At 47.0% G+C, this 72,089-nt stretch overlaps 2 protein-coding genes and 1 non-coding gene across 3 annotated transcripts; all 3 read right to left on the bottom strand.

Moving 5' to 3' along the window:
- Positions 1–34,977: 34,977 nt before the first annotated feature.
- LOC123123442 (GDP-mannose transporter GONST3) lies at positions 34,978–37,815 on the bottom strand. The gene is made up of 2 exons (XM_044543952.1): positions 37,582–37,815; positions 34,978–36,429 (listed from the first exon to the last, which is right to left on the bottom strand). The coding sequence occupies exon 2, from the start codon at positions 36,427–36,429 to the stop codon at positions 35,323–35,325; it is 1,107 nt and encodes a 368-aa protein (XP_044399887.1). The 5' UTR covers positions 37,582–37,815; the 3' UTR covers positions 34,978–35,322.
- Positions 37,816–37,959: 144 nt separating this feature from the next.
- On the bottom strand, positions 37,960–38,031 carry TRNAH-GUG (transfer RNA histidin (anticodon GUG)). The gene has a single exon. It is a non-coding gene; the product is annotated as a tRNA-His (tRNA).
- A 5,311-nt stretch (positions 38,032–43,342) lies between these two features.
- Positions 43,343–44,756, bottom strand: LOC123123452 (protein SAR DEFICIENT 4). The gene has a single exon (XM_044543963.1). The coding sequence runs from the start codon at positions 44,673–44,675 to the stop codon at positions 43,677–43,679; it is 999 nt and encodes a 332-aa protein (XP_044399898.1). The 5' UTR covers positions 44,676–44,756; the 3' UTR covers positions 43,343–43,676.
- Between the last annotated feature and the right edge of the window lie 27,333 nt (positions 44,757–72,089).

A 72,089-nucleotide genomic window follows, 5' to 3' on the forward strand; every position in this document is an offset into this window, starting at 1 on the left:
ACCGACGCTGACGGTAATGCTACTGTCTACAAAGCTCGATTTGTTGCAAAAGGTTTTTGACAAGTTTAAGGAGTTGACCACGATGAGACCTTCTCACCTGTAGCGATGCTTAAGTCTGTCCGAATCATGTTAGCAATTACTGCATTTTATGATTATGAAATTTGGCAAATGGATGTCAAAATTGCATTCCCTAATGAATTTCTTGAAGAAGAGTTGTATATGATGAAACCAGAAGGTTTTGTCGGTCCAAAGGGTGCTAACAAAGTGTGCAAGCTCCAACGATCCATTTATGGACTGGTGCAAGCCTGTCGGAGTTGGAGTAAACACTTTGACAGTGTGATCAAAGCATATGGTTTTATATAGACTTTTGTAGAAGCTTGTATTTACAAGAAAGTGAGTGTGAGCTCTGTAGCATTTCTAATATTATATGTGGATGACATATTGTTGATTGGAAATGATATAGAATTTCTGGATATCATAAAAGGATACTTGAATAAGAGTTTTTCAATGAAAGACCTCGGTGAAGCTGCTTACATATTGGGCATCAAGATCTATAGAGATAGATCAAGACGCTTAATTGGACTTTCACAAAGCACATACCTTGATAAAATTTTGAAGAAGTTCAAAATGGATCAGTCAAAGAAAGGGTTCTTGCCTATGTTACACACTACAAAAAAATACACTTCCGTGATGATACGTGTTTGTCACAATAGGTCGCGTTTTTTGTCATGCATGTACATCCATGACAAATTTATGAAAGAATCAAGATAGTCATACCTGTGATGTCATAGAAGTGTTCGATGACATTACCAAAATTATCATCACGGAAGTGTCCACTTCCATGACGATAAATCGCGCGTCACAGAACTACTTTCGTCAAGGGTGACCGACACGTGGCATCCACCGTAACGGAACGTCGTTAAGCTATCGGTCGGGTTTTGGATCCGATAACCCGTTAACAGCCCCGACCAATGGGGATTTCCCACGTGTAAAATCATCATTGGCTGGAGGAAACACATGTCGGCTCACCGTTGGGACAGATGTCATCCACTCATTGGACAGAAGGCGCCTATGATACGTCGACACGTGGCACGGCCCAACAGAGGCCCATTCCTGTGAAAAGGCCGGCCTGTTTGACTTGGTCAAAAGGTGGCGGGCCGGCCCATGGAAAGCCTGTTAACGGCCTGTTCGCATATAGCCCATTTACAGCCCGCTAATCCAAGGCCCGTTACGCCCTATCCGAATTAGGCCCAGTAGCGTCATCTGGGCCATCCAATATGATTCCAGCCCGTTTTCACTTCTGGCCCATGTATGGCCCATGACGTCTTTCGGCCCATATGAGGCCCTATGTAACTCTTGGCCTATTAACGGCCTGTGGTGAAACTGGACCGCAATGAACAGTGTATCACTTTACACCCACTAACGGCCCGTGGTGAAACTGGCCCGTAATGAACAGTATATCACTTTATACCCATTAAGGGCCCGTTATTCAGTTGGGCCATTTCCAGCAAATGTTATCTTTCGTCCTTCTCAGAGCCCATTTATTCTTGGGCTCATTTCTAGCATTCGTTTACTTACGGCCCGTTACTGTCATTTTCTGCTTGTGGGCCAAATTCAGCATGTGGTTACATCGGCCCGTTTGTGGTCCGTTAATACGTTGGGCCATTTTCATAGCGTCATCAAATACGGCCTATTAACGATGGCCCGTTATGGTCATACGGCCCGAATAAGGCCCATTGATGATACGACCCGTAGAAGGCCCATTGTTTCTACGGCCTGTAGAAGGCCCATTGTTTCTACGGCCTGTAGAAGGCCTACTGTTTCTACGGTCCGTAGAAGGCCCACTGTTTCTACGGCCCGTAGGAGGCCCAGTGTCACTACAGTAAATATTAGCCCATGGTTATTGTGGCCTAGTTTTAAAAAGAACTGCACTGACTACAAGCAAACAAATACACAAGACAACAAGGAAATAAATAAGCAAGCAACTTATGCTAGGCTATCACGGCTGTTACACATATTACATCCACTGGGCATCAAAGTTCACCACCAGTGCAAATATAGGGAACAAAGCAGCATATCATATACACTGGTTGTCAAAGTTGGTGACCAGCGCAAATAAACGCCACAACAAAAAAATCCAGAACTAAAACCACTTCAGAAGATCTCAAGAAACAATATCCTGGGTACCCATAATGCTAGCAAGATGCTTAGCAAGCTTATTAACTTTCTCTTGTTTGGCGCTTAAATCATCCAGCGCTTGATGTTGCACCAGAAAATATGCATCTGAATTCTGCAGGGACTTCCTCAGTCCTTCAGCTTCCTGTCGCAGCACATCTGATCGATGTCTTTCAACTTGAAGTTGAGACTCAAGAAGACGAACTGATTCAGGCAGCGAGTTCGAAGAGCTTGTGCCAGCAGTAGTGGCCAGTAACTCGAACACTACATCAAGACAGGACTTTTGGGTTCCCTCACTGTCGTCAAGATAGTTTTTATCAGCTTTCTTGGAGACCAACAGGGATGTCTCACTATCTTGAACCTTATCTACATTACTTCCTTTACCATTGGATAACGCGGTACTGTTCTTCAATATTTTGTCCGCATTCTAAAAGAGAAACAAGCAGACACATCACATGTTTACCATGTTGTATATGAAACTCATTTTGGTAAATGAGTTCAGTAGTAAAGTGGACAGGATAACAACATGAAACAAACATATATCCATGGGCCATGGTCACTTTATGGTCTATATCATTCTAGTTTTTGTTGCCAAATCAAGATAGAGACATAGTTCAAATAATATTTGTTCAAGACAAAGTAGAATAGACAGAATATAAGTGTGGGTAACTATAGAGCAATACCAACACTTGTAATGTGCATGACATGAGAACATAACTGTTTATTCAATTGAAACTGAAATCAACATAGAGCAGGTTACAACAGCAAACCAGTTAAAGAAATAGGTTTAAAACATACCTGTTGCACCATTGGAGTTTCAATTACATTCTTCAAATTTGAAAATAGTTGGTATGAGTAAATACAGTAATGCAAGAGCAAAGGAGTATGAACCATAGCTATAGAACCTGACCTGAGAACAAATCTTCTTCTCCTTTAAGCGTTGAGTTGGGATTTGGAGTGGTGGTCCTCGTGCTTTGCGCACTGCAGTTCCCTTACTAACCGCTCGTGTTTGGGTGCTCTGTGGTGGAGACGGTGTTGTGTCAACTAGAACTGGGTTACTATCTGTCGGGGTTGGGGTTAAAAGGGATGTAGCTGGTTCTCTATCCAACTGTGTAGGAGTACAATCTGCGAGAGTCTGGGTTATGTGCGGTGGATATGGTCCTTGGGCAAGTACAACCGTGGTTCTATCTGCATCAACTGGTAGCACTATCTTTTTTGAAGACCGTGTTGTTACTCCCTTAGATACTGCCATCACGCTCTCCAATTCAAATGGCTGATAAACAAGAAAAGTAATTGAAAGTGTAGACATTGTATGATAGACAGGTGCAATGGATAGTGGGGAATAAAAGAGGGCATGAAATAATTCATATTTATGTTGTCTAACCAAACAGGATAGCATGACACAATTTCACATATATGATGGCTAACTAAACAGGATAGCATGACACAATTTCACATTATGATGGCTAACTAAAAAAGATGGAAAGACATAGTTCAAAATATGAGACTATGTAAATAGGATGACATGACATAACTATATAATGTGTTTATTAAATAGGTTGGCATGACATAATTCACATACATTCATGGATAGAATGCCATAATTCTAAATATGATGACTGTAAACACTAAACAGGATGAGATGATATAACTATATGTTGTCTTTATTAAATGGGTTGCCATGCCATAATTCAGATAGATGATGTGTATGTACTATGTAAACATGATGGCATGATATAATTCAAATATATGATTTATATAGTAAGCAAGTTAGTAGATGGCAATCTATATATGATGTAAAAACTAAGCAATGCAAGACAACATGCATGACATGGGTAATATAACCCTGCCAAGTTTGAGCATAGACCTCAGGGGGGAAATAGGACTAGTCATCAGTCTCTGAATCCTCCTCTGAGGAGATCTCTGTAGCCAGCAAGATGTCTGCTTCAGTAGGTAGCATTGTCTGCTCTGAATACCTTGTTTTCACTCCAGATACTTCCATCACCGCTTCAAATGGCTGATGCACAGGAAGAGTAGTTGAATATACAAATGTTGTCGACAAATGGAACACGTAATACAAAAAAATGATAGCATGATATAATTCACATACATGATGATTGGCTAAACAGCATGGCACCGGCGAAGCTACATGCAGGCAAAAGCGTGTCGTGGCCCGCCCTGCCCAAAAGCCAAAAGGTAAATTACTATGCCCGGTGAGTGTGAGGCGTCATGCGTCAGCAGCCTGAACGCGTATGAGAATCTGACTTTTCCTCATGAATATGCAAGAGTGACTTGTTCCCGTTACAGCCTAGTCTGGTTTACAGTGAGCATAGATTAATATACCTAGTAGCATCCAAGTAGTATGGCTTAAGTTGTGATTTTTTTGTGTTCTCTTTTACGTTGGCCCGCCCAACTATTTGGTTGTAGCTCCGCCACTGCAGCATGACATTGCATAATTCACATATATAATGCCTTTGCAACAAGATAGCATTGTATAATTCACATATATAATGTCTTGCAACAAGATGGCATTGCATAATTCACATATATGGTAATTAGACACTGAACATGTGGCATTCACACAAAGCATGTCTAAACTAATCAAATGGCATAGCAATGCGAGACACCATACGCATGATATGAGCAACATAACACTGCCCAGTTAGAGCATACACCTCGGGGGGGGGGATAGGACTGGTCATCTATCTCTGAATCCTCCTCTGAGGAGCTATCTGTAACCAGCGAGATATGCGCTTCGTCAGATAGCATAGTATGTTCAGAAGACCTTGTTTTCACTCTAGAATTTGCCATCACCGTGTCAAATGGCTGATACACACGAAGAGCAGTTTAATGTACTAACATTGTTGACGAATGTAATATGTAACAAAAAAAAGATGGCCTGATATAATTTACATATAAGATGACTGGCTAAGCAGGATGGCATTGCAAAATTCACATATATGATGCCTGGCTAAACAAGGTGGCGTTGCATAATTCACATAAATGATGAATAAACTAAACAGATGGCATTCGCACAAAGGATGTCTAAACTAAGAAGATGACATATTTGATGTATAAATTAAGCAATGCAAGACACCATATGCATGATATAACCAACATCAGCATGCCAAGTTAGAGCGAAGACCTCAGGGGGTAAATAGGAGTTATCTTCTACCCCAACATGAAACTCATAGTAAACACCGGAGATTAACCAGATAGTAGATAGATACTATTGATAGCGGCCCCGATATGTACCCCACAACCATTTAAAAACTCAAGTTTGACCATTAGTTTGGAGCTGACTCAGAGTTTAATCGGTGAACATGACGATAAAGTAGCATGTAATATTAAGCGATGCATAACGTAAGCAGACACGAAAGAGTGCGACCTCTCCTGCGGACCCGTGTAGTCCTCGAGGTCATCTGCTCGGTTGATGATGGTAATGCAGTTTTCATGGCTGCCAGTGGCGGGGAAGAAGATCTGAGGCGGCGAAAGACAGTCTGGAGGCCGGATCCCTGCTCTGCTGGACCCTTCTATCGTTGGAGCAGCTGAGCTGGGGTGGACGACGGCGCAGCAGGACCGGGACAAACCACTCAAGGTTTTCTTTGACAACTATCTGTAAGAGAAGTAATTCTATAAGGGCTCGTTTGAATTGGAGGATTCCAACAATGCAGGGATAGGAAACAGATAGGAATAGGATAGGAATGCACGTGCAAAACAGAGAATTTAAAAACACAGGATTTCTGCCAATCTGGGTGTTTGATTCACAATAATTGGAAGATCACAGGATGCAAAGAAGCATGGTGAGATTAAGTCAAACCACAAGAAAATGTACTGTTATAATGCTATTATGCTACTATCTCTTAGTCCTGTGCTTCATGAATAGGAATTTGAAAAGGAGGACAAGTGAAAATTAAAATTCCTACGTTTTTTCTTTCAAGGAGACACTAAAGGAACAAATCTGTGTGCTCAGTGGACAATATATATAACATGTAGAGTAAAAAAGAGATGCAACAAGTGTACAACCTCTTTGGCGAAGCCATGTTGATCTCAGCGTGATTGGGTTGGCCGGTGAGGATGCTCCGGCTGACTTTGCTATCGGAGGAGGGGAAGAAGATCTTAGGCGTCTGGAGATGGAGCCCGAGGTACTGCTCCGCTGTGATGGAGGGTTTCGTCGTTGGAGCAGCTCCGGTGAGTTGTACGACGCCGAGGCTGAAGCAGGACAAGAGAGACAATAAACAACGTTAACCTGAGTGGAATTCTAATAGCATCTCCAATACATGACGTAAAATACATAACCAAAAAGTGCTAGATGTAAAATACATCAGCCGCTCATCTCTGAACCTAACGGTCGAAACTGAACTTAATTGTCGAAACTGAACCTAACTGTCGAAACTGAATTTTGCTGTCGAAACTGAATTTTGCTGTCGAAACTGAACGCACTAGCAAGGTGAGGCTACACGTCGGTCGACTGACTTTTTCATCTCTGGTCAGTCGATTTTGCAGCCGTTGGATACGAAATCAAGGGCATGTGGTTCATCTTCAACCTCCACCCCCCTGAGCCGCCAGCCACCACCGGCCAAACAGCAGCCCCCGCCGCCCGCGGCCGGCGGTGCGCCGCCCCGCCCGCCCCGAAAACACTCCCCACCGCCGGTCCGCCGCCGCCCCGGTCATCCCTCTAGGCCCCCCGTGTCGAGCTTTTTCTCCGGCGATCCCCACGCCACCGCCCCGCCAACGCCCCGCCACCGCCGCTGACCACCGCCCCCATCCTGAACCCTAAGATAGATAGTGGAGTACCTCTCCGGCGAGCCCCCCCTCCCTGCTGCGGCTGGTTCTTCCTTCACCCAGGCGAGCCCACCCCTTGGAAATCGACTGACCCAAAAGTCGATTCAGTCGACTGAAGTGTAGCCAAATCGGAGCAGCATCGCAAGCAAGAGCAAGAGCGAGAGCAGCAGCACGAGCAAGAGCAATAGCAAGAGCAGACCAGGCAGGGACCGAGAGCAAGAGCAGAGCAGCAGCGCGAGCGAGAGCTAAAGCAGCAGCAGCTCCTACTGATGTGGACGTCGCCGCCGAGGGAGCGACGCCGTGGAGGAAGTGGCCGACGACGCCGCCGTGGATGGAGCCGTGCCATGTCGGCTCGGGACCGAGCGCCGGCAGCACCGGGAGATCGAATCGAGAAGAAAATACGGTAATTAGTGTACAACCTCTTTGGTGGCGCTGATTAGGCCGCAGCTTCATCCGAGGAAACGGTGATGATGATGCTCTTCCGGTGGTGCAGGTGAAGACGGCGGTGTGGGAATGGAGGTGGCACGAAAGACGAGGGGAATGTCGGGGCAGCTCCTTGGAGGTGCAGGACGGGGTGGCTGAACCGGCGGGACGATGAGATCAACGACGGATCCTCATCCGGTACGGTGGATGATGGACGTCAAGGTGTTGCTATGGACGACGTCGTCGGGGAAGAAGCTCCGGCTGGGTGGCAGACGGAGTAGGGTGTGGGGTTTCGTCGCGGGTTTTCGTGGCCTCGGTGTACGAATGTGTGGGCGGATGGGATGTCAGTGGGGAACCATGGCTTGGAGACGCGCTTGTCCGAAATGTGGGGTAATTTATGAAAGTACCCCCCACTGATTTGAGGCGGTTCTTTCGGTTCAGGGGTACCACGGGCATTTTGCGTGTCGGGATTTCACTGGAGGTGGGAGTTTTCACGCGCGTTGTAATTTCGGAATAGCAAGGCGCGGGTTGAGATGGAGGGAGTTGTCGGAGCACAACGAGACAAAGATATATCTTAAATATTTCGGGCTAACAAGGCACAGGTTAAAATTTCCGGACAAGCCTAACGTGTACTGTACCAAATCAATGTGCACTACAAATGTCATTCAAAACTTTGAATTCATGTTATGTTCAATTAAAATATTTCGCTACGTGTATAATGTATGCAACCTACTACTCAAATGAATGTTTTAGTGCATTCCAAACGTATATACTACCGCTTCAATATGAACTAAATTTGAATAAGATCTATAGTAATGATTGTTGTGAAGTCAAAGCATTTGAATTTTTTTTCTCTGTTTTAATAAGATCTACAATCATCATTATTGTCAAGTTAAACCATCGTTTGTGTATTATCTTCACATCACACCACATGATCAGTATCGAGTTACATATGAACTATGTGTACTATATGAACTCGAACTAGATTTTTTGAATCCACTTTATTTTGATTTCAAATCACATTACATTTCTAGCTCTAGCTAGATCTTCATAATCTAAACCATGTCTCATATGTATAATGTGTTTATCACGTTATGTATGGTGCCCCACCCCTACGCCTACAAGTATTTAGATGTGAGTTGCAAACACCACACATTACCACAAATTCAAATAAAATGTGAGAATGTTCGATATATAGTATTGTTTAGATTGCTCGATATTTAGTTGTAAGCTGCAAACGCCGCACATTATCACAAATGCAAATAAAATGTGAGACTATTTGATGTATAGTATGGTTTAGATTGTTCAACATTTAGCTGTGAGTTGCAAACGCCATGCATTATCACATTATGGTATAACATGTGCACAACACGTGTATCACCGCTATATTCATGCATGCAATGTTTAAAACACTATGATCTCCTATTCAAATATATGAATCCGCTTTCATATCAAATTATGATCTTTGTTAGTCTCTTACACCCACACAGTCCTCTAACCTTTGTAGCTACCACTAACTTTCTCTCGTGCATGCACACGCCCTCCTCGCCCGCCCCCCTCCCTCGGCATTCTATCCACCGGGCACATTCATTTTTTCCTTTAGGTCGTTCTCCCAGAGTCTCCACAACTCCTTTCCGACACACACCGATCGATAAACCTCTCCAGCGATGCCTGCCTACAGCATACACACACACCTTCAATCTCCTCCTTTATGTGTCCTTGCCTCATGTCTCTCATATGGTCAGACACACGTGTAAACTCTCACCCCTCTTTTAATCGATCTCACAACCGCACACTCCTCCCCCTATCCAGCTAGTAGTTGGGCCTCTCGCACCACCTCCTAGATCCATTCTCTCTGTCTATCCGTCTCGCTGGGCCTTATTTGCCTCTAACAAATGGACGTACACCGACCGATCTCTCGCTATACATATAGCCAGCTAGGTCCTTATAACTCGTTTTTACCCACACATCGATCGATCTACCTCATTAGTTGTGTCTCTCCCTTCCTCCGACAAACAACAATTGATCTACCGATCTAGTTAGGTTTGCTTACCAAACACATGGTTCCCCTTCATCATCCATGGATGCGACCCGACAGATCTATCACGCACAGGCACACACAGAAACACATCCCCACTCTTATTGATAACATTGCAGTTCCACCCTCAGTTTGTCTAGTAGGCCTCTCCCAACATCTCCGAGGAGCAACTCCATCACCCATCCAGCACTCTACCCCTCTCCCTCCCTCTCCCTCCCTCTCTCTATCCTCTCTCTCTCTGTCCCATCATATTTCACGTCCTTCAGTTATGTATGGATGTCGATCGATCTCCCTCATGACATAGCTGGGTCTCTCCTTCTCAACACATATACGAGTCGTTCTACCTCTATAGTTAGGCCTCTGCCTACCCCTCCCCCCACCCCCTACCCCCCATACACACTGATACATCAAGCGCTCTAGTCATGTCTCCCTGCCACACACAAACTTGACATGTGCCCTCTAACGTTCCGGTAGGCCAGTCGCCCTATATCTTTGACTTGCACACACACGCAATTTCGATGGCTCTCTTCATCAATCTCGCACCCACCCGTACTTGATCCTCTCTTCGACTCTATCGATAGCTATGACCCCTCCTTCTCTTCTCGTGGATTGCCCGACCCTCTATGTATGATATGGATAGGCCTCCATTTCACACACATTGCATGCAAAATTTTGTTTGAGATGTCATCGACACATATTCCCACAAATAATTCATGAAATCAACCCCCACCCCACCCCCACCCCCACCACAAAACAAAAAAACTCACGAACGCGGTTTGTATCTCTCACACACACCCATGTAGGTGGGGGACATGCACAAAGAGAAGAGGTGCACGCACGGCGCATGTACTCCCATCTCTTTCCCAACCACACCCGCGCTGGTACACGGTGGAGCTCATTTCTGTACGAAAAAGGCAGCCCACGTGGTAATTTGGCACGTGTATTGGTTGTCCACTTGGTGGAGGGAGGATCGTCTACCACGGGTGAATAAACAAATTGCGACTTGACGCGTTATGTTAAATTAAAAAAAGAGGCAAACCATGTGGGGCCTACCTTAGAGGCAAGGCTCTATACACTCGAGTACTTTTGATGTGTCCCGTCAACTCGCAGAACGAGGAGAAGCTTGCTTAGTACGCCGTCTCCCCCGCCCACGGGCGCGGTGGCTCGCAGGATGAGGTGAAGCTTGCTCCTCCCTCGCCCATGCGCGCGGTGGCTCGTAGGACGAGGAGAAAAATTTACTACTACCTCTGTTTACTACTCGTCCCTACTACCTTGGTTATAGAGATTATATCATATTGTTTGGAATATATATGTCCTTAGTAGATTTCAATATGAACTACTAGTACATACTCCAAACACTGATGTATATAGACATATTTTAGAGTGTACATTCACTCATTTTGCTTCGTATGTAGTAGCACTCTCCCTCGCCCCTCGACCCTTGCCCACGTGGTGGACGTGCAGCAATTCATTCGGTCTCATATAGCCAGAACGATATATACTGCACTACCATTATTGCTCGACTTCCCGAAGAGGCGAAGAGCCAATCGCAAGGTTAATATTTTGGAGATGCCAAGTGCAAGGTTATAGGAGAACGAGTAGTAGGTGCCGCGTCATTTATAAATATATATTTTTTCTTAGTGGCACGTAAGCAATATGATAGGTTCATATGGAGAGAAAAGGAAACCGCTCCACTATATACATAGTCAGGACGGGCCAGCCTACACGGTTGCTTACTAGGGTTGCTCTCTTCACACTCTCTCGCACAAAACGACTGTGGCCACATCTCTAACATCCCGGCGGATCACATCCGCTTGGGGAAGGGGTGGATGCTTAGTGTAGATGCGGTGTCCGTCGCCGACGGTGAAAACTCACTGTCGGCACGTCCCGATCAGGGGTCCTCGCCGTTCTATCTCACAAAGCCGGTGAGGTTGCCTTCATCCCTTGCTCACTGCCGCGACATGGGCAGTTGCCGCCTCCCGCCGCCCTCCTCAAGGTCGAGCTACGTCCCTCAGGTACAACTCCCTTCACAGCCGGCTTGCACCACTGCTCCAGCTGCCCACATCACTCCCTGTGGATATTTCTCTACTTTTTTGCCCCGCACATACCTGATACCTCTACTGGCTTCTATGTACTGTATTTGTGATGAGTTTATGTCTCATCAACTAGTCCTAGTAGTCTTATTCTAATCACGCTTCTTCAATTTCTTTGCCACAGGGATGCTCATCTCGATTTTGGTGAAACTGCAAAAAATGATCCGATGGTCAAAAGGTTGCAAACTTCATTATTAGGAAGCTCGAACGTCGCCAGCAAATTGAAGCCGGGTCAGGGTTCACGGTTCAAGGGCTAGGGACTGCATGGATCTTTTTTTCTTTAGCTGCCTCTGTTCCAAAATAAGTGTCAACTTTAGTAGTAGTACAACTTTGTACTAAAGTTTGCACAAAGTTGAGACACTTATTTTGGAACGGAGGGAGTACATATTTGCTATGATCTGTCAATCATTGAGATGCAATAGCATGCATGTTAGTCTCCTTTGTATTTGATAAAATGTTGCAACGGGCAACCTTGGACGCAAGATACATGTAACAGGAGCTGGAAGCTTCATAGCATTGTACAAATTTACCTCGCTGATAAATTACAGTACGTACTAGTACTATACTAGTACTTCCTCCATTCCTAAATATAAGTCTTTGTAGAGATTTCACCATTAACCACATGCGGATGTATATAGATGCATTTTAAGTGTAGATTCATTCATTTTGTTCCGTATGTAGTTCACCTAGTGGAATCTCTACAAAGACTTATCTACTAGTAATAGCTAGCCCCCACTACTAAGAATTCTCTATCCTCTCCTTGAGCCACATCATCAAAATTGACGTAGCCGTTAGATGAAGTAAATTAGTCATAATAGCCGTCTGATCTAGACGTTGAGAGGCTCAGCACTAAGCCACATGCAAGCATGCAGAAATACCGTGGCACATGCATGTGAGTGGGTTTTAAATCACATCAACATGTCTGCATGCAAGCATGCACCGCTAGCATGCATGTAAGTGAGCTTTTAAGTCCCATGTCAAAAAGAGAAATATAATCCCATTATGCAGTAGGAGTTGGCTGATATTTTTTCCTTGTGTGGGATGATCTAAATGATGATGGGGGTTTATTTAGTTTGGCTACCACATTTGTCATGCGGTTATAGATTTTTTTTAGTTCTATGAAATCGATAGTTTTGCGCAGAGAGATATACCGCTGTTCCGCGGCAACGAGCAGGGACTCATCTAGTAATATTTAGGAATGGAGGGAGTACTATGTAAAGAGTTAGGTGTCGCACGGTGATAGTGTGAGGTGGGCCATGTAATCACCGAGCCTGCGTGTTTTCACTGCTCTTGCACTCCTCTGCTGTAAGAATGGAGAAAATTGTAATCTACTACCTCCTTTCGCCGAAAGCGTGGGACATCCAGCAGTCCTACCACCTCAGTAATAAAGACCAATGAGCCGTCAAATCACATAGACCCAGCAGTAAGTTGGACGGACGAAGCAACCATCACTCTTGCGCCAGTGAGAGGTCACGTCCGCTCTGCCCGGGCATGAATGCGGCACCGATTCTTTGGAACGGCGCTGACCATTTCGGGCGGGAAGCGCGCGCGGGCGGTGGAGGGGCTTTGGGTGGGCCAGGCTGGTCAGGAGCGGGCGTGGCAGCTGTCGGCATGTCCCTACCGGACACGCCCAGAAACGAGAGGATGCACCGACTTTCGCGGCTAAAATCGTACACTACACACCATATCTCTGTAGGAGTAGGTCGATCTATCGCACTCTCTAACACACACATGCTGTTAAACACACACAAGCACACGCACGCACCTTGGTCCCGTTGCACCTTCTAACGTGACTTATTACACCTAGACGGAGGGCGTAGTAAGTATACGAGATACGGTGGCACACTGACTTAAGTCGAATACAAGTGCCCAAAATTTGTGTGCATGTTATAATAAGGATTCACTTAAAATAGTACGTGAGCGAACAGAGGGATCAATTGGACAGTGTTCCCGAGCAGTAGCGAGATGTGTGAGGTAGTAAGATACACCGCTGGCACTTTTAATTTTTCTTATTAATTTGTTTTTTTCACCCTCTGACTGGTGGGACCCAACGTACTACGTGGAGAGAGGTAAGATGACTAAGGCTGCATTATTTCTGCACCACTGTGGATAGTCTTACCACCAAAGCTACATGACACGATTATGATTGAAATCCTAATGACTCCCACACATACACAAAAAAAACACGGCATGCCTGTCACACGAATGCAGGAATGTATAAAAGGTTATTTTCCTCTCGTTGAACATAACGGGAGGGTTGTGTAGCTGGTTAGCCTGTTCGCTCATCAAACTTGAGGTCTCGGGTTCGATAACTACACTTGAGCATAATTTTTGACAGGAGGATTCTTTGACTGGTCAAAATGTTTTCTAGGGTTTGCACGCTTCACACTCTCTCTCCAGTATATATATACACGCTGGAGCCTCAGCGCTTGTAGTTGCTCTCTTCACACTCTCTTGCCCTCTCCCGCTGGATCCTCAACGCTTGTAGTTGCTCTCTTCACACTCTCTCGCCCTCTCCAGATCTAAACAAGACTTCGTTGGCCTCTCTCTCCCCCCACTGCTGCTCAAAGAGCTGGCAGGATCCGTCCGCCGGGAAGGGAAGGAGGCTTAACGCTGTCGCCGTCCGCGAGGGAGGGAATCCACTACCGGCGCTGTTGTTCACTTTCCACCCAGTGGCGACGCGGGAGGGCCTCCGACCCGTCTTCTTCACTGCCATCCCGTCGCCCACCGAACCACGCCCCAAGAACCTTAAGGTATATTTTACTTACTCCACATGCATTGCTCTAGCTGCATGTATACCATGAATATAGGACGTGGTTCAAAGAGTAAAGGAGTGGGGGAAAGTAGTGGGAAAAGTTGTATATAACATGAATCTAGGACGTGGTTCAAAGAGGAAATTAAGGGGGAAAGTTGTATAGCATGAATCTAGGACGTGGTTCAAAGAGGAAAGGAATGGGGGAAAGTAGTGGGTAAAGTTGTATCGCATAAATCTAGGACGTGGTTCAAAGAGGAAAGGAAGGGGCAAAAGTACTAGTTCAAAAAGGAAAGGAAGGGATAAGGCTGTAGAGTTTGAGCAGGACTAGATTTGCTGCACTCACATAGGGAAAGGTGTCTAAAGATAACAAAACTAGCACCAACACAAATATGCTCCTTGGTTGTTTGTTCTTTGTTGCAACAGACTGTGCATGACCACAGTACATCGGTAGATGCACATGGTGATGGTGCGTCCACTATCCCGTGCAACTCATTAGCTGTTGTTAATCTATGGCCCTGTTTGGTTAAAAACTCCCTAGTCCCTACCTGCTTGGTTCCAGGGACTAAACATGGACTAGAGGTTATTAAATGACATGATCAAAGACCATGTTATCCCTAGTAATGAACTAATAGAAACAAGGTGCGATGCGTGGCAGGGGCAACTGTTGGAAAAAGTCCCAAAAAGACTCCCTCGGGGTCTTCTTTCTTTAGTCCCAAATGCCCACTTTTAGTCCCGAAAAGTCCCTCCTGTTTGGTTTAGATGTGACTGACACAGAGTTTTTTTAGTCCCTACACCAAAATGTCCCTGTAAACAAACACCCTCTAATAATGCCGCTGGAAAATTGATGCAATGCCACAGTTAAAAGCAAATTACATGTTTAATGAATTTTATTGTTAATATAATCTCTATGTTAATATTAATCAATGCCACCATTTGAGAAATGCTACTGTCTTTCTTTCTTTCCCATTTCGATAAGGTAGATGCTTATTTTTGTTGGCTTCTGTGTCATCCACCGTTATTGAGCACTAATTGTCTCCTTTGCACCTCTGTGTAAACAGGGTTATCTACTTCACCTCATTGCCATTGTGACCTTTTGTTGCACTGCACAAAACACTTTTGTTTTAAGACTGTTTTGTGCAGTTCAACCAAAATGTCACACCGACAACGTTGCTTGATTGCTTGATCTTAGTGGAACTGCCCAAGAGGAGATCTTACTTCCTATCCGTTAAGGCAAATTTGGTTCAGATCTTCTTCTTGTGAGTTGTTTGAATTTCGCATCATGAGAGGTCAGTACTAGCCTTCTTTCACATGATTCTGCAGTGTGCTTTCATATGTTGTGCTACTTGTACGATAATGTTGCTTGATTTTAGTAAACTGCACAAATGGAGACAAGACTTCCAATCTGTATGTGCACCATAATATCCATTGAGGTAAGATAATGATATTTCACAACTGCTGGCCTGTATTTTGCCACTTTCATCAGAAAATTAAGTTTAGTACTATACTTGTGCTCCCTAATTGACATGCCAAATCTTACATTGAAGGCGAAGCTTGTCTCTTATTGAACCAAGTGATGAAGGGGAAGAACAAGCGGAAGAAAAACAAAAATCAACTCCCGGTGCTGTAATGAAGCACTGGAACTGTGATGACACAAGTAATGATATAGTTTTGCATCTTAATTTATTGCTATGGCTGGAACGAGCAATTGTTTTGCCACTGATTTGATGCCATACGTAATTATCTCTACTTGTGCAAACAGGGATCTTCTTTGAAGATACCATATATTTTAGTGGAACTGCACAAAAAGATATAGTAAGCATGGCCACCATAGTAGATAGCAACAGATGGTTCCGAAGAAGTGCTTCATCTGTATTCTCTACACAATCAGCCTCCTAACAAAGGTTGGTACTCGCCCACTAATTCATCCATATGATTGAGCTTTGTAATCTCTATTAGCGTTGTGCTACTGTTTAGATACTGTCATGAAAAAGTGGTATTGTCCTTGAGAAGTGCTTCATCTGTGTTGTTTTAAATATTTCCTTTCCCTTTTTTCGAGCAAATAGGGATGCTAGCATTTAGTTGTCCTCTTTTCTTTGCACAATAGGATCATCTTCCTCTGAAGAAGAATATGGAGTACGTGAAGTCACTAGTTCCGATTATGCCAGGATGAAGAAGCATTGTATCTTCTCATCAGAAGGAGAAGTTGAAGGATGGTTACATTACTCCCCACAAGGCCAAACTAACTTCAGCTCAGAAGGACTGACAAATCTCCATTTTTTTGCTGTGATGCACGAGTACAATGTTGTTCTAGGATTCTCATCAGAAGGAGCAGTTGAAGGATGGTTACATTACTCCCCACAAGACCAATCTAACTTCAGCTCAGAAGGACTGACAAATCTCCATTTTTGCTGTGATGCGCGAGTACAATGTTGTTCTAGGATTCTTTCTGGTGAGTTCCATTTTTCTAAAAGTGTGCTTTACATGGACCATGTAGGTGCCTATTTAAACTGTCAATTCATAGTACATTTTGCTTTATACTAATAACTTTTTTGTATTTGTGCAAACAGGGGTGATCGGCTTGATTTCAATGGGAACTGCACAAAATGTTCATGAATACATTGAATCATTCATTTCCACCACAAGAAAGGAGGTGCCGATAAGTTCAAGGCGTTGCAACATATAAGGGCGAAATCATACAAGCTACGCGTGAATTTGGTTGATTTTGGTGGAACTGCACAAAAAGAACAGTTGGTTTATTTAGCACGAGGTGCCATGTCAATGTCCGAACTGATGGCAAACCCTGCCCATTCCACAATCGTAGGCATTTGATATTTTGGAATGGGACAACCTTGTCAGATTTTTCTCATTGATTTTAAGACATGCGTTTGATATTTTCGAATGGGACGCCCTTGCTGTCAGCAGCGTCGATCAATTTTTTCTTTATTCTTTAGTTGTGAAGTAAATATTGCCTCTAACATGTGAGTCGCTGAGATGCATAATCATCGATTGTTTTGAATGTTCTCTATGAATTGCCAGCCCTGTGTGTTTGATTGCAATGTACAGAAACGCTAAAAAGCTGCTCAAACTCTTTGTACTCCTTCTGTTCCTTTTTACTTCGCACATTGTGAAAGTGCATACTTTTTTGCATAAGATTGGTCAAAGTAGAGATACTTTGACTGCAGACAAAACTTGTATAGAAAGGACCAGAGGGAGTACATGTGAAACTGCTGCAAACGAGGTGATCACCCTGGGAATAATGCTAGTACGTATTGTTTTGCATGTTCATCCAATGCCAGTGATACAGGAATTCAAACTAATCGAAATAAATTCATTCATACACGGTCGGATTTCATATAAACATGCCAGATTTAATTACATTCCATACATTCTTCAACTAAAAAGGGGTGTTTGTGGCTGCATGCATCTCCCAGATGCAGAGGCCGGGGGTCATCCTCCTTTTATAAAAAAAACTAAAAAGGGGTGCGCTGGAGGTATAATTAATTAACCAAAGCTACCCACCTGTGTCTCGCTGAGCCGAACATAAGCTTCAGTGACTTAACTGCAGGTGCAGTTGCATAACTGACATGTGGACTGTTGGGCCCACGTGTCAGTCAGCCAACTGCACCAGCAGTTAAGTAGAAGCAGTGTTCTTCTCCAGCGCAGCTCTCCGACTCCACGTCGCCGCCAAGAAGCTAACCGGCCGTCAATGGTCAACCCGCCTAGCTTGGCTTCAACCGGAGGGTAGCAGCGGTGGCCTTACTTGGACCCGAGCGGCGGTGACCTACCGTGTTCTACTCTTCCTTGTTTTCTGTGTGGCGCAACCTCGTTGGCAGCGGGGCGAGGCCTCGGCTGAGCCGGCGATGTCCTCTGTCTCGTTGCCGACGGGCGGCGCCTCAGTGGAGCAGTGGAAATCCTCCCCCACGTTGCCGGCAGGGTGGGGCCTCTGATGAGCCGGCGATGTCCTCTGCCTCGTTGTTGGCGGGGCGGGGCCTCGGTGGAGCCGGCGGTGTCCTCTGCCTCGTTGTTGGTGCCACGGGGCCTCGGCGGAGCCGACGGTGTCCTCTGCCTCGTTGTTGGCGCCGCGGGGCGTCGTCAACACCAACGGAGCGGGGACTCGTCGGAGCCGGCATTGTCCTCTGCCTCGTCCTTGGTCTCGCCAAATAGCGCCTCGCCCGCTTCATTGCCCTCTTTGCTAGCCTCTTTGTAGGTGGCCGCAGCCTCCGCCACCCGCATGCGGTACCGCCAGCGCTCGAGGCGGCCCTTGCGGGCAGAGCGATATGAGTTGAGCAGTGCCTCCTGCTCCGCCCGCTCTGCGGCGATCTACTCCTCTGCCTGCAGGTGCTCCTGGAGGAGATGGTGGTTGTAGGCGGCGGCGGCCTGCGCCTCCCGAAACTGCTCCTCATGCATCTGCCTCACCCTGTCCATATATTGGGCACGGGCCTCGCTGATGGTCATGGTGCAATGCACCGGCGAGGATGGCACGAAGGAGGGGGTTGGCGCCGGATCATCGACTACCATGTTCTCCATTGGGACGTCGTCGTCCTCTGGCTGCCTGCCGGCCAGCCGATCGGCAGCAATGGCTACTATCTCCTTGTAGTCCGTCGTCCGCCCGTCCCGAAGAGCGCTGGAGCGCGAGGAAGCCATGGTGGGCAGTAGTGGTGTGGACAGGAGAAAGGCAACGGATGCGGATGACTGCGGCTATGGCCGGCGCAGCAATTTATATAGCAATGGTGGGCGGGCGGAGGGACGGACGTGTGAAGTAGCCGCCTCGGCAACCGCGTATCATTAATGTGTGCGGCAGATGGACGGACGGACGACACTTGTGTCGTTTGAAGGCGGAGCAATAGCCTGCACCGGGAAGCGGGGTGGCCGACGCTGACTGTTTCGGGTGGAAAGCGCGCGCGGGCGAGGAGAACACTTTACTTGGATAGGATGACAATGGGGACCCACCAGGTCCATAGCCTCACATATGCAAAATTGTCTCTACCATAGCTTGTTGTAGACACACCTATCACAGCCGCATGTCCTGTTTCTGAGATTCGTGCACAGCGGGAGGTTGGGAAATTATGGATGGGTAATGGTGAGTTTTGACAGCTCGCATGTCAGGGAAAGGCTGCACGCGAGGGACAACACTTCCGGTGGTCCAACTGACATGCACATGGCCGATATGGGTAGAGTTGGTGTGTGAAGCTCACTTTTGGAGCAATGGAACCTCTGGCCGAAACGTATAACGGATGCAGCGGCCGGTAGCCCTTGTGTTCAAAAAGCATGTGGTCACGTGAGGAGGCCTGTACGATGTAGATTAAAATAGTAGCACGCAACAGCTGTGAGGCACCCCTGTACGGATGTACAAAATATGGGATTGAGATGTGCTGGGTCTACATTAGTAAGTTTGGAGATGGGATTGAAAACATGAGGGGTGTCTTAGTGTGGTATCGGACTAACTTTTCTGTAATTATAGGATCATTTGTAATGCGGGATTCAAAGAGCAAAAGTATGCTAGGTCTCTTGAGAATGTTATCTGGCTCAACGCTTTACCAAGTAGTAATTGTCAACCATGCATGAGTTTTGCGTGGCGACACATCCACTCAGTCTGAAGTTGCCATTTTTCTGCAGTTTCTGCACTACACAAGCACGTTTATGTGAACATAAGTAATACGGACACCGGTGCGCATGGAGTACTAGCTAGCTATAAGTTACTATATCAGCTAGGTAAGTTCATGTACCAGCTAGTTTAGCTAGTCAAACTTCCTGTATCCGCACAGAGAAACTACGACCATCACTCCTTGTCAAAGGGGGTAGCTATTTGTCTGAACCCTGGAATCTAAAGGTAGTCAGTCTCAATACCAATCTGTCTATTGTCAGAGTTCTGCTCTTTATTGGATCTCCAAAGTTACAATCTCCAAAGTTCTGAACCATCATTTTTTTCCAAGTTGGAGACAAGTGCATAGACGAGGTGGAAAGGTATGCATAATAAAAAAATTTCCCTTGCTCTTCGGCCATCCAATTTGGACACAGGTGACTACCTGTTTCCAGAACGACACCCTTCAAACAAGACTTAGATGAATTCTGATGGGCCATCACAGTAGACACAAATATGTTTTAGGCATTTAACTTCAGAGAACTAAGTGCAAGCACTACAAAGTATTTGGTCATAAAACCCGGTCATGCATAATACAACAATGCCAAGGATACAAATATGCAAGCACAGTCGCGGTGGATAAAACAAGAGATCTCATAAAACAACAACACAGTTCGGCACCCAATACCATGGTTTGATGCTGATCAAAGAACTAGAAGAAAGATGCAAAGCAAGGCAGCTGTGTCCAGTTTGTATCTAGTCTCCGCGACGAGGTCGTTTGAATTGGGGGAGCACAGTGCAGGTCCTGGAGTTGTGCCTTCCGATCCCACATTTTTTGCATCGACGAGTCTGGGGCGGCTTTGGACCGGCATCGTGATCAGGGCAAGAAGATTTGTAGTGTCCTTCCTCGCCACAGACGCTACATCTGCATGGTGGAGCAGGAGGCTTCATCTTTGGTGTGCGATGAATGGCATTAGCCGACGAAGACGCCCCATTGTGGCGGAGACCATGATGCTGCGTTGTTCCTCGAGAAAACAATGGTGCAATGGCAGTCTTACTGACACACACATCTGAAGCTTCAGTTTCAGACTGCCTTTTGTTGGGCCTCATCGGCGGCGCCCTACGAACACACGAACCTGACGGTGCAGGGTCCAAATGTTCAGGCTCGCTGTCTTCGCTGCTATCGTTGCACTCAGGCATTTGCAGACATTCACATTCCTCGGTATGGTGTTCTTCAGAACCGCACACGGCGCAGGTCGCCGCTGGCTTCTTCCCTTTCTGCTCTAGCATCGATTTCATCCTCTGAGATTTTGGACGACCATGAGAGGGCCTTCTCTGCGGTGGCAAAGGCGCATCGACCGGATCAGACGCAAGGTTAGGGGACATTCTCTGCGGTGGCAAAGGGGCGTCGACCGGTTCAGACGTGAGATCAAGGGGCGCAGCTTCACTGGCATATGCCCCTGAGTTCGGAATTTCTTCAGAAAGGGTAGCAGGAGACGTGCACCTCAAAGTAGCAGGAGACGCGCACCTCAAAGTTTCTTCACTGGCACAATCGGAACCGATGAGGCAAACCATCTTAGGTGGAACTGATGATATCAAACATGGAGCCGATGGATATAGGGGGGAGGGGGGCTGCTAACCCCGGTACGGGAACCGCCAAAAATCAGTGATGGGTCCGTCGAAGTTAACCTCGATGCACGAGCACCCATTCGTTCGTGGAACCGATATCGGTTACCACAGACGCGAACCGCCTTATCACACACAAGGAGCCGACGAGGCAAACCATCTCAAGTGGAACCGATGATATCAACCATGGAGCCGATGGATATAGGGGGGAGGAGGGCCGCTAACCCCGGTACGGGAACCGCCAAAAATCAGTGATGGGTCCGTCGAAGTTAACCTCGATGACGAGCACCCGTCCGTTTGTGGAACTGATATCGGTAATGGAGTTCGCGAACCGCATTATCACACACTCGGAACCGACGCGGCAAACCATCTCAGGTGGAACCGACGATATCAACCATGGAGCTGATGGATTTAGGGGCGAGGGGGCTGGCAACCCCGTTACGGGAACCGCCAAAAATCAGTGATCGGTCCGTCGAAGTTAACCTCGATGCACGGGCACCCGCTCGTTCGTGGAACCGATATCGTTTACGGAGGTCGTGAACCGCCTTCCGTACGAGTCAACTAACACTCGCACAGGCTCGTACGCACGCGTCTTAAGTGCTCGCTCAGCAGCCTAAATGGGCATGCATTACTACGGTAGGTCGTGAAGCTGTATACATGCATTCAAAGACCAACCCAATCTCACGAAATTGAAGCCACAGCAGGACTGATACGTACAGGCGTGTGACAAGTACGGCTCCATTACACACACGTACGACTTTTTCAAACCAACAAGACCATATCACATGAGCCGTATGATGGCAGACCACATGTGTTTCACGACATGTGACCGACGTGGACGTGCTGCACGCGACAAGACACTCATGTGTACGTATACATAGTATAGCAGGTTCAACACGTGGCTCACATAGGTTCCTCCCGGGCATACGCATGGACCCGTCACGGATATCTGACCGAACCTGCGTCCGTCTCGTCGTGGGCGTCACGTGCAAGAAAAACGAGACATAACGGCGCGCCGTACACATAAGAACCTGCACGTAGCGCTGCCCACTAGTTGGAACTTGATATATACAATGCTACCAATGGCCACCATCTCGTACGCACACGCCCGACAGGCTTTTTGTCAGGCAATTAGGCATAAAGCTGCCAGAACCGGCCTGCCAGCACAGCTAAATCATCAGAGCACATGGGCTTCAAATAGTACTATAACAAATAGCTAGTACGAATCACAAAGCACACCAACGTTACTGATAGCTATTTCCAGGGCAAGCTATGAAACAAAATCCTCTTCCTATATATATATATATATATATATATATATATATATATATATATATATATATATATATATATATAAACGGTCTATTCTGTTAATATTAGCAGAATAACTATTCTGCACACCACTTCGGCACTGCACGCTGAACAGAAGCGCACTGCATCATTTTGACGACGAGCACTGCAATAGAGACTAGTGAACTTCGCGTCAAAAAAAAATTGCATGCAGTGTTTTTCTGGTACTGTTTTCACTCTAGTTTTTTAACCGTTTATTGGAACGAGGCGTATAATATACCGTTGGAAAGCTATGGATTAGGTGCAACTTCGCCATGTTGAACACTTTTCGAGATTCCTTGCGGTTTAAGAGCAGTTTCAAAAACGGCACGGCGGACGACGAGTGGCAGCGAGCGTATTTTCGCGATTTTTTCTAAACCGTTCATCGCAATAAAGCAAATGATACGCTGCTGGAAAGATATGATCGAGGCGCATCTTTTTCATATATATTATTTTTTGTAATTCGTTATGGTTTAAGAGCAGTTTCAAATTTGCTAAATCGCGGAATTCTGTTTTTTCGAATTTTTAGCAATTTTCGTACTGTTTTCGCTCCAGTTTTTGAACCGTTTATCGAAATGAGGCGTGTGATACGCCGTTGGAAAGCTACGAACGAGGCGCAACTTTCATATGTTGGAATGTTTCTGAGAATACTTATGGTTTTTAGTTAATTTTGAAAATTGTACGGCTGGCGACGAGAGGCAGCCGCCGTTTTTCGTGAAATTTTCACAAACCGCTGGTCAAAATGATTCAAATTATATGCCGTTGGAAAGGTATCGACGAGGCGCAACTTTTTTATGTAGAACATGCTCTCTAATTCTTTATGATTTAAGAGCAGTTTTAAAATTACTAAAATGCGGATACTCTGTTTTTTCGCGACACCAAAATCGGCGTGTGTAATTCATCTGACAGAAAACCGCACTTCATCGGACGAAAAACCGCACTGCATCAGACGGGTAAGAGAACTGCATGGTTTCTTTTATTCAAACACAATTTTTTCAAGGACGAGAAAGTAGAGTGCACTTCACATCGGGTGTAAATGAACCACAACACTATCAAGAAGTGAACCACATTACTTTTCTTCGCTTCTGTAACATTTTTTTGCACTTACGTGATGAATAACATCATACGGCCGACCACACTGCTTCATAATGGAAATTGCACTGCATCGGACGGGCAAGTGAGCTGCATAATTTCTTTTGTCAGACGTCAATTTTCCAAGACGAGGAAGTAGACCATGCTTCACGTCTGATCTAACATTTTTTCTGCACTTCACATCTTGGGTAAGTGAACCGCGAGACTACCCAAAGTGAACCTCATGAGTTTTTGTTGTTCTTTTTCTTACTTTTTTATGAACAAGAGTGGACCAGAGACAAGGGCTTAGTACAGTCCACTAAACTGAAAGTGTACTTTTTCGACACGATCAAGTGAGCTGCAAGAAAGTTTCCCCACATGAAGAAGTGCACTCTCGATCAAAAGCAAACTATCCCGAATGTTGATGAAGTGAGCAGGATGTTCTTTTTCTACATCATTGTCATCTTCTCCGAAATAGTGCACTGCACCGAGTAAAAGTGAACCTCTTTGTGGGACAAAAGTGAACCTCTTCGATACAAAATAGATGTCATACAAAAAAATCAGGTAGTAAAAAAATATTTGACCGCACCACACAACCATACGAACTGCATGGGCTACATCCGCCGTTGACCTGGGACTCTGAGCATTACACACACACACACACACATACACATTACCGTCCACCACGCCAAATTCAGCACTGAATCACCATGAGCTATAAACCGCACTGCCAATGCATAACCAAAACTAAATGCAATAACATTAACATTATTTGCACTAGAGAAAATTAGTCAGAGTGCAATTTCTGAAGTTTCTCAACACACAAAAAACTCCAAACTGCACTGCATCTCTGGAATGGGTAAAAACTCCAAAGTGCACTGCCCGACGCCCTCCTGTGCCCATGGGATGGACTATAACGACAGGCAAAATCGATTACATGGACAATGGCTCCATGATCTATGGTGTGGACAACGTCGACGACCGAAACAAATTGGAGCATGGAATGGGGCGCTGCGGGTGATCTATAGATCGGGGAGGAGAGACCTGTGGGGGAACAACAAAGTGAGCTGCAAGGGAATACTTCTTTGAGTTGAAAACAACAAAGTGAGCTGTGAAAAAAAGTGCTAAAGGGCGCCTGTGTGCACTGCAAAAGGAGTTTGACCGACCGGCGAGCAGAGGAAGCAGGGGAAGGGGGGGCCAAGCGAGATCTCAGTGTTATGGTGCTCGTCAGAAGGGAGGACCAGCCACTCCCGCTAGCCATGTATCCAGGCCGGAAGGGGTCGCCATTGATGGTCGTGCTCGATCTGGCCTATCTCCACCAGGAGTCGCTCCACCTAAATGGGCAAGGTCTCGCCGGATCCAGGGGATACGCCAAGATGCACAGCATGGGGTTGGGTGTTCATTGTATGGAGGTAAGCACGAGAGGGAGGAGCTCGCGAGATGCATCGACAGGCACCAGGCCCGAGGGGTGGCCCTTGATCCATTGCGAGGGTCGCTGTGTTTTGAACATGGGGGTGCAGAAGAGCTCGGATCTGGCTTGTGGAAGGAGGTACACAGAGGAGAGGCAGCCGTGGACTGCACCCACCGGCGAACTACACTGCGCGAACCTGCCGACGACGGGAGTGAAGCCCGTGGTGCTGCCATGTGGATCTGGAGTCGATGGGTGGAGAGCGTGCTGGGGAGGGGAGCATGCGGGGCACCGGATGGGAGAAAGGTAGCGGCGGGGTGGCCGTGGAGGCATGGATTTAGCCGCGCGCCCATCCTCGTGAGCTTGGAGCGCCGTGGGTGGGCTGCCCCGACTGGTGTCCTCCCACACCGGTGCGGTGCGCGGCGGAGGCGCATCCGGTGGGGAGCAGGTGGGGCGGCGGGAGGCCAACGCGGCCTGGCTTCAGTAGCAGGGCATCGCGTGGGGTTGCCGTGGCCTCGATCCGGCGCAGGGACGTCGCGGGGGCCCGGCGCGGCCTGGATCCGGCTCCGGCTCGTAGTGGCCGAGGGGGGCGGGTGGTGGCCGAGGCGGGGCGCCGCGTGGTTCTGGTTGGGGCGGGTGGCGCGTGGTTATTACCGTCGGCGGGCGGCGCAGGGTGGTGGCTGGCGGCGGGCGACCACGGGGAGTGGTACGAGGGTGGTTGGTGGCCGGGGCGGGCGGCGCTGCCTGGTGGTTGGATCGGGAGGTGGGGGAAGCCCTGTTTGACCACGGGGAGTGGTGCGGGGTGGGTTGAGATGGTGGTGGTGGGTGGGGGTGGTTTTCTTTTTCATTGTCTGCGCGGTTCGCTTCGCGTTTTGTTGCAGTGCCGAACTGTTAGCAGAATAAGAAGTTTTGGTGTGCGGAATAAGGTCTTAAGGGGTGTTATCATAATAGACCCACCCTATATATATATAATTTATTTTGCTTCCTCCTGGTTTCCTGACATCACGGTCCCACACCATTTTCTACCTATGTACTCCCTCCTTTCCGGTTTATAGGGCTTATCTCAAAATTTTAGTTTTTTCATTTTATAAGGCTCAATTTGATTGTTTTCCATCACATGTTCAGATTCCAAGGTGCATTGAATCATTGCATGCAAGTATTAAGAGAAAATTGACCAATGCATGTACTTTATGCATGCATGCATTGCAATTAATGCATTGATAAACATAATTTTTTGACGATAACAAGAGCATTAATTAGGTGCTTTTGCAAAACTAGAAAAAGTATTCCACCACTCGCCATCTATCTTGATTGGTGAGATTTTTGAATTGAGCATTATAAACCGGAAAGGAGGGAGTAGTCAATAAACGAGAGAATTGCACAAGAAGCGGCCGACAGCTGGGACCAAGCAGCTCGAGCAGTATTTGTGTTTTTGAGGTGTGAGCACTACAGAGTTTTTCGATGTTTACCCCAGATATTAATTTTTCTCCTCTGAACAACAACGAAAACATCGCTGCAGGTATTAACTGGGCGGGCTGTGGCCCATCTAGCCCAGGCCAGATATCCAGCCCAGATATTAATTTTTTTCAAGCTGAAAATGGCTAGCCCAGCTATACTTTTTTTTTAGAAATACCCAGGCAAGGTCAAGTTGTTATTCTCCGCCTCGCTGGGCTGCAAATCTTTCCTAGGAGGGATGCATTAGGCTTAACAAGAAAATGAGCTTTAAGAAATAATAAATGGGATGTAATTATAAAAACTGGGTAGTAACTATAAAAAAATGCACCAAATAGTGATTACTTTATAAAATATTATTTTTGGAATATTGAAAATTTTAATTTCATTAATTGTTGCGAGTGGAATGTTTCGTTGATTTTTACGCAATATAAATTTATATTGAATTGTATTTAATCTGACTAAAATTTCAGGATAAAAATATTCGGATCCCATCAAAATATGAGAAATTTTATTGAATTCTGTTTTGAACGGTTGGTTGAAATGGGTTGTACTTTTAACAAACTGTAAATGGGCTGTAGTAAATTCCATTAGAATTCAAAAATGGGCTACACATTCTTACAAATCTCAAATGGGCTATAAGTTCACTGCCACACACTTCTGGCCTTACTAAGTTGACGCATCCCCTAAAAACAGAGTTGACGGGTATGCAAGGCTTTGTCAACTTATAATCAACACACGGTTCTAGCAGCAGTGGCCGTTGGATGTCCATCCAACGGATGTCGTGCTTCTTCTTCAATCTCGGATATTCTAGCTTCACCCGCCCAAAAAATGATTCATCCCCCTTACATCTGGGGCGCACCGTTTCGGAAGCTGACCTGTGGGCCTACTAAGTTGACGTATCAAGGGCTTTGTCAACTTAGTCAATATAAACGATTCTAGATGCAGTGACCGTACGATGTCCATCCAACGACCGTCGTGCTTCTTCAACCTCTGGTCTTCTTGCTCCAGCCGCCCAAAGCAGCGCCGGTCGTGCCGCCTGCTCCTGCCTCCCGTGGAAGGATGTGCTGCCGTGGAGGCCTCACCGCCCCCTACTACTCCCACCGCTGGCCAGACTATCCCTCCACTCACCCACTGACCCACACCCCCTGTTATTCTGCGGCGACGGTAGCGCAGCCGAACTAGTGAACCCTCGTACTCCTCTCCACGTGTGCATCCACTGTCGCGTCTTCCCCGGCTCCGCGTCGTCCCCTTCCTAGGCCTTGCCGTCGTCCACCGTCGTGGTGCTCTCGGTGCGGCGTGGTCAACGTGGTCAAGGAACGACTTCCATCGGACGTGGACTGTACGTGGAGAGGCTGACAGCTGGGTCCACGGCAGCTGCAAGGAAGTGCCTCCTTATTACGCGCAAAATAATTATTCCTCCACCTGACAGCAGGGACCCACGGGACGGGCCACCGTATTTCGCGAAAAAAATGAGTCGCCCCCTGACTGCTGGGACCCATGAGCTACATCTTCGCACGCAAGGAAGTGCGTCCGAAAAAAAACGATTCGCCCCCCTGACTGCTGTGACCCACCAGCTACATCTTCGCACACAAGGAAGTGCGTCCAGAAAAAAAAACGATTCGCCCCCCGACTGTTGGGACCCACCAGCTACTCCTTCGCACGCAAGGAAGTGCGTCCGGGCAAAAAAAAACGATTCGCCCCCCTGACTGCTGGGACCCAGCAGCTACACCTTCGCACGCAAGGAAGTGCGTCCGGGCAAAAAAAAACGATTCGCCCCCCTGACTGCTGGGACCCAGCAGCTACACCTTTGCACGCAAGGAAGTGCGTCCGGGTAAAAAAAAACAACAATTCGCCCCCCCTGACTGCTGGGACCCACCAGCTACATCTTCGCAGGCAAGGAAGTGCCTGACAGTTGGGACCCACCTGGTCGAAGCGTACGTAGCGTTGTCATCCTGGTCGCGAACGTGTACGTACATATTGGTTGATGTAGAGGCGCGCACGTGTCGTAGTAGAGGCGCGCACGTGTCGTAGTAGAGGTGCGCACGTAGCATGTACACGTACGTACAGCGGCGAGGGTGCAAGAAAGAAAATACGGCCACGTACGTACATACGGGCAGGGTCTCTAACGCCTACTCGCGCATACGTACATGGCTGGGTTGGAACAGAGAAACAGCGTCGTCGTCGTGTTCATGGGGAGCCAACCGGCTGGGTCGGAACGGAATGCGTGGTCGTGTTCATCGGGAGGGCTTGGACGGAACAGGCGATGGAAACGAGGCCTGGCGTACCGCACAATGAAGGAAATGGCCTTGTGTTCGACCGGCCACGTTCGAAACGGGGTCCTGTTGATCGGGAGGGGCCTGGCGTACCGCAAAACGGAGGAAATGTACCTCCTATGGTCGAAGCGGGGGTCCTGTTGATCGGGAGGGATGTGGCGTACCGCAAAACGGACGAAACGGACTTGTGTTGGAGCGCTACGGTCGAAACAGGGGGGAGGGGTGTGGCGTACCACAAAATGGGACTCCACTGGATACTGTTCATCTCCACCGTCGACCTCCTCCAGCCTCCACGGGCTACCGTCGACCTCCTCCAGCCTCCACGGGCTCCTGTTCATCCAGCCTCCACCGCGCGCTACTCCACCGGCTACTGTTCAACGACCCCTCCACGGGCACCCCTCCATCGTCTACTATTCATCCAGCCCTCCACACCACGGGGTCCTATTCAACCACCCCTCCACCGTCTACTGTTCATCCAGCCCTCCACACCACAGGTTCCTGTTCATCCACAGGCAACGCCACCGCTCACTGTTCATCCAACGCCCCCCCCCCCCCCCCGCAACGCTCACTGTTCATCCCAGAGGTAGCATCGGTCGGCTTCAGTTAGTAGCAGTAGCGAAGGAATCGCTCCATCGGGTTCAGTTAACAGCCATCGATCGATCGCTCGGGTTCAGTAACGCGTAGCCTGCAGTACAATCGCTCGGGTTGAGTTAGAGCCCAACGCCTCGCTCGGCTTCAGTTAGAGCCAACGCCTCGCACACACACGCGTACGTATGACAGAAACGCGCATCGCTCCGCCCCCGACCTCCCACCGTAACCGGCAACTCCCCGAAATTTTCCTCCCCCTCGCTTCTACCACGGTTTTTTCCGTCATGGACGACCCAAAGAATGTCACGCAGCTGCGTCTCCGGCCCGCCCAGGACGAAAAGCCTATTTTCTGTCATGATTTTTTGTCATAGAAGTAGGAGCCCACCACATCTATGATGATACCGGGTTTTGTCACAATTATCGTCATAGAAGTGTCATATGTATGACAGAATTTTTTTTTATTCGGCCCAAAATGTCACGGATGTGTCTTTGTTTTGTAGTGACAAGGTGTGAAGTTGAGTGAGACTCAATGCCCGACCACTGTAGAAGATAGAGAGAAAATGGAAGTTATTCCCTGTGCCTCGGCCATAGGTTCTATCATATATGAAATGCTGTGTATCAGACCTGATGTGTGCCTTGCTATAAGTATAGTAGGGAGGTACCAAAGTAATCCAGAAGTGGATCACTGGACAGCGGTCAAGAACATCCTAAAATACCTGAAAATGACTAAGGATATTTTCTCATTTATGGAGGTGACAAAGAGCTCGTCGTAAATGGTTACGTCGATGCAAGCTTTGACACTCATCTAGATGACTCTAAGTCGCAATCCGGATACATATTTATATTGAACGGTGGAGCTGTCAGTTGGTGCAGTTCCAAGCAGAGCATCGTGGCGGGATCTATGTGTGAAGCGGAGTACATAGCTGCTTTAGAAGCAGCAAATGAAGGAGTTCATATCTGATCTAGGTGTAATACCTGGTGCATCGGGTCCAATGAAAATCTTTTGTGACAATATTGATGCAATTGCTTTGGCAAAGGAATCCAGATTTCACAAGAGAACCAAACACATCGCTTCAATTCCATCCGACATCAAGTCACAGAGGGAGACATAGAGATTTGCAAATACATACGGATCTGAATGTTGCAGACCCGTTGACTAAGCCTCTTCCACGAGCAAAACATGATCAGCACCAAGACTCCATGGGTGTTAGAATCATTACTATGTAATCTAGATTATTTACTCTAGTGCAAACGAGAGACTGAAGGAAATATGCCCTAGAGGCAATAATAAAGTTCTTATTTATATTTCCTTATATCATGATAAATGTTTATTATTCATGCTAGAATTGTATTAACCAGAAACTTAGTACATGTGTGAATACATAGACAAACAGAGTGTCCCTAGTATGCCTATACTTGACTAGCCCGTTAATAAAAAATGGTTAAGTTTCCTAGCGATAGACATGTGTTGTCATTTGATGAAAGGGATCACATCATTAGAGAATGATGTGATGGACAAGACCCATCCGTTAGCTTGGCATAATGATCGTTTAGTTTTATTGCTATTGCTTTCTTCATGACTTATACATGTTCCTTTGACTATGAGATTATGCAACTCCCGAATACCGGAGGAACACCTTGTGTGCTATCAAATGTCACAACGTAACTGGGTGATTATAAAGATGCTCTACAGGTGCTTTCGAAGGTGTTTGTTGGGTTGGCATAGATCAAGATTAGGATTTGTCACTCCATGTATCGGAGAGGTATCTTTGGGCCCTCTTGGTAATGCACATCACTATAAGCCTTGCAAGCAATGTGACTAATGAGTTAGTTATGGGATGATGCATTACAGAACGAGTAAAGAGACTTGCCGGTAACGAGATTGAACTAGGTATGAGGATACCGACAATCGAATCCCGGGCAAGTAACATACCGATGACAAAGGGAATAATGTATGTTGTTATGCGGTTTGACCGATAAAGATCTTTGTAGAATATGTAGGAGCCAATATGAGCATCCAGGTTCCACTATTGGTTATTGACTGGAGAAGTGTCTCGGTCATGTCTGCATAGTTCTCGAACCCGTAGGGTCCGCACGCTTAACGTTCGATGATGATTTGTATTATGAGTTATGTGATTTGATGACCGAAGTTTGTTCGGAGTCCCGGATGATATCACGGACATGAAGAGGAGTCTCGAAATGGTCGAGCATAAAAATTGATATATTGGACTATGTTATTCGGACACCGGAAGAGTTTCGAATGGTACCGGATAAAAACGGAGTGCCGGAGGGGTTACCGGAACCCCACGGGGAAGCAATGGGACATGATGGGCCACAGGGGAGAGAGAGGACAACCCACATAGGGGAGGCACCCCCCCATGGGGAGTCCGAATAGGACTAGGGGAGGGGGCGCGGCCCCCCTTTCCCTCTCCCTCTCCCTCTCCCCTCCTCCCCCCTTCCACCAGGTGGAATCCTACTAGGACTTGGAGTCCTAGTAGGACTCCCTTCTCCTGGCGCGCCCTACAGGGGCCAGCCGGCCTTCCCCTCTTCTTCTTTATATACGGAGGCAGGGGGCACCCTAGAACACATAAGTTTCTCTTAACCGTGTGTGGTGCCCCCCTCCACAGTTACACACCTCGGTCATATCGTCGTAGTGCTTAGGTGAAGCCCTGCGCCGGTAACATCATCATCACCGTCACCACACCGTCGTGCTGACGGAACTCTCCCTCGCCCTCAACTGGATCAAGAGATCGAGGGACGTTATCGAGCTGAACGTGTGCTGAATGCGGAGGTGCCGTACGTTTAGTGCTTGGATCGGTTGGATCGTGAAGACGTTCGACTACATCAACCGCGTTACTAAATGCTTCCGCTTTCGGTCTACGAGGGTACGTGGACACACTCTCCCCGCTCATTGCTATGCTTCTCCTAGATAGATCTTGCATGATCGTAGGAAATTTTTTGAAATTACTGCGTTCCCCAACAAGCACATGGCTCTAGCTTCAAGAGACTTTTTGGGGCCACAAGAGGAACTTCAACTCCAACAATTCAAAGGAAAACTCAAGTAGTTTCAAGCCAAAAGGTCAAGGAGTTAGGACTTGCTACAATTGTGGGAACATGAGTCACTTCATCGCGGATTGCCCATATGAGAAGAGGGAAGACAACGGAGGCAAGCTTATCCGCAAGGACAAGTCCAAGTCTTCCAAAACAAGAACTCCGTGAAGAAGAAGCCTCAAAGGGTGTTGGTGGTGCAAGAAGAGTGCCTCCTCGATGAAGACGATGATGATGAACCAAGTGGTGACTTCGACTCCCCCAATGGGAACAAGATCACCACCCACAACTGCCTCCTCCAACCAAACCATTCATCTCAACTAACCCATCTCCGATGAATTGTGTGGCGGAAAGTGTGGAGACTAAGGAAGAAGAAAATGAGTTGGGAAAATTCATGTCCAAAATCAAGGGAGAAACCACGAGGCATTTTGAGGCGCCCTTGGAACAACTTGGAGAAGGAAATGCAATTATTGAATCTCAAGATGAGGCCATCATGAGGATAGAAGGGCATAGTCATGAGTATGCCGATGAGATCGCGGATCAATTTCTAGCTCTCGGGGAAGAGCAAGGTCTTAGGTTATCTCTTGAAGTGACACATATTCTGGAGATTGCCAAATTAACTAAAGACCTTGATCATGCTCATGCTATTTCTAATGATCTCAATGCTAAAAATGATAATCTAGAGGGGAACTAGTCGTTCTAGTTCAGAGCAAAGGACCATATTTCCTCAAAAGAAAAACTACCCTATACATTCCAAATGACCAAATCTTGTTCTTGTATCATACCAAACATGAAGGGCATACATATATGATTAACTAATCGGAGACTTCGTGAGTTGTTCTACCAAGCCAAGATAATTTCCAAATCCTCATATGCGACTTGCCACATCTCCCCTACTAATTCGAGTGCCCCTCCCAATTTCTTCAACTATCCAAGGGCCGACGGTGACTCCTCTCAGTGACTGAGATCTCATCATACCTCTTCGACTGTATCACTTTAGTTAAACTAGCCATGATGTTACGGTTATTGTTTTGCTAAAAACAAACACTAACCATTGTGCTCTACATATATCATGGCTTAGTTGTGGGAGCAATATATCATGCCAAGTTTGTATCTTCTGACCCGATGGTTGTTAGAATTACTGCCAACTCTAGGTTGTATTTAAGCTTGGTGCTATCTTTATACTCCCTTTGCTCACTATTATAAGATGTTCTAACCCATTTTTGACTAGGATGTATGTAGACGTATTTTAGTGTGTTTGTTCACTCATTTCGGTCCATACATAGGACATATTAAAATATCCAAAACATCTTATATTTGTGAACGGAGGGAGTAGTAAATAATGTTAGCTCACCTTTTCTCTATCCTTCTCCGACAAGTTGCAACTGAATTGTTCAATATATGTCATGCCCTGTTGTCCTCCATAACCTTTGTAATTATGCAACTTCCTAGGTTTAGATTTGCCTACCGGTGGTATGTGAAACTACTGTACGTTGCAGCTGGCCTTAGAACATCGTATGAATGTTGATCTATTTTTTTGTAATGCTTCCTGGCTTGTATGATTCACCCCTTCACTCGTTCCTTTTGTGACTTTTCGTTGTTCGATTTCTGGGCATTACCGTCGGTCGCAGTTTGTAGCACGACTGCTGTCATGAACCGAAAATGTCCCTGGCAGCTCGCCATGGCTGCTAAGAACTTAAGACGTGTTATGCTTATAAAAAGACCATGACATAATTTGTTGCTGCTGTTTCTAGATGGGTTTTCTAGATCAATTCAATTTTGCCAAATGTTGTTCAGAGGATACATGTGTTGCTCATTGACTCATTGCTAGATTTCTGGGCTTGATCCAGAATGATATTACACAATCTGTAGCACAATTACACACACAAAAATTCTGTTACAATGCGCAATTTACATCTACGGAATGATATTTTATCTCACCTCAAATGGCATGAGCCGCATACTGGGACATCTTACGTAAATCAGGAAACTTCAAAAAATGATTTTTGAATTCTTGAATTTTTCAGGAAAATTCACACTTGAAACTTCATAAAATGTTTTTTGAATTTTTCAGAAAAGGGCTCCATGGATCCCAAGCTCCAATAGCAATTTACGTATATTTAACCCTTATAAAGTATATTGTTAAGGGTATTTTTCCATCTAGTGTGGTTTGCTATCTCAAAATGAACCCAAAAAGACAGTGCATGGGGTGATGGCTCGCCAAAAAGGTACTCCCTCCGTCCCATAATGTAAGACGTTTTCTGACACTACACTAGAGTCAAAAAACGTCTTACATTATGGGACGGAGGAAGTAGTACATTACAGTACGAACATACAATATGTGTTCCACTCAATGTGCCACCGCTACTGCTAACAACTAGAGAGAAGAGAGAAAAATGATAAAATAACTAAATAAGAAAATGTCTACTGTATATGATCTGCATTCAGGGATCAGGCCCTAGAGCTCAGCAATTCTCTCTAACAAAAGAAAAGATAAACAATAACAAAAAATAATCGTAGAACGATACTGAGGTTCCTCTGCATTTCCTAATGCTGGCAGTACTGCAAGGTTCTAATCTCAACTATGCCCTGTAGATAAACATTTCTTTCCAATGGTCCACGCAAGCTGTTGCCAGAAGTGAGAAGTATCAATAACAAACTTCAGCGATGAGGCTTATGAGGAATGCTCTTCAGTTGAAGTGATGTCACGCCCATGCTGCATCTCAAGCAACTTCTGTTCCTCCTCATCATTCTCTTCCTTCGGCTCAACATTTGGTGCCTTAGGCTTTGTGGTGGATTGCTGGTACAGAACACCACCAGACATGCAGATCAACAGCCCAATTGTTCCCACAAGGGATGAATGCTTGTCCCAGATAAGCAGATTAATCACGACAGTGAGGAGCTTGTTTACTATACCAAGGACCGTAAATCCAGTAGCTGAGATAGCCCGTCTGCAGGAGAACCCAAAGAAGGATATTGCTAACCCAAAAAGGCACGACAAAGCAACCGGAAGAATCACGTCGAATGACAGCCAGTTTGTCATGTTAGAGCTGTCGACCTTCATCTGACTGAACTCTCCCATTACAAGGAGCTCAATGGGGAACAGCATCAAGGCCTCAAGATTGTTGTAAAGCACAAGGCCCCATGTATTCAGGCCAATGGTCATGACAACGTGCTTGATGTATACGAAATCAATGGACATACTCGCTAGGTAGGCCACTGCCCAGCTATAAGCAGTCACAGTGAACTGGTTGTCTGTGAAAACGTAGATCACACTTCCACCAAGTATGGTGGATAGTGAAAGCCATGTCTTGAATGATGGCCATGGTTGGTGAAGGTACAACGTCTCTCCGATGGCCACAAATATTGGCACAGCAGAGCGAAACACAATGAAAGTGTCCACATTGGCATGCAGCAAGAGTTCGCTGTTTGTGAAGATGGAGATGTAGAACATCACAGCAGCAGGTAAGAACTTCCACATGGTTGCGAAATTAAGGCCATCATGCTCAATAAGCTTTGCTTGTCCACATAGGAGAACTCCAACAACACTGGTCAAGTACTGTAGAGCTGTCAGTGCCCCAGGGTACGGAAACTTCATGATTGCCCATTTGTTGATAATGGAGAGCAAAGATGCTGACAGGCAATAACCAGCAGCCAAGCCATACACTGAAGCTTGCTGGACAAGAGTGCTCAATATGCTACTCCAGGCTCCAGTTTTTTGGAGAGCACTGGAACCATTGGCTGAAGAACCTTCTTTCGAGGGCTCTGAGGAATCAGACATCTGCAGCATCCAAAATTATATTTTAAGTGCTCGGAATAAATAAACGAACTGTTAAAATTCACGATGGATCCTACTCATCTTATTTGAATAAGTAACCAGGAGCCTACTGTAACATATGACATAAACAAAACTCTCAGTTCAAAATTCTATACACATGATATTTGATGAGCGTTGAAAATCTGATGAGAAATATATGAACAGGAAAGGTAACCAACATTTCGAAAGTGCCAACCAAGATAACAAAACTGACAAAGTAGTGGTATTAAGCAAGATAACCAACATTAGGGAATTACAACATTGTTTCCGTACTAGTCCGTCTAGTGAAAGAGCAACACTTTTCTTGATGTTAAAAGAAACAATTAAGCCTTGTATGATCACATAAGTCAAGTATCCTACATGGACAGGGTCACAGGGCATAAACATAGCATCCAAGACCAAGAGTAACCATAGTTAAGTTCAGAGGTAGTACTAGTTAAAGAGTTTATCATTATCTGCAGTGATGCAGATTCTCTGAAGTAATGACTATGCAACAACACATGCAAGTTCAGTATCCTACATGGACAGGGGTCACAGGGCATAAACATAGCATGCAAGAGTAACCATAGTTAAGTTCAGAGGTAGTACTAGTTAAAGAGTTTATCATTATCTGCAGTGATGCAGATTCTCTGAAGTAATGACTATGCAACAACACATGCAAGTTCAGTATCCTACATGGACAGGGGTCACAGGGCATAAACATAGCATGCAAGAGTAACCATAGTTAAGTTCAGAGGTAGTACTAGTTAAAGAGTTTATCATTATCTGCAGTGATGCAGATTCTCTGAAGTAATGACTATGCAACAACACATGCAAGTTCAGGGATTCAAAATTTCAAAAGGGTGGCACATATAAACATGCAGCATGCTTAATTAACACATACGAAATGCTGCAAATTTTGTAGAAAGGGATGCATCCCCAACGTTTCCTCACTCGAGCAAATCAAAATCTGCTTGCCAGGACAATACAGAGTACGAGCATAAGATAGACAGTGCCTCCTGCGATTGCTCACTCTAATCGAACAGGAGAACAAATTTAGGCGACATAAATGACGAAATGCGCCACGGAGCGGCCCCGAACCCTAGATCAAATCCGAAGAAGAATCGAAGCATATACCTGGACGGCTTTCTGCGGACTGGGATTTGGAATTTGGAGCAAAATCTACGGGCGGGAGTCGTCGGGGGCTCGTGATCCTCACCGGGGCGACGGGCGCTAGGGAGCGGGGCGGAACAGCGCCGGCGCTGCGGGGCATGGGCTGTCAGACTGCGCCATTGTGGCAAGGGGAGGAGTTTGAGTTGAGGAGGTCGGTGGTGTGGGGTTGGGTTTAGAACGACAGACAGAGAGAGACAGAGGAAGAGAGAGGGGCCGTTTTCGCCTCTCCCTATTTTTGGGCCAGGCCCACCTCGTGTCCGTCGGCTTAAAGAAGTTCAGACATGTTTCTCAAAAAAAAATAAAAAATCAGACATCTGCTAACAAAAAAAAATGATAAGTAAGTGTGGCTGCTGGGATTCGAGCCCAGGTCTCCACGGCCACAACGTGGAATTCTAACCACTAAACTACAGCCACTCTGATGTTTACCTGTGTATCTGCCATTACTTGTGTGAGAGAAACCTGTACGCCGTACGGCAGGAAACTCAGTGTTCAGAGTCTGGATCATTTGGGAACTCAATCTCTGCTGCTGTAAATGCGACGATAAAGCGAAAACTACGTCCTCAAAACGTACATGAGATAAGTGAAGGAGGCCTAATATCGGTCAGAGCACACGATTTTGTAGTACAGCATGCCATGAATATCCTCATGCTTTATCTTAGCCCCAAACGCTATTCAATATAGACAAGACACATTCTAAGCTCGTTATGACACTCATGGAGGTGTTACGTCTCGGTGTTCCTTCAACAAAATTCAGGTCCTCCAAGACATGTCGGCCACTCAACATGAGTTTTCCTTGCAGAGAACCGAGTTAACTAGGCTATCACAGGTCCAGACGAATATCTATCTATATTACAATTGCGATATAGGCTAATAATATTGGAAACCAAGCAACAATGTGATGTGGGATCACTTGCTTTGAAGATAAAAATGGCTCAACTACAACCATCTGGATTGATAGGAGACTTGCTTGCTGTTCTACATTACTGTCCTATGGGGATAAGTTGACTCTCATCAAATCTGTTTTTCACAAGTCTGCCAACTTTTCTCATGAGCACTCTTACCCTTCCTCTTGAAACTGTTGAGAAAATTAATAAATATCTCAGACACTGTTTCTGGAGAAAATATGGCATGGAAGACAAAGGTACTGCCCTCATTGCCTGGAGCAAAGTCTGCAAGCCCAAAAATCAAGGAGGTTTGAGAGTTTTGGATCTGGCAATTCACAACAAAGGTTTACTTATGAAGAACCTTCACATATTCTTCAATGGAGCTCAGCTGCCATGGGTCTCACTGATAGAAAATAATATTATTATTCTGATGGCTTTGTTGAAGACAGAAATGTGGGCTCTTTCTAGTGGAAAAGCATATGCAAACTTATCCCAGAATTCAAAACTGTGGCAAGTACTATTGGAAATGGAGACACAATCTTGTTTTGGAAAGATGACCGGGGACAGGGGATTCTCCAATATGCAGAACATAACTGTCAAACAATTCTCCAAGCACCTGATCAGCTCTCATTATTTCAAACTCCTCTTTCAGTGGAAGCTTTTCATCAGCTGCAGAACATTCAAAATGTCAGTCAAGCTATTCAGCTATCAGATGCCCATGACATTTGGAAATATCCATGGGGCAATCTTTTTTTCTCCATGAAGCTATACAAAAAGCTCACAAACAGGACCAGACAAACAACAACAACAACAACAACAACAACAAAGTCTTTAATCCCAAACAAGTTGGGGTAGGCTAAAGGTGAAATCCATAAGATCTCGCAACCAACTCATGGCTCTGGCACATGGATAGCAAGCTTCCACGCACTCCTGTCCATAGCTAGCTCTTTGGTGATACTCCAATCCTTCAGGTCTCTCTTAACGGACTCCTCCCATGTCAAATTCGGTCTACCCCGCCCTCTCTTGACATTCTCCGCACACTTTAGTCGTCCGCTATGCACTGGAGCTTCTGGAGGCCTGCGCTAAATATGCCCAAACCATCTACGATGTTGGACAAACTTCTCTTCAATTGGTGCTACCCCAACTCTATCTCGTATATCATTATTCCGGACACAATCCTTCCTCGTGTGGCCACACATCCATCTCAACATACGCATCTCCGCCACACCTAACTGTTGAACATGTCGCCTTTTAGTCGGCCAACACTCAGCGCCATACAACATTGCGGGTCGAACCGCCGTCCTCTAGAACTTGCCTTTTAGCTTTTGTGGCACTTTCTTGTCACAGAGAATGCCAGAAGCTTGGCGCCACTTCATCCATCCGGCTTTGATTCGATGGTTCACATCTTCATCAATACCCCCATCATCCCGCAACATTGATCTCAAATATCGAAAGGTGTCCTTCTGAGGTACCACCTGGCCATCAAGGCTAACCTTCTCCTCCTCACACATAGTAATACTGAAACCGCACATCATGTACTCGGTTTTAGTTCTACTAAGCCTAAACCCTTTCGATTCCAAGGTTTGTCTCCATAACTCTAACTTCCTATTTACTCTCATCCGACTATCGTCAACTAACACCACATCATCTGCAAAGAGCATACACCATGGGATATCTCCTTGTATATCCCTTGTGACCTCATCCATCACCAATGCAAAAAGATAAGGGCTCAAAGCTAACCCCTGATGCAGTCCTATCTTAATCGGGAAGTCATCAGTGTCGACATCACTTGTTCGAACACTTGTCACAACATTATCGTACATGTCCTTGATGAAGGTAATGTACTTTGCTGGGACTTTGTGTTTCTCCAAGGCCCACCACATGACATTCTGCGGTATCTTATCATGGGCCTTCTCCAAGTCAATGAACATCATATGCAGGTCCTTCTTTTGCTCCCTATATCTCTCCATAAGTTGTCGTACCAACAAAATGGCTTCCATGGTCGACCTCCCAGGCATGAAAGCAAACTGATTTTTGGTCACGCTTGTCATTCTTCTTAAGCGGTGCTCAATGACTATCTCCCATAGCTTCATTGTATGGCTCATCAGCTTAATTCCATGGTAATTAGTACAACTCTGAACATCCCCCTTGTTCTTGAAGATTGGTACTAATATACTCCATCTCCATTCTTCTGGCATCTTGTTTGCCCAAAAAATGAGGTTGAAAAGCTTGGTTAGCCACACTATCGCTATGTCCCCGAGACCTTTCCACACCTCAATGGGGATACAATCAGGGCCCATCGCCTTGCCTCCTTTCATCCTTTTTAAAGCCTCCTTGACCTCAGACTCCTAGATTCGCCGCACAAAGCGCATGCTGGTCTCATTAAACGAGTCATCCAGTTCAATGGTAGAACTCTCATTCTCCCCATTGAACATCTTGTCGAAGTACTCCCGCCATCTATGCTTAATCTCCTCGTCCTTCACCAAGAGTTGGCCTGCTCCGTCCTTGATGCATTTGACTTGGCCAATATCCCTCGCCTTCCTCTCTCGGATCTTGGCCATCTTATATATGTCCCTTTCGCCTTCCTTCGTGCCTAACCGTTAGTAGAGGTCCTCATATGCCCGACCCTTGCTTCACTAACAGCTCGCTTTGCGGCCTTCTTCGCCATCTTGTACTTCTCTATGTTGTCTGCACTCCTATCCAGGTATAGGCGTCTGAAGCAATCTTTCTTCTCTTTAATCGCCTTCTGGACATCATCATTCCACCACCAGGTACCCTTATCTTCGCTTCTCCTTCCCCTGACACTCCAAACTCCTACGAGGCCACCTTACGAATGCAAGTCGCCATCTTCATTCACACATTGTCCGCATCCCCTCCTTCCTCCCAAGGGCCCTCCTTAATGACCCTCTCCTTGAACGCCTGAGCTACCTCCCCCTTGAGCTTCCACCACTTCGTTCTAGCGACTTTGGCACGCTTTTCCCGCTGGACACGAATCCGAAAACGGAAGTCAGCAACCACCAGCTTATGTTGTGGTACAACACTCTCTCCAGGTATCACCTTACAGTCAAGGCATGCACGTCAATCTGGCTGGAATGTTGGCCACTACGAAAAGTCACTAGATGTGATTCTCTCTTTCTAAAGAGGGTGTTAGCTACAATCATGTCGTAGGCTAGAGCAAAGCTTAAGACATCTTCTCCTTCTTGATTCCTGATGCCATAGCCAAAGCCCCCATGCGCCCCTTCAAAACCTGTGTTAGATGTACCCACGTGGCCATTGAGGTCTCCTCCTATGAAGAGCTTCTCACCAATCGGTACACTCCTAACCATGTCTTCCAGGCCTTCCCAGAACTCCCTCTTGGTGTTCTCATTGTGGCCTACTTGCGGGGCATACGCGCTGATAACATTGAGAACCAAGTCCTCAACTACCAGCTTGACCAGGATAATCCGTTCCCCACGTCTCTTGACGTCTACCACTCCATACTTGAGGCTCTTGTTGATCAAGATGCCTACGCCATTTCTGTTTGCAGCCGTCCCCGTGTACCACAACTTGAAGCCGGTATCCTCCACCTCCTTCGCCTTCTGTCCTCTCCATTTGGTTTCTTGGACGCAAAGGATATCAACACCTCTCCTCACCGCTGCATCAACTAGCTCCCGAAGCTTCCCTGTCAGAGACCCTACGTTCCAGCTACCTAAGCGAATCCTCCTAGGCTCGGCTAGCTTCCTTACCCTTCGCACTCGTCGAGTCAAATGCAAAGACCCTTGCTCATTTTCCACTACATCCGGGCGCCGATGTAGTGCGCCACTAAGGATGTGACGACATGATCCTCGCTCACTTGCCACCGTATCCGGATCAAGATACGACGCACCAGCTGGGGGGTGACGGCCCAGCCCTTGCCCATTTGCCACCACACCCGGGTTCCGATGTGGCGCTTCGCTGAGAGGGTTACGCCCCAACGAAAATCTTTTGGGTTTCATCTCCATAAGAGTGGCTGAGTTTTTACGTTGGCTCGCCAAGCCTATCACAACCCTCCTCCTTTACCCGGGCTTGGGACCGGCTATGTTGAGACAACATAGGCGGAGTTACAACAGGACCAGACACTGCATCAGTTTTTAAAAAGCTCTGGAAGAACTCTGCCATGCTCAGATACAAACTTCTTCACAGGAAATCATTCTTTCTCCCTTCCTACAATTGTGGGCTGTGCAACACTGGGACAGAGGAAACTTCTCTTCACCTATTTTGGGACTGTCCTTTTGCTATGAATTGCTGGGATTGCATTGCTCCTCTCAGAAATAGAGGAATCTCTGCTTATGATGAAATCTGTTCACTACCTCAACAACCCAAGTCCTATTGCTATGGAGATCACGATCATGGGGCGCTGGCAACTTTGGATGCAGAGGAATAACAAAATCTTCAAAACTCAGCCTCAATACATCCACTCTTGGAAAGGATCTCTTAAATCAGATTTGCTCCTCATCAAGCACAGGATTAAAAGTAAATATTAGACTTGCTATCAAGCTGGGTTGAAGAAAACTTGAATTAATTTGTAATGATCGGTTTCCCACGAGCTGGCATTGGGTGATTTTTGTAACATACTTGGACTTTTGTTTTTTATTTTCATTATTGATATATGAATAGCATAGAATAATTGTTCTACGGTTTTCGGTTCAAAAAAAAAACTACAACCATCAGGTGATGCTTTTATCTGCTTCCTCCCACTTATTAGGGTCTCCCATTATCTGAAAACACTTATATTAAGTTCTGACCTCATCCTCGCCCGAGAGAGCATTCAGATGTGCAGCCATATTGGCAATCATGATGGTCCTGAGACCTGAGTCCTGACATTGCAACACACTCAGCAACAATGCCAACAATACAAAAGATTTGAGTTCACAGATAAGCCATTACACTGTAATTCTCCTTGATAAATACCACACCATGTTATTAGAATCGGATACAGAGACGAGGTATCATGATTTGCCAACACATTATTATTCGAATCGGCCTAACAACAAGTGAATATGCCACAGCTGATGATCAGAAGCATAAGTGCTAATCTGATCAGTTTATTTATTTGTATTTCTCTGATGATGACTCTTTGGAAGGAACAGCCTGTGCAATCTGCCTGCAAGAAGAAGAGGCTTCTCGCAGTCCATGAGTTCCATGCATCGATCGACCTCACGCGTTCTTGGTTGCAGTGTAGTTCTCGTAGGCCAACTGTGCCGCCAAGAGATCGACCACGGCCGTGCCAACGGACTTGAACACGGTGATCTCATCGTCGCTGCGCCGCCAGGCCACGGTCCCCGCGGCCAGCTCCGAGAGCGTCCCGGCCACATCCTCCCTCCGCAGCACGCCGCGCTGCAGCGCGCCCACAAGCTCCCCGGCCTCCTCCAGCGCCGCCTCGAAGTCGATGAACACCCTGCCACGACGGAGCGCCTCGTCGTCGCACTCCCGCATCGCCGGCGTGAACGACCCCACCAGGTCAAGGTGCGCCCCGGGCCTCAGCAGCTCCCCACGCACGATCGGCTCCTGCGACCCCGTCGCGCAGCTAACGATGTCCGCCGCGGACACTGCCTCGTCCATGCCGTCGACCTCCTCGACGGCCACTCCCGGGTGCGCGTCCCGGAGCTTGGCGACGAGCGCGGCGGACTTGGCCTTGGTGCGGTTCCATACCAAGATGCGGGAGAGTGAGGGGAGCGCGGACAGGTGCGCTTCGGCGAGGTAGGGCGCGAGGGCCCCGGCACCCGCGAGCGCGAGGGTGGAGGGGGGCCGGGAGGGGGAGACAAGGAGGGAGGCGGCGAGGGCGGAGACCGCGGCGGTGCGGAGGAGGGTGAGCGCGGACCCCTCGACGGATGCGAGGGGCACGCCGGAGGCGGAGCTGAAGAGGGAGACGGTGGCGTGGATGGAGGGGCGGTGCGGGGAGTTGGCGGGGAAGGAGGTGACGGCCTTGAGGGCGAGGTAGGGGAGCGAGGGGTGAGCGCACCATGAGGGCATCAGGAGGAGCGCCGCGGAGGGCGAGGTGGGGACCGGGAAGGAGACGCGGTGCGGGCAGTGGATGTCCTCGGAGAAGGCGGGGAGACCCGCGCGGAGGTGGGAGATCAGGGACGGGAAGGGGAGGACGGCGTGGAGCGCCTCGGCGTCGATGTAGACGAACGAGTGGGACGGCGGCGCTGCCATGCTGCCGCGGTGGGGCTGCTCCCGCTCTGCTCGCGGCGTTCGCGATTGCGTGTTTGGGAATGGGGATTGCGTTGACCAGGGAGTCCTAGTCGTACACAGGGCTTGGTATGTTTTATACTCTCTCCACCCCTGCTTTCTCAGCCACACACTTGTTAGAGCTTTTTTTTTTTTTGGAAATTTCGTATACCATTAAACAGATGTCGTATTACAACACAAAATCACGAAAACCACGATGAAAAAGAGAGAGGGCACATGTCCGGAAGTATTTGCAAGAAAACTCCATTGAAGCAGATTTCTGCAACATACATCGTTGCCGCTTGCCATTTTTGAAGATGAAGAAACACCATCGCACATAATGGGAATGGGGATTGCGTTGACTAAAGTAGTCGGTTAGGCTCCGCGCCTGCTTTCTCAGCCACACATTTGTTAGAGCATCTCTATGGCTTATAAGAGTATCTTCAACAGACGTGCGGTTGTGCGGCGCGCTAATTTGCAGCGCCGAAATAGCGTTTTAGCGCGCACAGGAGGGTGGTTGCTTTACCAGGCGCTGCAAAATTTAGCATGCCACTTTAGCGCTTCACCAGGAACTGCAAAATCTAGCGCGCGCAACCAGCCGGTGCTTGAAAAAAAAATGAAACAACACATAGGTGTGGCGGGGGAGAAGGCGCGACGGCGGCAGGGCATCGGAGGAGGCGAGGAAGAAGGCGCGGCGGGAGGGAAAGAGTGGCGGTTGGCGGGCGCCCACGAGCGGCTTTTAACCAACGCGTTGGGCGACACGTGCCAAAACTACCGTGTGCGCTGCCGCTTTTTTCGCGCGCCTGCTGGAGCACGCCGCGCAGCCTCTCGCGCGCCAAATTGGCGGTTTATCAAGCGCGTCGGATATTTCGCGCGCCTGTTGGCGATGCTCGGCCAACTCCCACGCCAAAGAAAACAATGGGGCGGCGTCTGGCCATTTTCTGGATGCGCTGGTCGGGCACCCAACGCGCGGACGCATCTGGTCCGACTGCCTGGATTTTTTTGCAAACGAAAGTTTGTCGCCGCGGTCGTAGTTCATGCCAGCGACCATAGTTCAAGATGGCAACGAAGCAAGCAGCCGGTACACATATGCCAGCCTCCAAAATGATCGACCTCTCGACTTTTCACGCAAGTAGCCAGCGGCCGGCACACTTGCCAACCTACAAAATGATCAACCCCAAGTTCTCTCGGCGGCAACAAAGCCAGCGGCCGGCACACTTGCCAGCCTTCAAGAAGAACGACCATAGTCCACAATCGAATCCTCCCTAGTTCATGTTGTCTCGGTTGAACATCTTCTTTTGCCGGCTCTTGAACCAACTTCTTCTCTTCAGGGACATGTTGTTCAAGTCCACGCTCATGATTGCTAGCGCCACCTCTTTTGATTTGGTGTCAGCATTGGTGGCATTGATCGCGAGCTTCTTCATTTGGACGACCTCCTTCATGTCAAGCTTCCTTCTCTTGGTGGCCTCCTCCATGTCAAGCTTCTTCTTTTGGAGCTCCAAGTATATCTTCATTTGCTCCTCCTTTCCTTGGCGCTTCCTCTAGTCCCTCACTTCCTTTTGAGTCATCATGTCGTGCAAAGTTTCTTGCAAGGCGATAGATATTGCATCATGTTTCTCGTCAACCTTCGAGCTGGTCTTGCCCCTCGGCCTCTTCACAACATCTCCAATCCCAGCCACGGCCACCGGCCCTCCTTTCTTCTTTAGAGCGGCATATTGATCTTTGAACTTGGGGCAATATTTGATGAGTGACCCAAGTGAATGGCTTGTTCTTATGCCAGGCCTTGAAGGCTTCCAAAGATTGCCTACATGTCGGTGGTAAAACCGACAGACCTCGGGGTAGGGGCCCGAGCTGTGGATCTCGGATCAATGGTAACAGAGACGAAGGAGATAGTATTTAGCCAGGTTCGGTCCCTCTCAAAGAGGTAATACCCTATGTCCTGCTTTGATTATATTGATGATGATGATGTATCGAGTACATGTTTGATCTACCTCGAGATCGTAAGGAGACACATAAATCTAGGGCTAGGTGAATGTAATTGTGTTGAGATCCCCTCTACAGACTAAACCCTTTGGCTTATATACACGTTGGGCAGGGCATCTAGGGTTTCAAGGTCGGTATCTCGGGGCACGCATGGAGGTGGCAGGAGATGTCTTGGAGTATACTCCAAGACTTTGGTAGATGTAGTCTTGACCACGTCCAGGCGTGTAGCCTCAGGAGTCTTGCCATATAAGGCTCACGGGCCTACCCGAGGATCATGGGCCGACTAGGTTGGTACCCCCTAGTCCCAGACACCGTCGGTAGCCCTTGAACTGGTCTTCGACGCCGAGGACGACGTTCTTGCACTTCGGCTCCAGAGTCTTTGGCTCAACAGGCGAGTTCCTGCATAATATCCTTTTAGCTCAGCTTCAAAGTCTTCGGCCTGATAGATGACTTTGCTTGGGGCCCGGTCCCACTGCACATGGCGTACAATCCTAGACCGTGATCACCACGTCTTCTAGGAAGCCGAGTCGCTTTATGGCGAGACGTCGAAGCGTCACCAGCCCCCTTTTCCTTTATTTATAAGCACACAATCCAGGATTACGGCAGAACGCATCTTGACCCCTCTTGGACAATCCACGCAAAGCGATTGGGGGAGCTGCTAACAATGGCAAGCGATGCGGGTTCCTCGAGGCGACCCCATGGCCTCATCAAAAGCGACTAGGGGGAGCTGCTCCGTCACACGTCTCTAACTGGAGCGCCTAGCCACCCAGGGCTATCTGCAAGATTCAGATCTAGCCTCTACTCGTCCGGGATTAACATCCATAAACGGACAAGTGCATGCCGAGAGTCACCCTACCCCATGCGAGGGTGAATGGGTATGCTTCGTTCCCTTCCTCCTTCGTGGCTTGGGATTCCCTATCCATCCCTTTCTTTGGGTTTTGCTTGAATTCTATAGGCTACAACTCCACCACCTCACCCGAAACTCAATCTTACATATTGTTGGGTTTGTTGCCCTTTGCGAAATGCACCTCGGATGTGAGGCACACTTTGGGTTGTGGAGGTATTTTTGCATAGTGCCCTGCTCTCCGACCGAGAAGTTATACGAAGTGGGTGTGACTGAGGTTTGCTGAATTGAGGGGACTGACTACCCCCCAGGTACCCCTCGAGAGGATATCGACTTCTTGTCGTCCCGGTGGTTTTATATAGGCGATGTTCCACTATACGACCCAGTTCGGCCCGGGCTTCTAGAATTCTCCTTAGAACCTCCAAAGAAGCGTTACAGCTGGAGATCACGGAGCGCCACTCAGGAGGAAGACACCAATGTAGTCAATCTGGCAGCTCAAGTGAAGCTGCTAACAAACACTGGCATCACCATTATAGACGTAATGGCTACGACGATCAACCGAAGAGTCCAACCACTTCGGCAACGCCAACACCTGTTATGCATGTATAACAGAACCGAAGATGCCTCCTGATCCATTCAGAAGAGCTTAGATGACCAGAGGGCCTTTGGGACCGCACTGGCCGGCATTCACTAGGGATCGGCGGAGGAGTTCGCAAGGCGGAAGTTCCGAGACGGGATGTCCTATTGCAATCCTACCGATATAGGAAGTTTTTTTCTTGAATTTCCTCGTCTATCTGAAATGTTTCATTTCCAATTCTTCTGACCGACCCTTCACCAAATCCGGGAAAAGATGGAGGCGATGGTCGAGACTTTAAGCAGCCCCGCGCCTGAACCAGAGGCACATCACCAGGCGGACGACCCCATCTTCCATGAAGATAAAAAACTGCCCCTTATGTACAAAGAGGGGAAGTTCTATTTAGAGAGCCTTGACGGCTCAAGGGTAGGCGTCACTCCCTATGTACCGGGAACGTGGCCTGCCTCATTGATAAAACCACTTACCACTACTCGAAAGAGAGCTTCTCTTCTCGAGGCCCCTAGTCCCCTGATTTCTACTCCAAAGGGAAAACGTACAAAATGCCCACATAGAGAATTGGGCCCTCAAAGGAGCCCTCCGCAGGATACGTCGGGAGCTCGGGTGCACATGGCGACCATGGAGGCAGACCGAAATGTTTCCTCGGCTCATAGGTAATATCCTTGTTATTGTATTTCTGAGAATAACTCATCATATATTTTGATTCTTTTAATCCTTTCGTAGGCAGCCCATTCCTCCTTCAACTGCGGAGGACACAAGGATCGAAGGGACATCAGCTCCGAGCAGTGGCACGGGACCCCTCCCTACTTTGGGAGCTGCTCCCGAAGTACCTCAACCAGAGGATTCGGGGACCTGTTCGGCTACCCCTCCGGGGTCGAAAGCGCCATGAGCCACCGACAATGGAAGGCTTCCTTAAGGAATTCCGCCTTCGCTAGTCAGGAGAGCGCTCTTAGCTGGGTGGACGCCTACCTCGGGATGACCCGTTCTATCTTTGAAAAGGCAGTGGGTGTTCTATCACATGGTTTGCAAGTAAGGTTTTATCCGAGGCCACATCATTTAAGAGATCTCTTGTGCTTGATATAATTTGTTTGCTTAAAGGCAAATTAAACCGTCGAGCATGGCAGCAGCCCCTAAGGCTTGGTATGGACACTTGTGACTATATCGAGGCTTGCAACTAATAAAAATGATGCCTTTGACAGGGCGCTTGATACGTCCATTTTGCATCATGCTTTTATATTGATATTTATTGCATTATGGGCTATTATTACACGTTATGTCACAATACTTATGGCTATTCTCTCTTATTTTACAAGGTTTAACATGAAGAGGGAGAATCCCGGCAGCTGGAATTCTGGGCTGGAAAAGGAACAAATATTGGAAACCTATTCTGCACAGCTCCAAAAGTCCTGAAACTCCACGAAAGTCATTTTTGGAATTAATGATAATTATTGAGCGGAAGAAGTACCAGAGGGGGCCCACACCCTGGCCACGAGGGTGGGGGCGCGCCCCCCTGCCTCGTGGCCCCCTGGCAGCCCTCCGATGCCCATCTTCTGCTATATGAAGTCTTTTACCCTGGAAAAAAATCACAAGCAAGCTTACGGGACGAAACTCCGCCGCCACAAGGCGGAACCTTGGTGGAACCAATCTAGGGCTCCGGCGGAGCTGTTCTGTCGGGGAAACTTCCCTCCGGGAGGGGGAAATCATCATCATCGTCATCACCAATGATCCTCTCAACGGGAGGGGGTCAATCTCCATCAACATATTCACCAGCACCATCTCCTCTCAAACCCTAGTTCATCTCTTGTATCCAATCTTTGTATCCAAACCTCAGATTGGTACCCGTGGGTTGCTAGTAGTGTTGATTACTCCTTGTAGTTGATGCTAGTTGGTTTATTTGGTGGAAGATCATATGTTCAGATCCTTAATGCATATTAATACCCCTCTGATTATGAACATGAATATGCTTTGTGAGTAGTTATGTTTGCTCCTGAGGACATGGGAGAAGTCTTGCTATTAGTAGTCATGTGAATTTGGTATTCGTTCGATATTTTGATGAGATGTATGTTGTCTCCCCTCTAGTGGTGTTATGTGAACGTCGCTACATGACACTTCACCATTTTTTGGGCCTAGAGGAAGGCATTGGGAAGCAATAAGTAGATGATGGGTTGCTACAGTGACAAAAGCTTAAACCCTAGTTTATAAGTTGCTTCGTAAGGGGCTGATTTGGATCCATATGTTTCATGCTATGGTTAGGTTTACCTTAATACTTCTTTTGTAGTTGCGGATGTTGGGGAACGTAGCAGAAATTCAAAATTTTCTACGCATCACCAAGATCAATCTATGGAGATTCTAGCAACGAGAGAGAGAGGGAGTGCATCTTCATACCCTTGAAGATCGCTAAGCGGAAGCGTTACAAGAACGCGATCGGTGGAGTCGTACAAGAAGCGATTCAGATCGCAACCGAATCCGATTCGAACACCGAAGAATGGTGCCTCCACGTTCAACACACGTACAGCCCGGGGACGTCTCCTCCTTCTTGATCCAGCAAGGGGAGAGGAGAAGTTGAGGGAAAACTCTGACAACACGACGACATGGTGGTGATGGAGCTCGTGGTTCTCCGGCAGGGCTTCGCCAAGCACTACGGAGGAGGAGGAGGTGTTGGAGGAGGGAGAGGGCTGCGCCAGGGGAAGGTTCCGGCTGCCCTCCCTCTCCCTCACTATATATAGGGGGAAGGGAGGAGGGAGAGGCTCCCTAGGGTTCCCTAGGGGAGGGGCGGCGGCCACAGGGGAAACCCTATATGGGTTTGGGCGCCCCCACCCCCTAGGAAACTTGCCCCCAAGCTGGGAGGGGCGGCTGCCCTAGGGGTGGTGCCCCCACCTCTCTTGGTTACGTGAGATGGGGTGGGAGGGGCGCTCAGCCCCTTAGTGGGCTGATGTGCCCTCTCCCCTTGGCCCATAAGGCCCCCCAACGCTTGTCGGGGCCTCCGAAACCCCTTTCGGACACGCCGGTCATCACCTGGTACCCCCGGAACAATTCCGGACTCCAATACCCTTCGTCCAATATACCGATCTTCACCTCCGGACCATTCCGGAGCTCCTCGTCATGTCCGGGATCTCATCCGGGACTCCGAACAACCTTCGGTAACCACATACTATTTCCCATAACAACTCTAGCGTCACCGAACCTTGAGTGTGTAGACCCTACGGGTTCGGGAACCATGTAGACATGACCGAGACGTTCTCCGGTCAATAACCAACAGCAGTATCTGGATACCCATGTTGGCTCTCACATGTTCCATGATGATCTCATCGGATGAACCACGATGTCAAGGATTCAAGCAATCCCGTATGCAATTCCCTTTGTCAATCGGTATGTTACTTGCCCGAGATTCGATCGTCGGTATCCCAATACCTCGTTCAATCTCGTTACTGGCAAGTCACTTTATCGTTCCATAATGCATGATCCCTTGACTAACTACTTAGTCACATTGAGCTCATTATGATGATGCATCACCGAGTGGGCCCAGAGATACCTCTCCGTCATACGGAGTGACAAATCCCAGTCTCGATTCGTGCCAACCCAACAGACACTTTCGGAGACACCTGTAGTGCACCTTTATAGCCACCCAGTTACGTTGTGACGTTTGGTACACCCAAAGCACCCCTACGGTATCAGGGAGTTACACAATCTCATGGTCTAAGGAAATGATACTTGACATTAGAAAAGCTTTAGCAAACGAACTACACGATCTTGTGCTATGCTTAGGATTGGGTCTTGTCCATCACATCTCTCCTAATGATGTGATCACGTTACCAATGACATCCAATGCCCATGGTCAGGAAACCATGACCATCTGTTGATCAACGAGCTAGTCAACTAGTGGCTCACTAGGGACATGTTGTGGTCCATGTATTCACACATGTATTGCGGTTTCCGGTCAATACAATTATAGCATGAATAATAGACAATTATCATGAACAAGGAAATACAATAATAACCATTTTATTATTGCCTCTAGGGCATATTTCCAATAGTCTCCCACTTGCACTAGAGTCAATAATCTAGTTTACATCACTATGTGATTGTAATGAATCAACGCCCATGGGGTTTGATCATATCTCGCTTGTGAGAGAGGTTATTAGTCAACGGATCTGAACCTTTCAGATCCGTGTGTGCTTTGCAAATCTCTATGTCATCTCCTAGATGCAGCTACCATGCTCTATTTGGAGCAATTCCAAATAACTGTTCTACTATACAAATCCAGTTTACTACTCAGAATAATCCGGATTAGTGTCAAAGTTTGCATCGGCGTAACCCTTTACGACGAACTCTTTTACCACCTCCATAATCGAGAAAATTCCTTAGTCCACTAGTTACTAAGGATAAGTTTGACCGCTGTCCTGTGATCTATTTCTGGATCACTCTTGTACCCCTTGACTAACTCATGGCAAGGCACACTTCAGGTGCGGTACACAACATAGCATACTATAGAGCCTACGTCTGAAGCATAGGGGACGACCTTCGTCCTTTCTCTCTCTTCTGCCGTGGTCATGTCTTGAGTCTTACTCAATATTCACACCTTATAACATAGCCAAGAACTCCTTCTTTGCCGATCCATTTTGAACTCCTTCAAAATCTTGTCACGGTATGTATTTATTTGAAAGTATTATTAAGCGTTTTTGATCCATCCTTATAGATCTTGATGCTCAATGTTCAAGTAGCTTAATCCAGGTTTTCCATTGAAAAACACTTTTCAAATAACCCTATATGCTGTCTAGAAATTCTACATCATTTCTGATCAACAATATGTTAATAACATATACTCATCAGAAATTATATAGTGCTCCCACTCACTTCTTTGGAAATACAAGTTTCTCATAAACTTTGTATAAACCCAAAATCTTTGATTATCTCATCAAAGCGTATATTCCAACTCCGAGATGCTTACTCCAGTCCTTAGAAGGATTGTTGGAGCTTTGCATACTTGTTAGCATCTTTTAGGATTGCAAAACCTTTTGGTTGTATCACATACAACCTTTCCTCAAGAATATCATCGAGGAAACGATGTTTTGACATCCTATCTGCAAGATTTCATAAATCATGTAGTAACTGCTAATATAATTCCAACAAACTCTTTAGCATCGCTACGAGTGAGAAATTCTCATCGCAGTCAACTCCTTGAACTTGTCGGAAAACATCTTAACGACAAGTCGAGCTTTCGTAATGGTGACACTTACCATCATTGTCTGTCTTCCTTTTAAATCCATCTGTACTCAACATCCTTATGACCATCGAGTAGTTCTGCCAAAGTCTACACTTTGTTTTCATACATGGATCCTCTCTCGGATTTTATGGCCTCAAGCCATTCATCGAAATCCGGTCCCACCATCGCTTCTCCATAGCTCATAGGTTCATTGTTGTCTAGCAACATGACCTCCAAGACAGGATTACCGTACCACTCTGAAGCAGTACGCGTCCTTGTCGTCCTACGAGGTTTGGTAGTGACTTGATCCGAAGTTTCATGATCACTATCATCAACTTCCACTTCAATTGGTGTAGGTGCCACAGGAACAACTTCTTGTGCCCTACTACACATTGGTTGAAGTGATGGTTCAATAACCTCATCAAGTCTCCACCATCCTCCCACTCAATTCTTTCAAGAGAAACTTTTTCTCGAGAAAGGACCCGTTTATGGAAACAATTTTTGCTTCCGGATCTGAGATAGGAGGTATACCCAACTATTTTTGGGTGTCCTATGAAGATGATTTATCCGTTTTGGGTTCGAGCTTATTAGGATGAAACTTTTCCACATAAGTGTCGCAGCCCCAAACTTTCAAGAAACGACAGCTTAGGTTTCTCTAAACCATAGTTCACACGGTTTCATCTCAATGGAATTACGTGGTGCCCTATTTAAAGTGAATGTGGTTGTCTCTAATGCCTAACCCATGAACGATAGTGGTAATTTGATAAGAGACATCATGGTATGCACCATATCCAATAGGGTGCATCTATGATGTTCGGACACACCATCACACTATGGTGTTCTAGGCGGTGTTGGTTGTTAAACAATTTCCACAATGTCTTAATTGTGTACCAAACTCGCAACTCAGATATTCATCTCTATGATCATATCACAGACATTTTATCCTCTTGTCACGAAGATCTTCAACTTCACTCTGAAATTACTTGAACCTTTCAATAATTCAGACTTGTGTTTCATCAAGTAAATATACTCAGCATCTACTCAAATCATCTGTGAAGTAAGAACATAAGATATCCACTGCGTGCCTCAGCACTCATTGGACTGCACACATCAAAATGTATTACTTCCAACAAGTTGCTTTCTTGTTCCATCTTACTAAAAATGAGGCTTTTCAGTCATCTTGCCCATGTGGTATGATTTGCATGTCTCAAGTGATTCAAAATCAAGTGAGTCCAAACGATCCATCTGCATGGAGTTTCTTCATGCGTACATACCAATAGACATGGTTCGCATGTCTCAAACTTCTCAAAAAACGAGTGAGTCCAAAGATCCATCAACATGGAGCTTCTTTATGCATTTTATACCAATATGACTCAAATGGCAGTGCCACAAGTAGGTGGTACTATCATTACTATCTTATATCTTTTGGCATGAACATGTGTATCACTACGATCAAGATTCAATAAACCATTCATTTTAGGTGCAAGACCATTGAAGGTATTATTCAAATAAATAGAGTAACCATTATTCTCCTTAAATGAATAACCGTATTGCGATAGACATAATCCAATCATGTCTATGCTCAACGCAAACACCAAATAACAATTATTTAGGTTTAACACCAATCTCGATGCTAGAGGGAGCAGGCGATGCTTGATCACATCAACCTTGGAAACACTTCCAACACACATTGTCATCTCACCTTTAGCTAGTCTCCGTTTATTCCGTAGCTCTTTTATTTTGAGTTACTAACACTTAGCAACCGAACCGGTATCTTAATACCCTGGTGCTACTAGGAGTACTAGTAAAGTACACATTTAATACAATGTATATCCAATATACTTCTGTCAACCTTGCCAGCCTTCTCATCTACCAAGTATCTAGGGTAGTTCCGCTTTAGTGACTGTTCCCTCATTACAGAAGCACTTAGTCTCGGGTTTGGGTTCAACCCTGGGTTTCTTCACTGGAGCAGCAACTGATTTGCCATTTCATGAAGTACCCCTTCTTGCCCTTGCCCTTCTTGAGACTAGTGGTTTCACTAACCATCAACAATTGATGCTCCTTCTTGATTTCTAGTTTCGCTGTGTCAAACATCACGAATATTTCAAGGATCATCATATCTATCCATGATATGTTATAGTTCATCACGAAGCTCTAGTAGCTTGGTGGCAATGACTTTGGAGAAACATCACTATCTCATCTGGAAGATTAACTCCCACTCGATTCAAGTGATTGTTGTACCCAGACAATCTGAGTACAAGCTCAATGATTGAGCTTTTCTCCCTTAGTTTGTAGGCTAAGAAACTCGTCGGAGGTCTCATACCTCTTGACGTGGGCACGAGCCTGAAATCCCAATTTCAGCCCTTGGAACATCTCATATGTTCCGCAACGTTTCAAAAACATCTTCGGCGCCACAATTCTAAACCGTTTAACATTACTGAACTATCATGTAGTCATCAAAACGTGTATGTCAGATGTTCGCAACATCCACAGACGACGTTCGAGGTTCAGCACACCGAGCGGTGCATTAAGGACATAAGCCTTCTGCACAGCAATGAGGACAATCCTCAGTTTACGGACCCAGTCCGCATAATTGCTACTATCAACTTTCAACTATATTTTCTCTAGGAACATATCTAAACAGTAGAACTAAAGCGCGAGCTTACGACATAATTTGTAAAGACCTTTTGACTATGTTCATGATAATTAAGTTCATCTAATCAATTATTTGATGAACTCCCACTCAGATAGACATCCCTCTAGTCATCTAAGTGATACATGATCCGAGTCAACTAGGCCGTGTTTGATCATCACGTGACACAGACTAGTCATCATCGGTGAACATCTTCATGTTGATCGTATCTACTATACGACTCATGTTCGACCTTTCGGTCTCGTGTTCCGAGGCCATGTTTGTACATGCTAGGCTCGTCAAGTCAACCTAAGTGTTTCGCGTGTGTAAATCTGGCTTACACCCGTTGTATGTGAACGTTAGAATCTATCACAGCCGATCATCACGTGGTGCTTCGAAGCAACGATCTTTCGCAACGGTGCATAGTTAGGGGGAACACTTTGTTGAAATTATTATGAGGGATCATCTTATTTACTACTGTCGTTCTAAGCAAATAAGATGCATAAACATGATAAACATCACATGCAATCAAATAGTGACATGATATGGCCAATATCATTTTGCTCCTTTTGATCTCCATCTTCGGGGCTCCATGATCATCATCGCCACCGGCATGACACCATGATCTCCATCATCATGATCTCCATTATCGTGTCTCCATGAAGTTATCTCGCCAACTATTACTTCTACTACTATGGCTAACGATTTAGCAATGAAGTAAAGTAATTAGATGGCGTTATTCAGTGACACGCAGGTCATACAATAAATAAAGACAACTCCTATGGCTCCTGCCGGTTGTCATACTCATCGACATGCAAGTCGTGATTCCTATTACAAGAATATGATCAATCACATACATCACATATATTTCATTCATCACATCCTTTTTGGCCATATCACATCACGCGGCATATGCTGCAAAAACAAGTTAGACGTCCTCTAATTTGTTGTTGCAAGTTTTTTTTACGTGGCTGCTATAGGTTTCTAGCAAGAACGTTTCTTACCTACGCCAAAACCACAACGTGATATGCCAATTGCTATTTACCCTTCATAAGGACCCTTTTCATCGAATCCGATCTGACTAAAGTGGGAGAGACTGACACCCGCTAGCCACCTTATGCAACAAGTGCATGTCAGTCAGTGGAACCTGTCTCACGTAAGTGTACGTGTAAGGTCGGTCCGGGCTGCTTCATCCCACAATACCGTTGAAACAAGATAGGACTAGTAACGGTAAACATATTGAACAAAATCAACGCCCACAACAACTTGTGTTCTACTCGTGCATAGAATCTATGCAATAGACCTAGCTCATGATGCCACTGTTGGGGAACATAGCAGAAATTCAAAATTTTCTACGCATCACCAAGATCAATCTATGGAGATTCTAGCAACGAGAGAGAGAGAGGGAGTGCATCTTCATACCCTTGAAGATCGCTAAGCGGAAGCGTTACAGGAACGCGGTCGGTGGAGTCGTACACGAAGCGATTCAGATCGCGGCCGAATCCGATCTAAACACCGAAGAAGGGTGCCTCCGCGTTCAACACACGTACAACCCGGGGACGTCTCCTCCTTCTTGATCCAGCAAGGGGAGAGGAGAAGTTGAGGGAAAACTCCGACAGCACGACGGCATGGTGGTGATGGAGCTCTTGGTTCTCCGGCAGGGCTTTGGCAAGCACTACGGAGGAGGAGGTGTTGGAGGAGGGAGAGGGCTGCGCCAGGGGAAGGTTCCAGCTGCCCTCTCTCTCCCTCACTATATATAGGGGGAAGGAGGAGGGGGAGGCGCCCTAGGGTTCCCTAGGGGAGGGGCGGCGGCCACAGGGGAAACCCTAGATGGGTTTGGGCGCCCCCCTAGGAAACTTGCCCCCCAAGCCGGGAGGGGCGGCTGCCCTAGGGGTGGCGCCCCCACCTTGGGAGGGGCGCTCAGCCCCTTAGTGGGCTGATGTGCCCTCTCCCCTTGTGACGCCCCCGATTCAATCGTACACTAATCATGCACGCAAATGTGTACGATCAAGATCAGGGACTCACGGGAAGATATCACAACACAACTCTACAAATAAAATAAGTCATACAAGCATCATAATACAAGCCAGGGGCCTCGAGGGCTCGAATACAAGTGCTCGATCATAGACGAGTCAGCGGAAGCAACAATATCTGAGTACAGACATAAGTTAAACAAGTTTGCCTTAAGAAGGCTAGCACAAACTGGGATACAGATCAAAAGAGGCGCAGGCCTCCTGCCTGGGATCCTCCTAACTACTCCTGGTCGTCGTCAGCGGCCTGCACGTAGTAGTAGGCACCTCCAGTGTAGTAGGATCATCGTCGACGGTGGCGTCTGGCTCCAGGGCTCCAGCATCTGGTTGCGACAACCAGAAGAAGGGAAAGGGGAAAAGAGGGGAGAAAGCAACCGTGAGTACTCATCCAAAGTACTCGCAAGCAAGGAACTACACTACATATGCATGGGTATATGTGTAAGGAGGCCATATCAGTGGACTGAACTGCAGAATGCCAGAATAAGAGGGGGATAGCTAATCCTGTCGAAGACTACGCTTCTGGCAGCCTCCGTCTTGCAGCATGTAGAAGAGAGTAGATTGAAGTCCCCCAAGTAACATCTTCAAGTAGCATCTCCAAGCAGCATCTCCAGTATCATCGCATAGCATAATCCTACCCGGCGATCCTCTCCTCGTCGCCCTGCGGAAAAGCGATCACCGGGTTGTCTGTGGAACTTGGAAGGGTGTGTTTTATTAAGTATCCGGTTCTAGTTGTCATAAGGTCAAGGTACAACTCCAAGTCGTCCTGTTACCGAAGATCACGACTATTCGAATAGATTAACTTCCCTGCAGGGGTGCACCACATAGCCCAACACGCTCGATCCCATTTGGCCGGACACACTTTCCTGGGTCATGCCCGGCCTCGGAAGATCAACACGTCGCAGCCCCACCTAGGCACAACAGAGAGGCCAGCACGCCGGTCTAAACCTAAGCGCGCAGGGGTCTGGGCCCATCGCCCTGAGCACACCTGCACGTTGCGAGGGCGGCCGGAAGCAGACCTAGCCTAGTAGGCGTTCCAGTCCAATCCGGCGCGCGCCGCTCCGTCGCTGACGTCTGAAGTGCTTCGGCTGATACCACGACGTCGGGATACCCATAACTACTCCCACGTAGATGGTTAGTGCGTATAGGCTCGTAGCCGACTCAGATCAAATACCAAGATCTCGTTAAGCGTGTTAAGTATTCGCGAACGCCGAACAGGGCCAGGCCCACCTGTCTCCTAGGTGGTCTCAACCTGCCCTGTCGCTCCGCCACAAAGTAACAGTCGGGGGCCGTCGGGAACTCAGGCCCACCACTACCTGGATGGAGCCACCTGCCCCTTCAGCCCCCATCTCCAAACAGTATCACCAGTAATGTAACAGTGTAAAGTATATAGCATATGCCCGTGATCACCTCCCGAGGTGATCACGGCCCAGTAGTATAGCATGGCAGACGGACAAGAGTGTAGGGCCACTGATGGAACACTAGCATCCTATACTAAGCATTTAGGATTGTGGGTAAGGTATCAATGACTGTAGCAACAATGACAGGCTATGCATCAGAATAGGATTAATGGAAAGCAGTAACATGCTACGCTACTCTAATGCAAGCACTATAGAGAAGAGTAGGCGATATCTGGTGATCAAAGGGGGGGCTTGCCTGGTTGCTCTGGCAAGAGAGAGGGGTCGTCAACTCCGTAGTCGAACTGGTCAGCAGCAGCGTCAGTCTCGTAGTCTACCGGAGAGAAGAGGGGGAAGAAATAATGAATACAGAGCAAACAAAGCATCATAAAATATAACAAGGCAATACGCGGTGTTCGGTGTGCCCTAACGCGGTAGTAGGTGATACCGGTGAAGGGGGAAAACCCTCGGGAAAGTATTCCCGGTGTTTCGTGTTTTCGGGCAGAGGAGCCAGAGGGGTGAAAGTTGCGGGTTCGATAGGTTAGGGGTGTGTGGCGGACGAACGGAACACGTATCCGGATTCGTCTCGTTGTTCTGAGCAACTTTCATGTTGAAAATATTTTAATCCGAGTTACGGATTAAAAGATATGATTTTTAAAAGATTTTAACAATTTTGGAATTTATTTAATCATTTAATTAATTCGGAAAATAGATTAATGACATCAGCATGATGTCATGCTGACATCACCAGTCAACAGAGTTAACTTGGTCAACCTGACATGTGGGTCCAGGGGGACCCACCTGTCATCCTCTAATTAGGTTAATTAGGGTTTAGGTTAATCTAATTACAGTTTAATTAAACTTAACTAGTTAATTAAATTAATTAAATCGGATTAATTAACTTAATTAATCCATTAGTTAATTAATTAATTAATAATTAATTTTATTAATCATTTTTATTTTTATTTATTAATTTTATTTTTAATTCTCCTTTTCTTTTTCTTTTTCTTTTTTTTCCCTTCTGGGGCTAGGGCCCCTTTGTCAGTGGGCCAAAGGCCTATGCGGGCGTGCGGGCGCCCCCGGTGCGGTTCGGGCGCACCCACGCGGGGCCGAGCCCGACCGGGAAGGCGAGGCAAGGCGAGGCCACCGGGGAGCAGCGGCGCACCAGAGGCCGGTGAGGTAGAGGGGAGGGCCGGCCAGCTACGGCGAGCGGCGGGGCCGGGCCGGCGAGTGCCCTGCGGGCACAAGGCTGGACGCGAGCGGGGGGCTTCACGGCAGTCGCCGGATAGGGATGCCGACGGGAGGAGGGAAGGGCGGAGACGAGGCGCACCGGGACGCACGCGTGCCGTGGCCGCGGCGACGAGCGCCGGGCGCGCGCGGTGGTGCGTCGAGCAGGGGAGGGGAGGAGAGGTCGGGGGCGGGACGGCCCGGCGCGGCAGGGGGGGAAGAGGCCCCGGCCGAACGGAGGAGGCGCGAGGGGAGGGGGCACGCGGGCGCGGCCGTGCGAACGAGGCCGGCACGGGCACGGCCGCCCGGGAAGGGACCGGCGACGACTAGCGCGAGCGCGCGAGGGAGAGAGAGGGAGCGAGGCGGGGCTCACTGAGGCCGTAGGGGGAATGGCAGCGGGCTCGGGGACGGTCGGGGAGGACCGGCGAGGAGGAGGTTGAGGAGGCGGCGTTCGGCGGCGGTTGCGCGGGCTTCGGGCGGCGGCGCCCAATCGGTAAGGGGCGGCGCGGATCGACCCGGCGGCCTCGGGGTGGGTGACGGGACGAGGCGACGGCGGCGATGCGGGTGGGGGCCGGCGGAGCGCCGGTGTTGGGTGGTTCGGGGCGGGGGGGGGAGGAACGGCGGTGGTCTCCTCTGGATCCCGATCCAGATCGGGTGAGAGGAGGGGGGGCGAGTGGGGCAAGTGGGGCGTGGGTGCAGGCTAGGGTTTGCGGGGGTGGGGGGATAAGGAGAGGGAGTGGTGGCCGGTTGGGCTGGTGGGTTGGCCCAGTGGGGGGTTGTGGCCTGCTGGGCCGAAGCCCAGTGGGGGGTGGGTTGCTTTCTCTTTTTTTTAGCTTTGTTTTCTGTTTTCTTTTCTTTATCTATTTTCTTTTAATTTCTGTTTTATAAAATATAAATACAACTCCTAATTTAATGCTATAATTTATTCTACTGCCCCAAAAGTTTGACACCTAATTAAAATAGTTTGTATTATTATTATTTTTAAAAGGCATTTAATTAATTGTTATAGCTGCTATTTTAATTAGTTTAGAGCCTTTAAACATTTTATAAAATTTGTGGTTTCTCCACTAGTATTACCCATGATTTATTTGACACATTTTGGACATTTTAGTTTTAATGTTTGAAAACTTTTGTTGTTCGCCTAAATCTCAAATTTGAATTTGAATCGTTTTCGAACTAACGCGAGATTAGCGACAGTAACGGAGGTGATGTGGTGTCATTAGCAGAGGTTACTGTAGCTTGATTATCCGGGCGTCACAATTCTCCTCCACTACAAGAAATCTCGTCCCGAGATTTAGGAGCAGGAGTAAGGGGGGAGGGATCTAATTACGAAATGCTAACGGATCTTCTCAGTCTTGGTTGCTCTTCTCGAAGAGGTCGACCCATTATATTGATGTCTTCCTTTCTCTGCTTCAGGTCATCATGATGAGTCATCATCCTTTCTTCGGGATCTCCATCGTACTTACGAATAGGTAAGGGGCAGCTCTACAACGATAGGATGTTACAAGGGAAAATCTTTTAGGGGTTACCCAAGTATGAACATACGAGTATCTCTCGAGTTGAACAAATGAAACACATCGAGAGCAAAGTAAGACGGTGCAATAAGAAGTTTCAAGCGGATAGGCAATCGTTCATTGCCTGAAACAGAGTGTGAATGGGGTTCAGAGCAACGGGAATAAGTATTGTGTCCGATACCAGAATTGATCACTAGGAAGGTGGCTCGCAAATTACATACGAAGTTAAGCTCTAGGAATAACTCTGGTAATAGGGTGTATAGGAGAGTCAGGTTTCGATCCTGTGGAACTGTGGGTTATGGGCCCACCATGTGGGTTAAAAGTAGGAAGGGCGGTGACGTATTGCACGATCATGAAAGCAAGGCATGTCAGAGGGTAGTCTGTCGGTTATGTCGGCAACAACATCGGTACCAAGGGTGAGGGACAAAGAGAACCATTTTCCTGCTCGTTGAACGAGGCGGACCAATAGGTAGAGTTCTCGTCCATCGGCGGTTACCAGAAAGTTTTCAACAATAGTAACAGGGTCTTACTGACAGAATTGTACACCGAGGTGTTTACCTAAGTAGGAGAAAACTACTGCTTAGATTATATAGATCACAAGAAAGGTTAAACCAACAGTGGAAGGAAATTATGTTTAAACACATATTTCAAGGGTATATCCTTCCCAAGGACAAGCAGAGCAAGATATCCATGACAGGATACAAAGTAGAAAACCATTTAGGTAAGGGGGAAGGAATCTCATGATATTACCCATACAATGGTGTTAGGATAAGTGATAAATAAAATTTAGCATCGTGCTTCAAATGTTCCTGTTGAAAATCGGAGTACCATTGATATGCTTCGAGATAGCATTGACATGGTCTTCAGGTGAAGATCAGACTTTGGAAACACGAAGGATCCATCAGGAATAACTTGTAGAATAAGTCTTACAATTTCCTCATGGACGAATGGATAACCTTGCTGAAAAGGTATCAATAATGATAGGTCCTCCAGCCGGGGGGGGGGGGTGCTAGGCATGACATCATGTTACCGGGTCATCAAAGGATCAACATCATAACTCTTGGAAAGTTGTCCCAACCATCATATGTGACCGAGATTCATATCCAATTGGTGTCATGAAACCTCAGACTCAGGGGGTCCGAGAGGAAAAAGGTGCAACACAAATCGTCGAAATGACATTGCCAGATCCTCGAGAAATGAACTATGGGAGCGGGTTTCTGAAGCAATAGTTCATCATTAAACCAAGGAGAGGACAAGGAGGTGTCTAGTGAACTCAACGGCAATTCACCGAGATTCCCAAAAGATGGATTTCCACAATTAAGTGAACAAGGAGATAACATTTGTCAGATCAAATGATATAAGGAAGTATGCTCGAGAAAACATACACAATTAAACATTGGTTGAAAGGTGCGCCCGAAATATAGGTTGGGTTGCACGACCAATGTCAGAATGGTGATTCAATTAGCGAAGGACTTAGAATGAACTATCGCCCATTCACTTCAAAGCAATAGGGTTGTTAGAAGTTTTGAATTCACACGTCATAGCTCCATTGTCGGTATTCCGGTTGAAAACAATACGGGGACCAAGGAATGAACGAAGATGGCAAGAAGTATTATGGTATCAAGAATTATTAAAAGGTGGTGAAATTCTCACCACATTCTTGACAAAAGAGATGGTAATACTTCCGAGGTAAGGAAGATCAACTGCTGGGTAGCAGTGATCTCAAGGTTTACCCAAAACACGAACAAGTGGTGTTGAACGGAAGGCAATAAAGTGGTCGATGAGAACAGGAATCATCGAGGGCAAGGATGGTATTACCCATCATGAATTCAATTGAATTCCTGGAAGAGCTCATAAGGTTGATGATGATCATGACACAATTGTCGAGAGATTTCATGCAGATGTAGTCAACCAGCGACGACATCAAGTCAAAGGAATGATGAAGCAAGAGGTTATTGGAACCACAGTTACGACACAAACTCGAACCCAATCTTGTTGTTTAAGGTGAAAGGGTATGACGAGGAAAATCGACGTAAGGTTAGTTCATCGTCGAAAATTGGTGCTCCGAGAATAAGGACCAGGTAGCACCGTTAGAATCGTCACGACAATGATATAGCCAAACAGGCTAGAAATGGCGTGATCGGGTACAAACTCGTACTTATAGAAGCTTACTGAAGAGTTGTTGAACCGTAGAGCGGACTCGGTTCAGTTATCGGTGTCTTTGAGTGTTCAGTAACACAGAGCCCGCGAAAAATTGGAATCAGTGGGAAGGTAGCACTTGATGAAGAACTCATAAAAAAAAGTTATGCAGTTCCATGATAATCTCGAGATACCAGGGGGGTAATACCCGACACAAGATCAAAGTAAGGTTGGACTGGTGTATTGATCCATAGAAGACAATTGTTTTAACTTGTCCGAGAAATGGAATCAAAGAAGAACAATCATGGTCGGAACCACGGTTGCAAGGGATCAATTCACAGATACCATAGGTTAGTTATCAAGGAAATAGTTATTGTTACAAGAAGCTTTCATGATAGGATATATATCGCGTCCATGGGCATGAGCACAAGGTTCAAGGTCGACTCCCACTTCTCCAATGCATAACCTTTCATTCACTTCTCACGTTCGATGAAGTTGCAGTGTTGAAATTTTATCTGGTGAAGCACCAGAAGAGTATGACTCGTGAAAACTTTCGGGTTCACACGGTTTAGAGAAGGCATATGTTCAACCCATAGGGGCTTCTTAGAAACATATACCACAAGTTTCAAGAGTAAATAACACAAGCCCGAAAGCAGAGCATGGTTGGCCAAGCAGAGGATACAACTTAACAAAGGCATTATGTATCAAGGGAAGAACTCACAAGGTGATCAAATGTGAAGGACACTGTCGGATAACAATCCAACAAAGGACTTGGTGGTCCACAAAGGATCTGATACGAGTATCGGTACTCAACTAGAGGAAGAAGAATGCAAGGAGATCAGATTATAGAAACAACTGACTAACTCAATTGTCAAATGCAAAGGAATTATGGTTTCCAAATCAAGGGATCAAAAGCAATGCTCTGATTAGGGATGGATAAGTTGAATAGCCTTAGGGTACAATCAACGACAATTGGATTAGCCGAGAACCAATTCCAGTTAGAAGAATGGAAGCTCAGCCGGAAAGGTAATTTATAAGGATCAATGATGTTTGCGGGTATTCGCAAACATATTGAGTCAACAGACTCAAAATGATAATGACAAGGAATGTCAATAAGACTACGAGACTTATGGGATTAACCATAATGCAAGCAAGCAAGAATTTCAAGAGCCAAAGGCTCCAGAGGATTTTCGGAAGATCGAATAGTATTTTGAAGACTTTTGTGAAACACATGAACAACTGGGGATGAGCGGATACTCGACAAGTGCGAGGATTTATTTGAAGGGGTATTCATGTGGCAAAGAACTGCTAGGCAGTAGGCACAAAGTATTTTCGGAACAGTAAAGAAACTTCGGGGTATCTTGTAATAACAAGATCAATGGGGGATGATCGTATGAATGGCAAGTGTAAGTAGTTATCCATATGGATTTATCGGTGGTCAGGAATAGCAAAAGTGATGGGCACAAAGTCTCGAGAGAACATCAGAGAGTATCTTCGGAATCTTCTGATGTAGCAGGCGATCATCTGAAATGAGGGGCTCTCCGGGAAAAAGTACTTGCGAGAACCTAAAGTTAGTTTTGTTTTTAGCAAAATCGTTTAACCCGAATAGAAGAGAGTTCAGAATCCCAGAGTAAAGGTCGAGGAGTAAAAGATCCTAGTACCACCCAATGGCGACGTGTGCCCATAAGACACACAGCCATGTTAGTAAAAGTTTTGCAATGTCTAGACTCGACTTCGGCCAAGGAGTTGGAAGGGGGATTCCTACAGGCAGTCGGCTCTGATACCAACTTGTGACGCCCCCGATTCAATCGTACACTAATCATGCACGCAAATGTGTACGATCAAGATCAGGGACTCACGGGAAGATATCACAACACAACTCTACAAATAAAATAAGTCATACAAGCATCATAATACAAGCCAGGGGCCTCGAGGGCTCGAATACAAGTGCTCGATCATAGACGAGTCAGCGGAAGCAACAATATCTGAGTACAGACATAAGTTAAACAAGTTTGCCTTAAGAAGGCTAGCACAAACTGGGATACAGATCGAAAGAGGCGCAGGCCTCCTGCCTGGGATCCTCCTAACTACTCCTGGTCGTCGTCAGCGGGCTGCACGTAGTAGTAGGCACCTCCAGTGTAGTAGGGTCGTCGTCGACGGTGGCGTCTGGCTCCTGGACTCCAGCATCTGGTTGCGACAACCAGAAAGAAAGGAAAGGGGAAAAAGGGGGGAGAAAGCAACCGTGAGTACTCATCCAAAGTACTCGCAAGCAAGGAACTACACTACATATGCATGGGTATATGTGTAAGGAGGCCATATCAGTGGACTGAACTGCAGAATGCCAGAATAAGAGGGGGATAGCTAATCCTGTCGAAGACTACGCTTCTGGCAGCCTCCGTCTTGCAGCATGTAGAAGAGAGTAGATTGAAGTCCCCCAAGTAACATCTTCAAGTAGCATCTCCAAGCAGCATCTCCAGTATCATCGCATAGCATAATCCTACCCGGCGATCCTCTCCTCGTCGCCCTGCGGAAAAGCGATCACCGGGTTGTGTGTGGAACTTGGAAGGGTGTGTTTTATTAAGTATCCGGTTCTAGTTGTCATAAGGTCAAGGTACAACTCCAAGTCGTCCTGTTACCGAAGATCACGGCTATTCGAATAGATTAACTTCCCTGCAGGGGTGCACCACATAGCCCAACACGCTCGATCCCATTTGGCCGGACACACTTTCCTGGGTCATGCCCGGCCTCGGAAGATCAACACGTCGCAGCCCCACCTAGGCACAACAGAGAGGCCAGCACGCCGGTCTAAACCTAAGCGCGCAGGGGTCTGGGCCCATCGCCCTGAGCACACCTGCACGTTGCGAGGGCGGCCGGAAGCAGACCTAGCCTAGTAGGCGTTCCAGTCCAATCCGGCGCGCGCCGCTCCGTCGCTGACGTCTGAAGTGCTTCGGCTGATACCACGACGTCGGGATACCCATAACTACTCCCACGTAGATGGTTAGTGCGTATAGGCTCGTAGCCGACTCAGATCAAATACCAAGATCTCGTTAAGCGTGTTAAGTATCCACGAACGCCGAACAGGGCCAGGCCCACCTGTCTCCTAGGTGGTCTCAACCTTCCCTGTCGCTCCGCCACAAAGTAACAGTCGGGGGCCGTCGGGAACTCAGGCCCACCACTACCTGGATGGAGCCACCTGCCCCTTCAGCCCCCATCTCCGAACAGTATCACAGTAATGTAACAGTGTAAAGTATATAGCATATGCCCGTGATCACCTCCCGAGGTGATCACGGCCCAGTAGTATAGCATGGCAGACGGACAAGAGTGTAGGGCCACTGATGGAACACTAGCATCCTATACTAAGCATTTAGGATTGCGGGTAAGGTATCAATGACTGTAGCAACAATGACAGGCTATGCATCAGAATAGGATTAACGGAAAGCAGTAACATGCTACACTACTCTAATGCAAGCAGTATAGAGAAGAGTAGGCGATATCTGGTGATCAAAGGGGGGGCTTGCCTGGTTGCTCTGGCAAGAGAGAGGGGTCGTCAACTCCGTAGTCGAACTGGTCGGCAGCAGCGTCAGTCTCGTAGTCTACCGGAGAGAAGAGGGGGAAGAAATAATGAATACAGAGCAAACAAAGCATCATAAAATATAACAAGGCAATACGCGGTGTTCGGTGTGCCCTAACGCGGTAGTAGGTGATACCGGTGAAGGGGGAAAACCCTCGGGAAAGTATTCCCGGTGTTTCGTGTTTTCGGGCAGAGGAGCCAGAGGGGTGAAAGTTGCGGGTTCGATAGGTTAGGGGTGTGTGGCGGACGAACGGACCGCGTATCCGGATTCGTCTCGTTGTTCTGAGCAACTTTCATGTTGAAAATATTTTAATCCGAGTTACGGATTAAAAGATATGATTTTTAAAAGATTTTAACAATTTTGGAATTTATTTAATCATTTAATTAATTCGGAAAATAGATTAATGACATCAGCATGATGTCATGCTGACATCAGCAGTCAACAGAGTTGACTTGGTCAACCTGACATGTGGGTCCAGGGGGGACCCACCTGTCATCCTCTAATTAGGTTAATTAGGGTTTAGGTTAATCTAATTACAGTTTAATTAAACTTAACTAGTTAATTAAATTAATTAAACCAGATTAATTAACTTAATTAATCCATTAGTTAATTAATTAATTAATAATTAATTTTATTAATCATTTTTATTTTTATTTATTAATTTTATTTTTAATTCTCCTTTTCTTTTTCTTTTCCTTTTTTTCCCTTCTGGGGCTAGGGCCCCTTTGTCAGTGGGCCAAAGGCCTATGCGGGCGTGCGGGCGCCCCCGGTGCGGTTCGGGCGCACCCGCACGGGGCCGAGCCCGACCGGGAAGGCGAGGCAAGGCGAGGCCACCGGGGAGCAGCGGCGCACCAGAGGCCGGTGAGGTAGAGGGGAGGGCCGGCCAGCTACGGCGAGCGGCGGGGCCGGGCCGGCGAGTGCCCTGCGGGCACAAGGCTGGACGCGAGCGGGGGGCTTCACGGCAGTCGCCGGATAGGGACGCCGACGGGAGGAGGGAAGGGCGGAGACGAGGCGCACCGGGACGCACGCGTGCCGTGGCCGCGGCGACGAGCGCCGGGCGCGCGCGGTGGTGCGTCGAGCAGGGGAGGGGAGGAGAGGTCGGGGGCGGGACGGCCCGGCGCGGCAGGGGGGAAGAGGCCCCGGCCGAACGGAGGAGGCGCGAGGGGAGGGGGCACGCGGGCGCGGCCATGCGAAACGAGGCCGGCACGGGCACGGCCGCCCGGGAAGGGACCGGCGACGACTAGCGCGAGCGCGCGAGGGAGAGAGAGGGAGCGAGGCGGGGCTCACTGAGGCCGTAGGGGGAATGGCAGCGGGCTCGGGGACGGTCGGGGAGGACCGGCGAGGAGGAGGTTGAGGAGGCGGCGTTCGGCGGCGGTTGCGCGGGCTTCGGGCGGCGGCGCCCAATCGGTGAGGGGCGGCGCGGATCTTCCCGGCGGCCTCGGGGTGGGTGACGGGACGAGGCGACGGCGGCGATGCGGGTGGGGGCCGGCGGAGCGCCGGTGTTGGGTGGTTCGGGGCGGGGGGGGGGGAGGAACGGCGGTGGTCTCCTCTGGATCCCGATCCAGATCGGGCGAGAGGAGGGGGGGCGAGTGGGGCGAGTGGGGCGTGGGTGCAGGCTAGGGTTTGCGGGGGTGGGGGGATAAGGAGAGGGAGTGGTGGCCGGTTGGGCTGGTGGGTTGGCCCAGTGGGGGGTTGTGGCCTGCTAGGCCGAAGCCCAGTGGGGGGGGGTTGCTTTCTCTTTTTTTTAGCTTTGTTTTCTGTTTTCTTTTCTTTATCTATTTTCTTTTAATTTCTGTTTTATAAAATATAAATACAACTCCTAATTTAATGCTATAATTTATTCTACTGCCCCAAAAGTTTGACACCTAATTAAAATAGTTTGTATTATTATTATTTTTAAAAGGCATTTAATTAATTGTTATAGCTGCTATTTTAATTAGTTTAGAGCCTTTAAACATTTTATAAAATTTGTGGTTTCTCCACTAGTATTACCCATGATTTATTTGACACATTTTGGACATTTTAGTTTTAATGTTTGAAAACTTTTGTTGTTCGCCTAAATCTCAAATTTGAATTTGAATCGTTTTCGAACTAACGCGAGATTAGCGACAGTAACGGAGGTGATGTGGTGTCATTAGCAGAGGTTACTGTAGCTTGATTATCCGGGCGTCACACCCCTTGGCCCATAAGGCCCCCCAACGCTTGCCGGGGCTTCCGAAACCCCTTTCGGACATGCTGGTCATCACCTGGTACCCCCGAAACAATTTCGGACTCCAATACCCTTCGTCCAATATACCAATCTTCACCTACGGACCATTCCGGAGCTCCTCGTCATGTCCGGGATCTCATTCGGGACTCCGAACAACCTTCGGTAACCACATACTATTTCCCATAACAACTCTAGCGTCACCGAACCTTAAGTGTGTAGACCCTATGAGTTCGGGAACCATGCAGACATGACCGAGACGTTCTCCGGTCAATAACCAACAGCGGGATCTAGATACCCATGTTGGCTCCCACATGTTCCACGATGATCTCATCGGATGAATTACGATGTCAAGGATTCAAGCAATCCCGTATGCAATTCCCTTTGCCAATCGGTATGTTACTTGCCCGAGATTTGATCGTCGGTATCCCAATACCTCGTTACCAGCAAGTCACTTTACTCGTTCCATAATGCATGATCCCGTGACTAACTACTTAGTCACATTGAGCTCATTATGATGATGCATCACCGAGTGGGCCCAGAGATACCTCTCCGTCATACGGAGTGACAAATCCCAGTCTTGTTTCGTGCCAACCCAACAGACACTTTCAGAGAAACCCGATGCTAAGAAACATAGACCTGTTGTAGGCATGCCTGTTATTTCTGTTAAAATATGAGATCATTCTTATCATGGCTTATGTGATATGGGTGCTAGTGCTAGTGCAATACCTCATTCCTTATATGAAGAAATTATGCATGATATTGCACCCGCTAAAATAGAAGATATTGATGTTACTATTAAGCTTGCAAATAGAGATACTATTTTACCAATTGGGATTGTTAGAGATGTCAAAGTCTTGTGTGGGAAAGTTAAATATCCTGCTGATTTTCTTGTTCTTGCTTCCCCACAAGATAGCTTTTGTCCCATTATATTTGGTAGACTCTTCTTGAATACTATCAATGCTAAGATTGATTGTGAAAAGGATGTTGTTACAATTGGCTTGGGGGATATGACACATGAGTTTAATTTTACTAAGTTTCATAGACAACCCCATGATAAAGAACTGCCTAGTAAGGATGAAATTGTTGGTCTTGCTTCTATTGTCGTGCGTCCTAATGATCCTTTAGAACAATATTTGCTAGACCATGAAAATGATATGTTTATGAATGAAAGAAGGGAGATAGATGAAGTATTCTTTAAACAGGGTCCTATTCTGAAACACAACTTGCCTATTGAAATCCTAGGGGATCCCCCTCCACCCAAGGGTGATCCCGTGTTTGAGCTTAAACCATTACCCATACTCTTAAATATGCTTATCTTGATGAAAAGAAGATATATCCTGTTATTATTAGTGCTAACCTTTCAGAGCAGGAAGAGGAAAGATTATTTAACTGAAGAAGCACCGTGCTGCTATTGGATATACTCTTGATGATCTTAAGGGCATTAGTCCCACTCTATGCCAACACAAAATAAAATTGGAAGAAGATGCCAAACCAGTTAGAGATCATCAATGATGGTTAAATCCTAAGATGAAAGAAGTGGTAAGAAAGGAAATACTAAAGCTCCTCGAGGCAGGTATAATTTATCCCGTTGCTGATAGTCAGTGGGTAAGTCCTGTCCATTGTGTCCCTATGAAGGGAGGTATTACTGTAGTCCCTAATGATAAAGATGAATTGACTCCGCAAAGAATTATTATAGGTTATAGGATGGTAATTGATTTCCGTAAATTAAATAAGGCCACTAAAAAGATCATTACCCTTTACCTTTTATTGATAAAATGCTAGAAAGACTATCAAAACATACACATTTCTGCTTTCTAGATGGTTATTCTGGTTTCTCTCAAATACCTGTCTCAGCGGACGATCAAGCAAAGACTACTTTTACTTGCCCTTTTGGTACTTTTGCTTATAGACATATGCCTTTTGGTTTATGTAATGCACCTGCTACCTTTCAAAGATGCATGATGGCTATACTCTCTGACTTTTGTGAAAAGATTTGTGAGGTATTCATGGATGATTTCTCTGTTTATGGATCCTCTTTTGATGATTGCTAGCAACCTTGA

Source organism: Triticum aestivum, chromosome 1B, assembly GCF_018294505.1.
Source record: "Triticum aestivum cultivar Chinese Spring chromosome 1B, IWGSC CS RefSeq v2.1, whole genome shotgun sequence".
Classification (NCBI taxonomy): Eukaryota; Viridiplantae; Streptophyta; class Magnoliopsida; order Poales; family Poaceae; genus Triticum; species Triticum aestivum.

Coding starts and splice junctions, on each gene's coding strand:
- LOC123123442 (XM_044543952.1), bottom strand. CDS start 36,429: ATGTCTGATTCCTCAGAGCCCTCGAAAGAAGGTTCTTCAGCCAATGGT.
- LOC123123452 (XM_044543963.1), bottom strand. CDS start 44,675: ATGGCAGCGCCGCCGTCCCACTCGTTCGTCTACATCGACGCCGAGGCG.